This window comes from Dasypus novemcinctus, chromosome 1 (assembly GCF_030445035.2).
Source record: "Dasypus novemcinctus isolate mDasNov1 chromosome 1, mDasNov1.1.hap2, whole genome shotgun sequence".
Taxonomy (NCBI): domain Eukaryota; kingdom Metazoa; phylum Chordata; class Mammalia; order Cingulata; family Dasypodidae; genus Dasypus; species Dasypus novemcinctus.
The window spans coordinates 40,113,377-40,185,465 of NC_080673.1; the positions used below are offsets into that span (position 1 = coordinate 40,113,377).

Below are 72,089 nucleotides of genomic sequence, written 5' to 3' on the forward strand. Positions count from 1 at the left end.
TGGGGGGAGCGGGGGCGGAAAAAATAAATTTATCCTCCCCCTCCCCCGGATAGTTCTCACCTTTTCCGGAGGTACTGGAAACCAAATCCTGTACCTCTCCTATGGTAGGTGGGTGCCCAACTGGTTGAGCCACATCTGCTTCCCCATATTTTTCATTTTAATCAGTACTAGGAGATGGTAAACTCAGTCAAAAGAAGGAAGCAACAAGAGAAGAAAGGAAACATTTAGTAACTGGGCCCCAAAGGGTACTTCTTCCAAGAATCACATTGTTCAGATCCAAGGAGGGTTGAGCACACTACTTACACAAAAACTTGAATAACTGGAAATGTCTTACTTTCTCTCAAGTGGTTCCTTCCAGTATAGACAGTTCAATGCGCTGGACTTTTTTTTACATGGGGGCAAAGTGTGAGCAAAATCCTCCCTTTAGTAAAGGCTTCGGTTCTGAGAACTGGAGATGCTCAGAGTATTGGCCTGAATTTCCCCAAACTGGGTCCATCCGCCCACATCTGGAAACCCCTCTCTTGCCCGCGCCACGAGCAAGCCAACACCGGTGCTTGGAGAGCAGCGCCGCCGGGAGCCGGAGCCGGGCGCGCTCACGTGGCTCACCCCCGGGCCAGCTCCGGGCTCGTGCAGGGCACCTCCAGCTAATCTGGGGGTTGGTGAAAAGCCAAGGGGAAGGGTTATGTAACTGAAAGTTTAAACTTGGGAAAACACGCACAAGAGCCTGGTTACAAGGAGAAAACCACAGCCCTGGAGACGGCGTGCCTGTCTCGTCGCCCTGTAAAGATGCAGTTGTCATTCCATCTGCCTGTCTTCCGGGGTGTCCAAATGACCGAGCCGTCGATCTAGTGAAAGTGGAACCTCTGCCTCCCAGGGTCACTCACGTGTCATCCCCTCTGTGCAAACAAAAATGAAAATCCTTAGAAATATCCGTCGGCCTCATCTTTGCATCGCTTTCTCCTGACGGGCGCTGAGCAGTGCAGCTCCCAGCCCCGGGGAATGCAGACGCTTCCCGCCCTGGAGACGGGAGTCTGGGAGCGTCGCGGGCACTGAGCTCTTGCTGCTCAGCAGCAGCGCCTGGCCCAACACAGCTGCACAGCGGCTTTGGCTAACTACCGGAAACTGGGACAAACTGACCGGGGAGGCCCGGTGACGTGGCCAGTCCCGGACACCAGCCCCCGGCTCTGCGCTGCTCCCCCAGGCCCGCTCACGGCCAGAAGGCTGCTCGGAGAGGTGCAGAGGCAGGTGCGCCCGCGGGAGCCTGGCGGCGCCAAAGCTGGCAGCTTTTCCAGATGGGTGCAGAGAGAAATGCCCTCCTCACGCTGAGAGGCTGAGAGAAAGGGCCTCGGGCTAATCCCTGTGAGAAAGGCTCGCTCAGGGAGAGCAGGGCAGGAATCCAGGAGCCGGCGCTGGGTGCTGGCCCCTGGGAGCGCTCATTCCACGCCCCCACCCCGCCTCTGCGCGGTGGGACAGGGGCCCAGACAGGTGGGAACCAAGAGGCGCCCTGGCCCCGGAGGCACTTCGCTCCTCCCTGTACCTGCCAAAAAGGAGCAGCCACATTCTTCTGCAGTTTTCACAGCTGACACCAGGCATCTACTGGCCTGGGGTTCACTTCACAAAACCTCTGGAAGGGGAGGTGGGGTGGTTTAGCTCAGCGCTGATCAGTGCATTTTGCATCAACAAAATGAGAAAAATAAGGCAATGCCGTGAGATTTTCAGACAGTTATGTGTATTCCATTTAAGAAGTGCTCTTACTCAAATTCCAGGTTCTGGATTCTGGATTTAGCTGATTAGCTTTTTTATTTTTTTAAATAAAAATAATTATTTTTAAAGCATTTTGGTTACATAAATGCTACATTGAAACCATAGGGGGAAGCAGACTTGGCTCAACTGATAGAGCATCTGCCTACCATATAGGAGATCCAGGGTTCAAACCCCGGGCCTCCTGACCTGTGTGGTAAGCTGGCCCAGGCACAGTGCTGATGCATGCAAGGAGTGCCCTGCCATGCAAGGGAGCCCCCCACATAGGGGTGCCCCACTCTCAAGGAGTGCACCCTGCAAGGAGAGCCTCCCCGCACAAAAAATGCAACCCACCCGGGAGTGGTGCCACACACATGGCAAGCTGACGCAGCAAGGTGACGCAACAAAAAGAAACAGATTCCCAGTGCCACCAGACAAGAATGCAAGTGGACACAGAAGAACACACAGCAAATGGACAGAGAGCAGACAACTGGGGGGAGGGAGGGGAAAGAAATAAATAAAGCAAATCTTTAAAAAAAAGAAAAAAGAAAATCCAGGGATTCCCGTCTCCCCCACCCCCCTCCCCCACACTCGCCATTAACATTTTCCATTCGCATGGTACATTTGTTACAACCGATGAACACATGTTGAAGCATTGCTACTAAGCATGGTCTACAGTTTACATTACGGTTGACACTTTCACCACACAATTTTACAGGTTTTGAGAAAATGTATAATGGCCCTTGTCTGTCATTGCAATGTCATGCAGAACAATTCGAATGTCCCCAAAATGCCCCATGTTACACCCCTATTTTTCCTCTCCCTCCCCTCAGAACCTCTGGTGATCACTGCTTTTATATCAGTGCTATAAGTTCTTCCATTATTGGAATAATAAGTCTACTTCAGTCCATAGTTGCATTCCCCCTTATGACCATTCTTCAGTCTTGGGATTTTAGGAGGGTGATGCCCACTCTGCTTCCAATTGAGAGGGGCGATTAGCTTTACTGATAGTGCTGGTAGGTGATAAATGGGGATGCTGGCATTTTTAATGCTTTTATTGGCCAACTCACTCATTTTTCCTCCTTTATTTTTATTAGTCCATGAAAACCTAAACTTTGGGAGTCCTTGATTTAGAGAAACTCCCCAAAAGGAAAACATCACAGGGACTGTGTTTTGGTCTGTCTCCGCTGTCATTCTTCATGTATCACATTTCATTCTATGAACTCCTAACATTCATTTCGTTTAGTTGTTCATCAAATACTAAGTAGTATCTGCTCTGTATTGTCAAGATGTGAAGTTTACTCGCAAGGAGAAAAAAAAGATTTTGAATAGCCTAAAAATGAATATCATAAACATCATAAAGCAAAACAAATATCACAAGCAAAAATATTAAATCAATATATTTAAACCCAAGGTTTTTCATTTGTGATAAATGTGACCATAGCATAGCCACTAACATTGTACCAGTCAGCACCATCAAGAAACTTTCTCTTTGGCCATGAGGCCCAGTTGTTTTCCCTATTTCCCCCTTTAGTGTTCAATTTATTACTTTAGAGAATCTGCTAATTTTTTTAAAGATTTATTTTATTTACTTATTTCTCTCCCACCCCCTCATTATTTGCACTTGCTGTGTCTATTCATCTTCCTTGTTTCTTTAGGAGGCACCAGGAACTGAACCCGGGACCTCCAATGTGGGAGGGAGGCACCTAATCACTCGAGCCATCTCTGTTTCCTGCTTTGTTGGTTCTCTCATTATGTTTTTTTCTTCTTGTGTCTCTTGTTGTGTCAGCTTGCTGTGCCTGTCTGTCATGTCAGCTAGCTGTCTTGCTGTTCTTTTTTAGGAAGCACCAGGAACCTCTATTCCCTGCTTTATATGTCTCTCATTATGTTTTTTTTTCTTGTGTCTCTTGTTGCATCATTTTGTTGTGTTAGCTTGCCAGGTCATCACACCAACTTGCTGTCTTCTTTAGGAGGCACCAGGAACCAAACAACAGACCTCCCAAGTGGTAGGCAGGAGCTCAATTGCTTGAGCCACATGCACTTCCCAAGTCTGCTATTCTGAAGCATATTGTCACACACAAAAATTAATCAAATTAGTTTGGGATGACCACAGCTGCTCTCGTTGTCCGTCTTTTTAACTGCTCTCTAGATTTGCCACTCCACTTCCTTTACCTGGTAAATTCTTGTGGTAGTGACTTCTAGACACTAGATTTCAGGGCTCATTTGTTACTGAAGCATAACCACACCTATTCTGGCTCATACAATGATTCATTCAACTTCTTTTCCTTTAAGTGTTGAGTAGAGCTGACCTAACACCTGGATGAAATAAGCTATTGATTCTGAAGTGTGACGTGAAGGTTTCTCACTCCAAAGTATTTCTATCTTTGCTGTCCAAATTTCCTTTAAAGTGATTTGCCTTTTTAAAAAAATTGTGTATTGCCCTTTGCCTTCAGTCCTCTTTCAAGACTTAAAAACTCCTAAGGCTTTAGTACCTTTTCCACGACACTTGCTGACACCTCTGTAGCCCACATCTACACCACCTGGTTTTGACGTGTCTGTGTCCTGTTCAGCGCTGAGCATGGGCCACAGGGCAGGGGGACTGGAGCTCAGGCTGATCTTAGACATGCCTTCGCTGGTTGTGTGACTTCAGGCCTTTCCCAGCTTCCCTTTCCTCAACTGTAATATGGGGATGATAATACATTCGATTCTCATTATTTGCAGTGTGTCCTATAAAGTTCCTGTGACCGCCGAATTTAGCAAATACTAAACCATGGTCCCTTGGGGAAGTTCAGGGCTAGGTTCCTGGCAGCTTCTGGTCACTTCTCCTCAAATGGTCAGTACATAACTGATGAATCCGGAATCTGTGAATAACGAAGATTGACTGTAGTTCCTTTCTTGCAGGGTTGCGTCGAGGAGCAAGTGGGATAATTTGTATAAATCACCTAGCCTTGACCCTGCCACACAGTAATAATCCAATGGGCGTTCATTATTATTCTAGGGAATAGGATTTTGTCTGTTATTATTATTACTGCTTTCATTCTTTTCTTTTTTTTAAAGATTTATTTATTTCTCAAGTCACACAACCAGCGAAGGCATGTCTAAGATGAGCTTGGGCTCCAGTCCCCCTGTCCTGTCCATTCACTGTGTGTTCTTCTGCATCAGTTCTCCATGTATGTGGCGCCACTCCTGGGTGGACTGTGCTTTTTTCACGCAGGACAGCTCTCCTTACGGGGCGCACTTCTTGCGCATGGGGCTTCCCTATGCGGAGGTCACCCCTGCGTGGCACAGGACTCCTTGCATGTGACAGTGTTGTGTGTGGGCCAGCTCACCACATGGGTCGGGAGGCCCTGGGTTTGAACCCTGGACCTCCCATATGGTAGGCGGACACTCTATCAGTTGAGCCACATCTGCTTCCCTCATGATTTTTCTACCACCAACTAAGTGCCATGCCAGGGGCAGATCCTCACCAAATGCTGGTGGATGGTGAATGTTTAAAGCGGTCCCTGCACGGCCCTTCGTGGGTGCCTCCCATCAATCCATCCAGTGCTCCTCTCTCACCAGAGCTAATTACTCCTCTTCTCTCCACCACCACTGCCCTTTGGCGACAGAACGGAAGACCAAAGTGAGGTCCCCTCACCCTTACTGCTCTCTGCCACGCCTCCACCATCATCCCAACTTCTGCTCGCCCAGGTAGGAGGGGTGGGTGGATGTGAATGGAAGCAAGCAGGCGCCCGACCTCACGCACTTGCAGGGCCCACGGAAAAGAGCAAGCCTGGCTCTGCGAATCTCCCTGGAAATCTCGCTTGTTGCTGTGTAGCCAGTCTTCACACTCCTAAGCCAGCTAATATGTACACCCGTGCTCCCGGCCACGCGAGGGCATCTTCCAGCAGCCTGGCCCTCCAGCGGAATGACGTGCTTTTTGCCATCCCTGGACTTGCTAAGGGTGCTGTGCCATTCCTTTTGCTTTTCGTTTTCTTTTCCAAATGGAATCTTATTTTAAAAGCGTGAGGGGAGATTACTAACTAAAGCAAGCCCGTGGTCTATCCTGTTGTCATCAGGATCACATAATCGCACGCAACTGTGTTTTTTATTTTTGTTAATTCTGGATTTTTCACGTGGTGTTGGGTGTGACTGCAGCCTCAGGAGCTGGGCGTGACCGTCAGTGTGTGAGGAAGCGGCACACGCGGGCCACTGGTTTCTGATTCTGCGGCGCGCACCTTGTGTGATCTTTTGGTACCTGGGATTCAGTTCTTTCCTCCTTGGAGAGCAGCCTCGGTGGGCCCGTGAAACCTGGGCTTACGAGTGTATCCTGACTGACCCTCTCGCCAGAGTCTGTGGACCCCCAGGAAGGAGCGTGGCTCTGCATCTGGAACCCTAGACTTCCTCCCCGTCTTTGAGTGCCTCACCCTAGGTCAGGGGAGGCAACCTCGGGAGTTAAGGAGCCCAAGCCCAGAAGAAGCTGGACGGCTGCATTTATGAGGCTAGCTTGAAGAGAAGGGAGAACAAGAGAAGTTCTCTGTCTCCATTTTAGGGTTGCCCGATTTAGCAAATGAAAATGCAGGATGCCCAGTTAAATAGACATTTCAGATAAATGACAAATAATTTTTTTAGTGTAAGTATGTCCCAGTCAATATTTGCCCCATTTTCCTTGGCTTATGTCATTTATTTGTAATTTGCTTGGTTGTTTGACTGGTTCCCTGGTTCTGCAAAGAGAAAGGATCCCCAGAGCAATGAGGCCATCGTGCCCTCCAGCCTCCTAGGTGAGAGGTCGGCAGCCAGAGCACATACACTAAAAGCTCTAGAAGTGATTTTGAGCAGCCAAGACCCCCCAAAAAATCCTAAATCAGCAAAAGTGTACACCCCTCCCCGGACAGCCCTTTTCCAGGTCCTTAACTAATCCCAGCTGAGAACTACCTGATAAGTACAGCTGCTGACAAGTGTCAACTGTGACCTCTTCTCAGCCATATAATTTTTTCCTCAATGGGCCAAAATGATCAAGAAAAAGGTGGTGGTGAGGCAGGGTGGCAGCTGTTGCGTGTGGGGTGAGCCTGCCCAGCACCCGAGGCCGCAGGGCCCACGGTGTCTGTGGCTTCACCTCTGCCGAGAACCCTCACCTTGCAGATCTTCGGCAAGGAAGGAGTGGAAGAAGTTATGTTCAAGAAACTCAAGAGCCCCCTTTTTAATGGCAAATTCAAATCCCCCTTGATGCTCTATGTATACAGAACACAGGCTCCCAGAATGGAAGGAAAAGAAAACCCACAATGAGAAATCTTCCGGCAATGACTTGCTCTGGTCTAACTCCGCACAAACCCCTTGTGGTCCAGGTGCACAGGGAGAGCACGAGGGGACCTTCCTCCTCGGTGCTTTGTCTGCGTCCTGGTTAGCTATGGAAATGCCTGCCCAGGGTGCTCAGGTATCAGATTGGTGATGAGCAGTGTGTGAGACACTGTTATAACATGCTCAGTAGTGGACACATCCATAACCAGTCCCTGCCTTTAAGGATGTTTCTTCCAAAGGACTGCAGCAGTATCCAGATAAACCATGCAAACCTCTCAATAGGCTTCTACAACGTCGATTTTGTTCCAGATACATTGGGCAACTCTATCCGCAGGCCCATGTGTTAGCAGCTGGGGATGTAAGACATCTAAGACGTGCCCCCTTGGGGAGAAGTTTGTGCTCAAATGGAAGGCGGGCTACAGGACCACCATGCCCAGCACAGAGTGGTTTGGGGCTATGGTAGAGGAGTGCACGGGGTGCTGTAGGAGTTCAGAGGAGGGCTACAACCCAACCCGGGCACAGTGGGGTTGCGGAGGATGAAGAAGGCTCCCTGGGGAGGTGATTCCTGGCAAATGGCAATTCAGACAAAAGCACCCCTTCTTTGGCAGAGAAGGTTCTACGATAGGAACCCAACCCAAGGTCAGGCAGTAGGAACGTGGTTGGCCACTGTTTCTGGCTCAGCCCCATCTACCCCACTTTTCTTAACCCCACAGTTTCTTTTCAGCTACCCTCAAATGAGTGCTAAGCCCACCAGCCATGAGTAGGTGGAGAAATCGAATCCCTTTTTCATGCTTTCCATTTATCTATTTCAGCCAAGCGGTTAATTAATTTTGGGAGATTCCCAGAGTGATTTAGGCACTTCCCCTCATACTTCAATTAAAGAAAAACTTCACAGAGCTCATTCTCCAGAGCATTCAGATTTATTCTTTCTTGTTTTAATAACGAATAGTCTGCCTTTGAGGCCAGAGGCTTAGGAGGGCTGCTCAGTTGTTTACTGGTTTCTATTTTCTGCAGCTCAGCCGTAACTAAGGGTTTTGACCACCAGCTGGGCTTTCAACACTGCTTCTGCTCAAGGGCTTGGTCACAGGGGCTGTTCTTGGCTCAGAGAGACCTTATCCCACCCTGCTCCCACAGCCACTCTCTCCAGTGGCCATACTAACATTCATTCTTTCACCCAACTCAATTCACACACAAAGAACATTGCAATCAACTAAAATGTCTACACTGAGTCATTGATAAGAAACTTCTGGAAGGTTTATATATAAAACCTTACAAGTGAAACTGCCACAGATCAATGTCAAGGAGGAGACACAGAACCAGGGTCTCTGGTCCAAGGACAAGTAGAGGAGGACAATTCCTACATGTGGGGCCTGAGGACTCCTTCTGGAGGAGGCTTTTGTTGACCCAAACCAAACCAGATATGCTTCATGTGAGGAGACTTGTATAGGGTTCTACTACTACATAATCAAAAGTTAAAGAGAATGACTAAGTGTAGTTTGGAGTGAACATATCTGTTGAGGTGTGTGGTATTACAGTACAAGTAGTCTTTCAGAAGTTCAAGTATAGTGAATTCTGCAATTGCCTTTAGCAATCAATCAATTAATCAATATATTAATATCCATATACACACACTCTCTCTCTTCCTTTCCCTTTTTCCTCTTCCTCTTTTGCAACTTCTTCCACCCTCTTTCTTAGCTCCCTCACCATTATGCTATAGCAACTCTCTCTCCTCACGCTCACGTCTATTCACTATGGAAATGGGTCACATTTTCCTGTGACCTCTGCTTGGCTTAGATATGATTGAATTCACCTTTACCACATCAGTCATGTCCTTATCTACTTCACCAAGAAGATAGGACTCAGACTAAGAACCAAAATTCTCAGGTTAATTGAAGCCAAATTCAAAACAAGAGGATCAAGGAGATCCTAGAAAAGAGGGGTTTGTGAAGGTCACCAGAGCTGAAAGAACTTATCAAATAAAAAAATAATAAATGTTTCTTTTTCATAGAAGGAAGCAAGGTAAACTTGGTTGATTAGGAGGATAGGAGTCCTGTCAGACGAAGCAGTGAATTATTGATTTTAGTTGCAAGTCTCCTTTTCCAAAAACCAGATCTACACCTGGTCTGATGTTTCTTCCAGTGATCATTGTAATTCTTTCCTTCTTGTCACTATTCAACTTTTCAGCCAGAAGGCATAGACTCAACAGTTTTAATTTCCCGCCATCATTCCCTCTTCTGTTTTCAACATGATGAAACGCAGGTGTACTAGGTCCAGTGTTCACATCTAGACTTCATATCTTTTTTTGCTCTCCTTCATAGCAACCAGTGATCATCAGCTTCTCCTTGAAGCTGTTTCCTCTCTTGGCTCTATATCAAAACCATTCTCTGGTTCTGTTGCTACCTGTTTTGTGTTTCATTTCTGCATACACACACACACATGCACACACATGCACACACACACCCCTTTAGTCAATATGGTGAACTGGACTGACAAAGAAATAGCCACTCCCATTGCAAATACAGATACATTCTGAACTCTTACAAGCTTAAATCCATATCTAGGCTAGTGAGGTCTCAAAGTCAGAACAGTGAGTAGGAGCTGGAACATAAATGACTCATAGGGGTATCATAATTAGGTTTAAGTCTTAACCACTGGAAGCTGAGGTTTTAACTCTTGCATGGGAAACTGGAACTGAGCTACCTGAATAAAGTCAAGATTCAAAATGATTGCCCATCCATGAAAAAGGCTAGAAAACCTCCTTCCAGTTGAGCAGGGTCAAGGAAGCTTGCCTTCCTCCCAAGCTGAGTTAGTAAAGTAATAATTCACAAAAGTAGAATTCAAACGAGTGCCATGAAGACCAGACCAAGATATTAACATTAAAAATTGCGCCAGAATCAGTCACATAGGATCTCCACAGACGCAAAGGAGAGAACAGCTCTAATGATGTATCTACAACACAGGACGTGTGAAACTTCAAAAAATAATATCCTTTAAGATTTCCTCATAGTCAATATCTATAAACCACACAAGGAAACAAGCCATTATGAGAGGAGTCAAGAATTATAAGAGAAAAAGTCTGAAAAAGTCTTTAAAATAAGTATGTTTAGGGAAGTGGATGTGGCTCAAATGATAAGGCCTCTGCCTACCACAGGGGAGGACCTGGGTTCGATCCCTGGGGCTTCCTGGTGAAAAAGGAGAGAAAGCGTGCTTTCGTGGCTAGCCAGAGCCCACATGGCGAGCTGAGTGCCCACACGGTGAGCCAGTGCCTGCGCAAGTAAGTCACTCAGCAAGATGACGGTGCAACAAAAGAGAGACGAAGTGGAGTCAAGGTGAAGTGCAGCAGAGATAGGAACTGAGGAGGCGCGATTGACAGGGAAGCGCTCTCCACATCAGAGGTCCCCAGGACCAACTCCTGGTGAATCCTAGAGGAGGAAGACGAGAAGACAAAAAAGAGAAACAGATACAGAAGATCACACAGCAAATGGACACAGACAGCAAAAACAGCAGGGAGGGGGAGGAGGAGGAGAGGGCAGGGGAGGGCGGGAGAGGGGAGGAGAGGGAGAGGGAAAAAGTATGTTTAAAATATTTTAAGAATATTGAAAGTCATAAGGCAAGTGCATAAAAAAGTAAAGGCAATATGAGAGGGGCCCCCACCCTCATCAAGATGGCAGAGTAAGAAACTTTGGGGCTCCGTCCCCCCTGCAAAGAAGCTTTGAACAACCAGAAAGAACTGGAAGAAACGTCTTTCTCAAAGCTCCGGGAAATAGTTAAAGGATTGCAGTAACATGGCAAGCACCAAATCAAGAAGAGGGCAATTTAAAAGCGGTAGGATCCTAGGGCACCCTGGCTGCCCCGCCCCCGCCCCACCCCAGCTCAGCGTATACTGGACCACACTCCAGGGGCCGGTTCCTGGTTCCAGCGACAGCATCGTGACCCTTGTGCACATAATGGGAGCAGGTTTATCTGGCCCAATCTCTCTGCTTGTGGCCTGAGGGACAGAACTAAGGTATTCATTGCAGGCTCCCGATCCCAAAACTAGCCCTGCATGTAGAAGGCGGCTCATGGAACTCTCTTACAGAACAGGAGTCGGAGCAGTCAAGTTGTGGCTGCCTGGGCCAAGGGACTGCTGGCTGTGGGACACACAGTGCAGTGCTTGGACTATGAGGAAACTGTTTCCAAGGGAAGAGAGGACATTTGTATCCATGTAAATAGGGGAATTCCTAGGGTCATGCCTGACCACAAGACAGGAGTGCAAGAGCAGCCTGGAGGCCCCATACACTTTAGCCTCAGGCTATTCTCTAAATTCCTGGTGTGGATTAGTAGGAAGGAGAGCTCTCTGACAGGTCAGTCTTTTTGTTGTTGTTGTTGTTGTTAGCTCCTGGCACTCAAGGAAAGCTCTGTCATAGTACAAGCTGGATACAAACAGAAGGAACACATGCCTCAGAGTCTAAATTCCAGAAATAAAACATTAAAATATCAAAATATCCAGGTTTCCACAAAAGATTACAAAGCATACAAAGAAACAGGAAGTGATGGCCCAAGCAAAAGAGAAAATTAAAACATTAAAAACCATCAATAAGGAATCTGCTACAATAAGACTTCTTTTAAAAATGGTCCTAAATATGCTAAAGAGCTAAAGGAAAACATGGACAAAGAACTAAAGGAAATTAGGAAGTTGGATGATGAACACAAAGAGAATAACAATAAAGAGATGCAAATTATGACAAAGAACCAAACAGCTAAAGACTACAGTAAAAGTAAGGCAGATTTTTTAAAAAGGTATTAAATTTAAAAATATATAACTATTGATACATAAACATCAATGGGCTAAGAGGGAATTAGTCAATTTGAGGGTGAGTCTGAGGAAATCACCCAGAAGTTAGCACAGAGATGGAGAGATGAAAAATGTGAAAGAAAATTTAAGAGACAAAGAGCCTATAATGAAAAGCTCTAACATGTTCCAAAGGAGAGACTAGAGAGAATGGAATACAGATAATATTTAAGTAGCTAGAATTTTCCAGAATTGAAGATCAACAAGGATTCTCAAATTGAAAGAACATCTGTATTAGGAGTTAGATTAAAATTTTTTCTCATATGGACATCTAATATTGAAACATCAGAACAAACACAAAGAAAAATAATAAAAGCTACCAAAGAGTTAAGACGAGTATTTTTTAAAGGACAATTAAAATGACCGTTCACTCTTTTTTTTTTAAGATTTATTTTTAATTTATTTCTCTCCCCTTCTGCACCCCCTGTGTATTTGCTCTTTGTGTCCATTTGCTGTATGTTCTTCTGTGGCCACTTATATTCTTCTCAGTGGCATCAGGAATCTGTGTCTCTTTTTGTTACATCTTCTTTCTGGGTCAGCAATCCATGTGTGTGGCACCACTCCTGGGCAGGCTGCACTTTTTTCATGCCGGGCAGCTCTCCTTATGGGGCACACTCCTTGTGCGTGGGGCTCCCCTATGTGGGGACTCCCCTGTATGGCATGGCACTCCTTGTGTGCATCTGCACTGCGCGTGGGCCGGCTCACCACGTGGGTCAAGAGGCCCTGGGTTTGAACTCTGGACCTCCCATGTGGTAGGTGAACGCTCTATTCGTTGAGCCAAATCCTCTTCTTGACAGTTGAGTCTTCATTAGTGATAATAGATTCTGGAAAACATGAAATTTTGTATTAAAAAATAGAGGGTAAATAATTGTCTAACTAAATTTCTCTTCTAGCTCAAGTATCATTCAAGGTTGAGGGAAAATAATGACATTTTCAGACATTTAAAGATTTATGGTCAATTAGTTATAGATTCTCAATCAAAAAACTGCTAAATGACACAATTCAGCAAGAAAGAAATTAAAATAAGAAATGGGATGCAAGGAGCAATGATAAGCAAATAAATAATTGGTAACACTTGTAATTAACTAATTGGTAATAAATCTAAAGGGAAATTTAAATAAGACTTTAAACTTTAAAAAAAAGATAAAAATCCCTTGTTGAACTAGAATGCTTAAAAGCAAAAACATGGAAGATGGAAGAGAGTAAGATCATCATATATTTTAGGAGGAAAATAAAGGGTTTAACTTTTGACTTTGTTAAATCTGCACTCAAAATTTTAAGGGTGACCAATGAAAAACTAGAAATACAAGTTAAAATATTTAAACTGTGGAAGAAAGAAAAGGAATGGAGGAAGCTAAAAAAAAAATCCAAAGGAAAGCAGGAAGAAAAATAAAACAATTAAAGCATGACAAATGCAAACAGTGAGATGGAAGACATAAATCTTTAATGACATTGAACTTGCCATTTCAAATATAAAGATGCTCAATGGAAAAAGAAAGCAGAACAAAAGAAATCTATGCTAACCATAGGCACACTTAAAGCAAATTGATAGAAAATAGTTTATGGCAGGCAACTACTAACCAAAAGAAAGGTGATGCAATATTTTAATATCATATGATACTACCCTAAGCAAACTGATCTATTAGAAAAAAAGGAAAGATACTTAAAAGGGTACTTCATAAAAGAGAGAAATGGTCAATGGTGTAGAAAAACACCAATTTTATAAGCCATCAGCTAAATGCAAATTAAAATAACAATAAAATAATACTATACACCCATCAAAATAGCTAAAATGAAAAAGATAATATGAACTGTGGGGTAAACGGAACTTCCACACACCACTGGGGAAATGTATTTCGGCACAACTACTTTAGAAAATTGTCCTAACAATACATAACTGAAGCTGATTGCATACAAATCTATGCTTGAGAAATTCTACTCATAGATACCCAACAGAAAAGCATGCACGTGTTCATCAAAACACATACACAACAATGTGGACAGTAGTGCTATTCATAGGAGCCCCAAACTGTAGAAAAGCTAAGTGCCCATTAACAGGAGAATGGATTTTAAAAAATGGTAAATCCTTTCAATGAAATACGGTATGTCAGTGATAATAAACAGGCTAAAACTACACATAACATCATGGATGAAGCTCACAAATATAATGCTGAACAAAAGAAGCCAGGCACAGAATAAATATTGTGTGAGTCCATTGATATAAAGTTCGAAAACCAGCAAAACCCATTAATGGTGTCCTAAGTGGGGTTAGTGGTTACCGTGGAAGGGGGCAGTGATTGGGAGGGGCAGCAGAGGCTCCCCTGGTGCTGACGGTGATCTGGGTGCTGGATACAGGGGTGCCTTCATTTTGTGAAGATTCACCTGGCTGTGCACTTAAGACGTTGGTACTTCTCTCTGCATACTATGCCTCAGTACAACGTTTATCTGAAAGGTACAGTTGACAGTCACTTAACATTCAAAAATCATTAGAGAAGATGATTCAAGAGTACACAACATAAAAATGCAGGAAAAACATGTTATAGAGGGGGATGAGGGCATTCATTACTAAAAACATTAAGCTATTTTCTAGGGAAAAAAATAGATATGAAGATAACTTGGATTCAAGAAATAGAGGCTATAGGTTCTTTTCAGTCATTCGTGAAACATTTACAAAATTGACCACAAAGGATGTCTCCATAAATTCCATAGAATAAATATGCAGAGCAGGTTCTCTGACTGTGATTACAAGTAATATATGTTCATCGTTGAAAATTTGGAAATTTCAAATTTTCTACCCAGATGTTTCCACTCAATATCTTAGTGCATATTCTTCATGGTTTTATTTATGTATATTTTAACATAGTTAAAATTATTCTGTATATGTTACCTTCTCTTTGCAGTTTAAGATTATTGATGGTTGCTATGGGTTGACATTACCCAGAAGGAGATATCTTTTTCTACCTTAAAATGGAGAGTAAGGATTTCCTACTGGAAAATTAATTCTTTAAGCACATGAGCATATTCTGAACTGTGTTTATCACCATCAAAAAAAGCCCAAAACAATCACAGGTATTTATTACTGATCATAGTTTAAACACAGGGCACTGTGACAAAGGACATGGAGAGGGAGATCTGTGCCTTGTCCTCGAGTGGCTTACCATTTAGTTAGGATAAGAGTGTCGTGGTTTTTTGGCCCTACAGCATTCAGCCCTCTTTCCCCCTTCATACGAGCATCCGAATCTCCCTTTTGGCAAGTTCCAATTGTCATAGTTTGAGTGTCTTGCCTCCCCCCTACCCCAGATCCTATGGCAAAACCAAAGTGACCACATACTTGCTTATGTGGTCACTTTATATGAGGATGACCCTCTCTTTCGGAACTTTCATTCTTGAGCAAGTAGCACAAGGACAGAGACAGAGTTGGTGGCTATTCATCCCAGACAGCAGTACCAGCTTGTGGAACAGTTTGTTCCTACTCAGAGACCGTTGTTGGGCTTCTCGGGACTGCATTTTCCAGGGATCCATTTCTCCCTGTTTCAACACCTGGTCCTCCAGCCTCCATTGGTCCTCTGAGGACTGCTGTATCTTTCTGAGAAACTATCCTTTATTTAAGCTAATTTGCAAATAAACATCCTGACTAAAACAGTAGTATAGGTGAATAACAGTGAAATCAATACTGAGAGACAAGAAAGTTGAACAAACAGCTAAGTGTTAGATAGAGTGGAGAGAAGAAGGGGAAGCCAGAATGAGTCTATGGAAATGAAACTTTGAGTAGGGACATAACAGACCTTGAAGAGGTTTGTTAGCCAGGCTAAAGCCACCATGGTGCCTCTAGACTGCTTTGAATCCTCTTTTCAATAACCAGAAACTACAGTAATCAAGACGGCATGGTATTGGCATAAGGATATTCAAATAGATCCGTGGAGCAGAATTGAGAGTCCAGAAACAGAACCATATATATACAATTACTTGATTTATTACAGAGTCGCCCCTGAAATTCAGTGAAGGAAAGAATGGTCCTTGCAATAATTGGTCCCAAATCAATTGGATATGCATATGGGAAAAACAAATTTTGATTCTTATGTGCAAAAAACGAATTCTAAATGAACTATTTATCTTAATGTGAAAGGTAAAAGAGTAAAGCTTCCAGAAGAAAACATAGGAGAATATTTTCATGACCTTAGGGGTAAACAAAGTTTCTTAAATAGGGTACAAAACCTACCAGCCATTCTGAATAACTTGGATTTAAACACCTCCTCTTCACCAAAAGATACAATTAAGAGTGCAATCAGAGCAAACCGCAGACTGAGAGAGGTTTACAATACCTACATCTGAGAAAAGATTGGGATCCAGAATGAATAGAGTTCCCACAAATCCATAAAAGAAATAACCCAATTGTTTAAATGAACAAAAGACCTTAACAGGCTCTTCACAAAACAGGATATCCAAATGGCGAGTAAGTGTATAAAAGCTACTTAACATCAGCATGCGTCAGAAGATGCGCTATAAATAAGGAGTCACTATTAAACACCCACCAGGATGACTAAAATTAAAAGGACCAACAATGCAAAGTGTTGACAAGGATACTGAGCAACTAGTACCGTCATCCTTCACTTGAAGGATTGTAAATTGGTACACCCATTTTGGAAAAGTGTTTGGTAATATCTGTTGGTAGATAGTCAAGAGAAACAAGCTTGTCAGCCAAAAAACATGTACAAGAATGTTCATAGCAGTTTATTCAACATAGCCAAAAATTATAAATAACCCAAACATCACATCAGCAGTAGAAAGGATAAATTGTAGAATGCCGGTGCAATAGAAAAACACACAGCAATAAAAAATAACTATTGTTGCACACAACATGAAAGAATCTCACAGACAATGATAAGGGAAAGAGGCTAACACTAAAGAATACGTATTATATGTATGAATTTCAAGAACAGGCAAACCTAAACTATAGTGATAGAAGTCATTTTTTAAAAAAAGATGTATTTATTTTACTTTATTTATTGCCCCTCTCCCTCGTCGTTTACACTTGCCGTCTGCTCTCAGCTCTCCACGGTGGCACGGGCCAGCTTGCCTTCACCAGGAGGCTCCAGGAATGGAACTGCGGCCTCCCATAAGGTAGATGGGAACCCAGTTGCTTGGGCCACATCTGCTTCCCGAGTGAAGTCATTAGAGAGCATACCTCTGGAACAGAAGTGGATATTAACTGGCAAGCGGCATTAGGAAGTATGAGGGAGCTTTTGGGATTTGGGAAATATTTTATATCTTGATCTGGGAGGTCAGGTATATACATATATGTACACACATATATGTGTTTATGTGTGTATGCATAGAAATTCACTGAGTTATATACACTTGAAATCTGTGCTTCTTTCTATATGTATGCTATGCTTCAATAAAAATAAAAAAGAAGCTATATTTTGAGATAGGAATCTATCTCACCCTAGTTGCTACATCGAGGGAAAGAATAGTTCTATTCTGGACATGGAGAAATGGGAAGAAAACATGAAAAAAATTTCTGGGAAAAATATGGGGGACCCAGGAACAACAAACATTTTATTTTTTTACTTCATTCATATAACTTGTCTCTGACAGATTTCCCAACAAGCACAGCTACAGTTTTGGGGGAGAATTCTTGTAATCTATTGGCACATAAGTACAGTTTGCTAGTGAAGTTCCAGCTCAGAGAGAGTAAGCTTGGTTCCGAAGGAAAATGAGCCTCTGAGAAATTTGCAGTCTTCTAAAACTCAGGGTGCAGCCCCTCTGACTGCTGGAGCCAAGACTTTGGGCAAAGGAAGTGATGGGCATTCCAAGAGAGTCAGGTGGAATCACCATCTTGCAGTGACAGGTGCGTTTGAGCTAAACAGGAAAACAAATGGCAAACAAACAAACAAAAATAGATGTAGGGGTATCTGTGCAGAGAAGATGAAAAGCTTTTTTTAGTTGGAAAATTGGAACAGTCTCTGCAATAAGCATGTCGATGAGGATGTCAGCATATAATAATGGAATAAGAACTAGCACGTTCCCTTAGCAAGGAACCCAGGAGAAGTAAAATGAGAATCCAATCTAGGGCCAAGATAGCCTTCTGCCCTGGCTATCTTTGGTTGAAATCCTCAAAATACCTTGGTGCGGTAGGATTAAGAGCCGTCATCATCATCATCATCGTGGTCATCCTAATCATCAAACTGTACTAAATGTTTCACATACATTGCTTATTTAATCTGCAATAGTCCTGTGCATACGAAGTAGTACTATTTTTGTCCCTGTTTTACATATGAGGAAACTGAGGTTCGCTCAAGGTCAACACAGCTAGTTAGCCCCAAGAAAGCTCCTGGTTAGACCTGTCTCATCTGTTGCACCCACAGCAGCGCGTGCAGCGTTTGGTCCTGCCCAGTGGAGGAGCTGGCCCCGAGGCTGCTGCCAGGACAGGATCCCGGTCCTGAAGCGGGCAGGGTAGCAGGGCCTGAGGGTGAGGGCATGATCATGTCAGAAGGGGAAGGGGAAGGATCTTTGTGGGAAAATCCACGGCAATAGTCAAATCCGGAGTGGGAGTCCAGGAGGTCAGTGCTGAAGGAAGGAAGGAGTGGGAAAGAAAGTGAGTGTGATAGGGAAACGGACTTGGCCCAGTGGTTAGGGCGTCCGTCTACCACATGGGAGGTCCGCGGTTCAAACCCCGCCTCCTTGGGCCGTGTGCAGCTGGCCCATGCCAGTGCTGATGCGCACAAGGAGTGCCGTGCCACACAGGGGTGTCCCCTGCTTAGAGGAGCCCCACACGCAAGGAGTGAGCCCTGAAGGAGAGCCACCCAGCATGAAAGAAAGTGCAGCCTGCCCAGGAATGGTGCCACGCATTCGGAGAGCTGACACAACAAGATGATGCAACAAAAAGAAGCACAGATTGCCGTGCTGCTGACAACAACAGAAGTGGACAAAGAAGAACATGTAGCAAATAGACACAGGGAACAGACAACTTGGGGAAGGGGGCGGGAAGGGGAAAGAAATAAATTAAAAAATAAATAAATCTTAAAAAAAAAAAAAAAAGAAAGTGAGTGTGAGGATGGAGAAAGGTGAGAGGACTGCAAACAGAGCAGAGGCACTGGGCGCTCACCCCGGCACTGCCATCCTGTGGGTGCTGATGCTCAGCTGGGGTCCCAGTAGAAAGCTGGGGTCGACAACACCCGCACAGATTTTAAAGATGTGCTTTATGTATTTATTCCAGAGTTAGCCATCGAGTCAGTTGTCTATACTTCAGACCAGAGTGTGAATCATTTTCTTGTCTCTGTAAAGTCCCAAGTTTAAAGCACCCTTTTCAGATATTGCTAAGAAATAACTGCACGGACTCAAACAACCTCGGGGTCCTCCAGCTAGGGAGAGGCCACACCACTTACCCCCAAAGGCAGAGGCTGGAAAGGCACTGGTTTAACTAATAAAGGATAACGATTCCCTCTCCAAAAGGAAGCAAAGTCATGGGGTTGAGGCTTCATCAGTTCTGTGCCCATCAGGTAGATAGAATATATTTTCATATTTCTTCAAATAAAATGCAATTACTTTTCAATGATGTTAGAAATCAAAGTCCAAGATAAATTTTCTTAATCTGGGAAATACTCATCATGAGTTTAAACTCCCCTGTGCACAAGGAGAAACTGAGTCATGGATCCAGGTCAATATCCCGTAGAGACATTGCCATGCAGAGGCCCAGATGAACAGGGACTCAACAAAGACAAATCTCTTATTCTTGAAAATCTGTCCCTGTTACACCTGCTAATCTACCTATCAAAATTTGCAGATACAAACATTTAATATCCTGTCTTTATTATTATCCAAGGCAAGCAGGAATAAAAAGGAAACTGTTTTATGCAGGGGACATTTGGAGGGAGGTAACTAAACAGAATCATATATATTTTTAATGTAATATTATTACAAAGTAAATAAAATAAAATAAAATAAAGTAAAAAAATAAAATAAAATAAACAGAATCAAAGCAAATGCTACGCTTTTAATTAGCTTTTTAATGCCAATCTTTAGGGCTATAAAGCTTCCATTCCTCAGAGATGATTTACATACTTTTTTTTTTAAGATTTATTTTATCCCCACCCCCACCCTCTGGCTGCCTGCTCTTGCTGTCTGCTCTCTGTATCCATTTGCTGCACGTTCTTCTGTGTCAGCTTGTCTTCTCTTCTTGTCTTCTCTTTAGGAGGCACCGGGAACTGATGCTGGGACCTCTGGTGTTGGACAGAGGCACCCAAATGCTTGAGCCACCTCAGGTTCCTGGTTTATTGGTCTCTCATTGTCTTTCCTCTGTGTCTCCTTTTTTTGTTGCATCAGTTCATGGCACGGGCCAGAGTTCCACGGGGCAGACCAGCTTCGCCTTCATCAGGAAGCCACGGGGACCGAACTTGGGAACCCCCCTAGGGTAGACAAAGCCCAATCGCTTGAGCCACATCCGCTTTCCCATCATATTCTTTTTAAAGCAGGCCTTTCCCTTTTCTTTCTTATAACCCTTTTTTCAGGGATGCATTGAGGGTGAGAACAAACCATAGTTTCTGCCTGGTCTCCTGCCGGCCACCATGAAAGTTCGTGAAGCCCTGCACGAGAGCACCCAGCGGTGGGGTGAGTGAGGGCTGAAGTCCAGCCTGCTCTCTGCTGGCTAACCTGCTGGCCCTGGCAATCATGGCGCCTGCCTGGAGGCAGGAGTGCCTTTTGCTAATTCACTGAAGCGGTGCGAGGTTGACTGACGGGAGCTGTGCCTGCCGACTGCCTTGTCTCTGAGTTCTGGCCCCGGACGAGAACCGATGCATTCGCTCTTAACCTGTGCAGGCATATGCTGCTCTCATGTCCGTTAGACGGCTCCAATCCTGGCTGTGCGAGGTCACCCAGTTAGTTAGTGGCACAACTGGATTCGAACAGGCTCCTTGCTACGCCCTGGTCTTTGGTGAAAGAATGAAAACAAGAGGAAATGTAGCATTGTAAGGATGGAGTCAAATCGATTGCCTCTGCAGTGAGTACACGGGCAGGCTTGGACAAAGTGCACTAGGGGGGATGTGGGCGAAGGCCGAGGAGAGGGAGCAACCCTGCTAGAAGGAGAAACTTTTCAACCGATACTATCTCCAGTGAGCTGACTACTTAAAACATCAAAAGGCCTGATGAGATGTTTTTTTGTGTCTATGATTAAAGGAAGAGATGGGCTCAGAATCAAATACGGCAGTGCCCAGAAAAAAAGATGCATTGTTACTGTGAGAGAAAGGCTGAGGAGGGAGAGGGAGGACGGGGCAGCTTCCTCAGACTAAATGGACCAATTGTGCATTCTCAGCCCCCGCAACCCCTGCCTTCAGCCCGGGGAACCACAGAGGCCCTGCCCTCTGGCTCTCTGGGGTAGTTCCCAAACGCTTTCTCCACACTCTGGATGTGCCAGTGTGGAATTCAGCCTAGGAGAGTGAGGTGGAGAAAACCAAAATATGGATTAATTGTGGTTACCAGATCAACCAAGAATGTTTGCCAGGTGCCTACTATCAATCACTCAGCTCTGAAATGAATCCAGTGCGGAACTATGTTTGTCCTCCATGTCAGAGATGGAAAGCCATTTATTTTTTATTTTATATTTTATAAAATATATAAAAAATGTGTATATTTTATAGCAAAAAATTTCCCTGGCCTTGTGCTAAGGTAAAGGTAAGTAGAAGTCATGATTGTCACCGATATAAATAGGGAATTTTTAATGACATACAATCCATTAACTGTGGTACTTCACAAGCAAACTACTCCCATCCATAGGTCCTAGAAGTGAGACAATTCTGAAAGGCATCTCATCCCTGCCTGCGGCTCATGCCTTCTCGCTCCTCTTTCCTCAAGGATCAGGTCCATTCCTACCTCTTGCTGAGACCAGCTCAGCAATAGGTTTGCACGACGGGAAGGCGACGCAGAACTGAAGAAATAAAAGGACAGAAAGAAAGACACACGAGAGGAAATAAAGATGGGACCAGGGAATTCACAGCTTCTGAAACTGAGACCCTCAACCCTAGTTTCCACATCGTATTTATTTAGGAACTAACAAGCAGCTGTTTGTTGTTTACTATAACAAGGGACATGCGCAACATTTATGATAATAAGGTACAGGTCATACAAAGTTCAAATGCCTCCTCACGCAAACATTTTTTCAAGGCCCGGTGTTCCTAAGCCCACACTCTTTGTCTATGTTATGGAAACGTTTCTATGTCAAACCGTATTCCTACTGTTTTTTCACAACAATCTCTTCAGTGGGCCTTCCCTCAGGATGGAATTCACCATGCTTACCTCTGCAGTGAGCCACAGCCCAGAGGGAGAGAAGGTTGAACACAAGGCACTTGGTGGATATGAGAAAAGGTAGACCTTTCTGTGTGAATGCTACTTAAAAAAAAAAAGTTAAGGAGCAGATGTGGCTAAAGCAGTTGAGCACCTGCTTCCCTCACAGGAGGTCCCAGCTTCAGATGCCAGTGCCTCCTAAACAAAAACAAGAAACAAGCAAACGAATGAAAACACAAGCTCCTGGAGCCAATGTGGCTCAGTGGTTGAGCGCCGGCTTCCCACATACGAGGTACCAGGTTCAATCCCGGTTACCTCAAGAAAAAAGAAAAAAAAGTTAAAAAAACTTTAACCACTATCACTTTAACCGATCACTTGGTGCGGTAATCATAAACACAAAAGCAAATGTAGGCACTAGAATCCCATAACAATTCTGTTCTAAGCAGTTACCAGATGGTTCAGGATTTTCAAAATCTTCCTAGACTTTATGGACCCCAAAAGTGTGTGTGCAGACTCCAGGCCTACAGTCTGACAAACACTGACGTGGATCCCATTTGAACAGTCCCTGGTGGATAAAGACCCCTCTTTTGTGTTTCAATGGAATACCATGCGACCACCCCCCCTGAAGCTGTGTAATTTGAGGGTCCTGGGTCCCCCAGTCAGCTTCCATTTAGCTTCTCAGTAGGGCCAGTGGTCATTCTGTGGTGACACCCCTGTGCCACAGGCATTTTCTTTCTGCCTTCCCTTTCTGCAGTTTCCACAACACTCCAAACTAGGACAAAAACTCTCCGTCTAATTCCACAGGAGGCCGTCAAAAGCAAGCCAAGCTCCCATTCTTCCGTGGGCCTGGCTCAGAGGTGGCTTTATCTTGCCTTCGAGCTTGAGATTCTTACTTGTGATAAGGAAAGCAAGTTTATCTCGTCCAAGGTATTGCATTTCACAATCATTTCATGCCTCGCTAGGGTAAAACCAACCGAGGAGAAAGATCGTTCTCCAGGATTTAGTCAGGGTTTGTATGTGCACCTACCATATTTAGCATTCAGCTTGGGCTCCCCCTTTAGCAAAGGAAACTTAGAATCAGAGGCCCCGTGAGAGACCAAAGATACGGCCTCTGCCCCTCCACTGCGGGGGTGAGCCCTTCCCGCAGGCCAGGCCAGCCTTCCTCCGGTCACCACACGTCCTTGGTGCAGATGGAATGTGCTCAGGATCAGCTGAACCGTGGCTGCAGGGAGCCTCAGTCAGCCCCTGGAGGGCACGGTACCTTTCCAGTCCTGTCTGTCCACCCGTCTTCACTCTCCCGGGAGACGGTAACACACACGCCAGCCTTTGCTAGTCAGACTGCAGAGGATTAGGTAAGACACCAGCACTCTTCCCAAAACCTTTTTCAATGACTGAGATGATTGAAGTACTTGAGACAATCATTACAGTAGACTTAAACAGTGTTTTGGGTGCTATTAACTGAAAGTCTTTGATCCCCCTGCTGTAGTCAGAAAGATTTTGCCATAAAAGGTGTTGTAGGCACTCACTGTACTTAATAAAAAACAGCAAGGTACAACTTGGTTCTCCACCACAAACGTACAAGCACTCCAAGATGGCAAGCGTGGGGAGTTGTTGTATCTGACACTGATATCTGGGTACAAATCGCCTAGCCAGGGAGAGGAGAACTTGATGCAAAAACCAACTCCTTGGCAGGAATGGAGCTAATCTCATGCAGGGGCTTCAGAGAGTTTTTCAGGTATAACTTAGGGAAGGAAAGAACTAGATACATCCACTGCACTAAGAGAACAGAAAGTGGGGATGTCTGATGCAAGCTAAGAGGATGGCAGGACAGAAGCCATGGGAAGAAATAGTCGTGTTGAAGAAGAGCAAATGCTGGGGAAGAAAACCTGCTGAGCACTATAGTCCCATCTCTATATTAAATTCTGGTGATGAATTTAAAAATTGCCACAATTTCAGAAGTAATTGCAGGAGTAGAGAATCTGGGTTTCAAAAAAAAGGAAAATCAGTGGTCCTATTGTTTCCCTGCTCCAAACTGATTGTAAATTACATGAGCAAAGGACCTACCTACAGGCGGATAAGTATCCTTAGGATCTGAAGTTCTAATTTTTAAAATAGCTCCTTAGTCTATAGCAAGTACCTTTGGAGAGAATGTAAATTCAAGAGCAACAAGTGGTGGAATAAGTGACCACATAGTCAATATTTTGGTATTTCTTTTTCTCCTCATAACACTAACACACTAGAAAATGGGTAACAGCCAAAATTAAAATCACACCATCAGCTTCTCGGCTTGCTCATCTCCACCTCCTGCCTGGCCAACCTGGCTGTGCCTTGAAGCACTGAGCAGGGATTTCCGCGATCCACAGAGCAGGTCGTGCCAATCCCAGGGGCTCCGAACCACGGGGCCTGGCGGATGTGGCAGGCACATCACGTGCTGGATTGCCTTCATCAAGGTTGAGTCAGGGTCCTGTCCCGGCCTGCCCCTCACCTCAGCAAGGTGAGCCCAGACTGGAGCAGAGGGCTGAGGCTCCTCTGAACTGCAGAAAGAAAGACTTGACTGTAGCAGTGATTTTAATCCCAAATTCACCTGGGCCACGCCCTCCTCTTTCTTCACTCCCTTGCATTCTTCTTTCTCTCCCTCACACATACAGTAAATCACACTAACTTGCTATGTTACTATTTTCTAAACCCTTCTTGATATTCCTCCAAGAAGTGCTTACCTCAGCAGGAATGGTAAAATGGTTAGAGCTTGGGCTACGAAGTGAAAAATACCATGATTTTAAAAACTATACTGTGGTACCATGTATACAAAAGAAAATTTCCCATTTTAATCACTCTCATGTGTACAATTAAATGCTAGTACTCACATTCACAATCTGCTCCCACCAATATCCATTACCAAAACATTTCCATCAGCCCAAAGAGAAACTGCACTCATTAAACATTAACTCCCCTTTCCAATCACCCCTGCCACCCCCCCCCCCAAGCCTGCCCTTGGTAACTGGTGTCTGTTTTCTGTCTGTATGAATTTGCTTATTCTAGATACTTCATATAAGTGAAATAATACAATATCTGTTCTTTCGCGTCTGGTTTACTTCACTCAATATGATGTCGTCCGGGTTATCCCTATTGTCACGTGTACCAGGCCTTCATTCCTTTTTAGGGCTGAATACATTCCATTGCGTATAAATACCACATTTTATTTATCCTTTCATCTGCTGATGGACACTTGGGTTGCTTCTACCTTTTTGGCTATTGTGCATAATGCTGCTCGGAACATCAATGTACAAGTGTCTGTTCCAGTCCCTGTTTTCAGTTCATTTGTCTGTGTACCTAGAACTGATATGTTGAGCCATATGATAATTCTCCGCTTAATTTCTGAGGAACAGCAAAACTGTTTCACACAGCAATTGTACCATTTTATCTTCCCACAAACCATGTACGAGTGTTCCTATTACTTCTCGTCCCCACCAACACTTGTTATTTTCTGTTTTCAATACTTGCCTTCCTACTGGAGTGAAGTGGCATGTCATGGTTTTGATTTGTAGTTCCTTAATGGCTAACGATGTTGAGTATCTCTTCATGTGCTTGTTGGCCATTTGTATGTACTCTCTGGAAAATGTCTACTGCAGTCTTCAGCCCATTTTTAAATTGTTGTGGAATTGTAGGAGTTTTTTTTCACATTTTTGAACACTAAATCCTTATCAGATATATAGTTTTCAAGTATATTCTCCAATTCTATAGACCATCTTTTCACGTTCTTGAGAAATAACAGGATTTAAACTCTACCATTGCTGTGTAAACTTGGGCATGTTCCTTAACCTCTCTGAGCCTGCATTTCCTTACCATTAACCCAGGGCTAGGCACGGTGAGTTAATGTATGTTCAGAGCTTAGCACCTTTCCTGGTACATATGAGCTCCATTAATGGCCATTATTAAAGCAAACAGAAAACAACTGACAGCCCCCTGCCATCTCTGAGTGGTTCAGCTTTGAGCTTAAGCAGTGTTTCTCAACTTTGGCTACACATTCGAATCACCCATAGAGCTTTTAAAAATCTGATGCCCAGGCCTCACTCCTGTTCCATTATATCAGAGTGACTTGGGCGGAGCCCAGAGATCCCTGTCTTTAAGGCGGCCCAGGGATTTCCAGTGGATGGACAAAGTGAAGAACTACTGGAGATGAAGCTGACTGATAACCACGCCCAGAGCACCTTCTCCATTTGCTGCTGCGCAGATACACAGAGAAGCCCCTCCACCTCCAGAAGTTTCCTGGAGGCTAATTACAGAGGTGCAGCAGGAGACGCCACGTGTGCCACCGAGCCAAGATGCAGGCACACCAGGCCCTAGGAGCCAACCACAGCTTTTCTGACCACAAAGGGGACACAGTCCTGCTCCGGGGCCGCACGGCCTCTGCCACCCTTCTTGGCACTCTTGTTGGACAAATGCCAGCAGCTTGTTTCCCTCTGCCCTGGCACGGAAACCGCGGGCTCTGGTCTGCTCTTTCTGTTAAGGCCACAGCTGTTTGTTTCTAGTGAAGAGCAAGCAGGTTGGGCTCTGTCCCACTCTGGGGACACCTCACTGTGCAGCTGTTTCTATTTTCAGAACATCACGCTACAATTCGCAATTAACTCAGGGAAAATAGTGAGTAGGTCCCAGGGCTGTTTGCTTTTCCGCTCAGGAAACAGACTGGGAGTTCAACAGGTCCAATAGCTGCTGTTTCCCAAAGACTAATTATACAGATGACACATATTTAGGGGAAAAAAAGAAGACTGCCTCGGTTCAACAGGGAGCTTGGGGGTGGGATTTTCCAGAGGGCACCACCAGCCTGCCCTCTCTAGCTTTTCTGTTGGTGGGAATTTTGTTGCAGCTCATGAATCCACAGGGAAATTCTTGGTATGGAATTTGGTTGGCCCTGCCTCAAGTGCCTGTGGCAGGCAAGCAGTAAGAGCTGAAGAAAAGGAGAAGAACAGGGCTTAAAGGATAGAAAGAAGAGCAATTTGACCTTTAGAATGAATCTTTGAAAGGGAAATGAAGAACAGATAATTAAAAGGGGGAAAGAACATGGAATGGAAAGGTTAAAACACAAGTAAAGAGGGGATACTGAAAATGGCAATTCTTTGTCCTTGGATAGTAAAACAACGAGGAATTTTTTATTTTCCTAAAATTTTATAATGAATATAGGTTTCTTTACAACAAAGTAAACACTTAAAAATTTTTTTTTTTAAAGATGATGGTTATACATTGATAAAACCACTTTGGAAAACAGCATGGCTGTCTATGTGGTACCATTCAGCAATGCCAATATTAGTTACATCTCAAACACAGGGACAAGAATGTTCATAAAAACACTGTCTGTTATAGCCAAAACCCAGAAAAAAACCAAAGTCCACTGACAAGAGATGATAAATTGAGCTGTGTGGATGACTGAACAGCAGTGAAAGAATGAAGTATTAGCAAAGATGAAGCTCACAAGCATAATATTGAAAAATACCATCAACAACAACAGGTTATCACAAAAGAATATATACAATTTTATATTTTTTTTTTAATTTTTTTTTTAAAGATTTATTTATTTATTTAATTCCCCCCCCCCCCCTCCCCTGGTTGTCTGTTCTTGGTGTCTATTTGCTGCGTCTTGTTTCTTTGTCTTGTTTCTTTGTCCGCTTCTGTTGTCGTCAGCGGCACGGGAAGTGTGGGCGGCGCCATTCCTGGGCAGGCTGCTCTTTCTTTTCACGCTGGGCGGCTTTCCTCACGGGCGCACTCCTTGCGCGTGGGGCTCCCCCACGCGGGGGGACACCCTTGCGTGGCACGGCACTCCTTGCGCGCATCAGCACTGCGCATGGGCCAGCTCCACACGGGTCAAGGAGGCCCGGGGTTTGAACCGCGGACCTCCCATGTGGTAGACGGACGCCCTAACCACTGGGCCAAAGTCCGTTTCCCTACAATTTTATATTAAAGATCCCCCAAAAGGTAAAATATAGTCTGGTCAAAGCAGACAACAAACAAAAAACCCAACTTGGGGGGAGCTGATGTAGCTCAGCGGTTGTGCACTAAAAAAATTGTTTTAAGATATTATATATGATGAAAACTGTTTGAAAGACAAAAAACTCAGGGTAGTAGTTATTACCCCTGAGAAGAGGGAGGAGGAAGGAGGGAAGAGGCAAAAAGGGAGGGACACCCTCTGAAATACTCTGTTTCTTAAGCTGGATATGATGTGCTTATTTTATTCTTCTTCTTTAAACCATATACATGATGTATCCTCTTTTTAGATGTGATGTATTTTATAATTTTCAAAACTAAGGAGGGAAACTGATGAAATAGCCAGGAAAACAAGGTAGCAACAGAACAAGGAGGAGTGGATGTAAGAAAGGAGACGAGGTTGTAAAGACAGGAATTGAACTTTGGTCCTAGTTGTAAAATGTTTTCTGGTAGTTGTCCGTGTGTCATTACATCCTAAGTTGGCCTTGCCTGGGATTCTGCCCTCTGCTCACAGTTCTTCTCAAGCTATGTGCTCTCCTTGGGTGATTTCAAGCACCCTCGTGGTTTTGGCACCATTGATATGCTGATGATGACCTAAATTTAATCTCTAATAAGGCATTTTCATTGACTCTCAAGTGCCCATATCTAAGTGCCTCCTGGACAACTCTACTTGGCCAATGACACAGATGGCCAAATTCTCCAGGCCTGGAAATGAGCATTATCCTCCCTTCTACATTGCTCTTTCTTCTGTAATCTACACCCCCCCCCCAATATAAATGACACCACTACACCCCAGGGTTGGAATCTTGGGTGTCCTCCTCTTCTCCTTCCTCGTGCACCATGCTATATTAACCATGGACTTTATTTTTCTCAGCTCCTTCCTTCAGTTTCTTCCCATCCCCACTGTCACTACAGAGTTCAGGCCCTCTGCATTTTTCTTAGATAACTAGAACCTTCAGGCTGGGTGTTCTCAACCTGTCCCCAGAATGATCTGGCTGGAATAGAAATCTGACCATGGGACTCTCATCTACTTAAAACCTGAATGGTTCTCACCACAAACAGGATTGAGATCCAGCTCTTAGGGTCACAGCCAAAGCCTGCCAGAATCGAGCCCATGTTGACTCCTCCAGCTTCATTTTTATTACTTTTGTCTCAAATTTTACACTCCTACAAGCTGGAAACCCTTGTAGTTCAACACACACACACACACACACCTTTCTTTTTTCTTACACTATCCACTAGGTCTAGAATGTCCCTTCCTCATGACTTACCCCTTTTTTTTAAGGTTTATTTTATTTATTTATTTCCCCCCCCCCCCCCCATTATCTGCTCTCTGTGTCCATTCGCTGTGTGTTCTTCTGTGTCTGCTTGCTTTATCTGGCGGCACTGGGAAACTGTGTCTCTTTTTTGTTGCATCATCTTGCTGTGTCGGCTTTCCGTGTGTGCAGTGCCACTCCGGGGCAGGCTGTGCTTTTTTCACACGGGGCGGATCTCCTTGCGGGGCGGCTCTCCTTGAGGGGTGCACTCCTTGCACGTGGGGCTCCCCTACATGGGGACACCCCTGGGTGGCATGGCACTCCTTGCGTGCATCAGCACTGCGCATGGGTCAGCTTATCACAAGGGTCAGGAGTCCCTGGGGATCAAACCCTGGACCCTCCATATGGTAGACGGACACTCTATCGGTTGAGCCATGTCTGCTTCCCATGACTTACCCTTTTAACACCAATCCATCCTGCCTGTCCAAGTCAAAATACTGGCCCAGGATTACCAAGTCTTTCACTTAAAAAAATTTTTTGAAGAGAAATCAGGCATCTCAGTTTTAATGTTCAGTGTACTCATTTTCATGTGAGATTTCCCAATGTTTCGATATTTGTTTCAAGTTTTTTATTTTTATTTTTTTAAAGATTTATTTCTCCTCCCTCCCTCCATTGTCTGCTCTCTGTGTCCATTCACTGTGTGTTCTTCTGTGTCTGCTTGTGTTCTCATTAGGCGGCTCCATGAACCGATCCTGGAACCTTCCAGTGTGGGAGAGAGGTGATCATTCTCTTGCGCCACCTCAGCTCCCTGTTCTGCTGCATCTCTTATTGTCTCTCCTCTTTGTCTCTTTTTGTTCCATCATCTTGCTGCACCAGCTCTCTGCATAGGCCAGCACTCCTGCACGGGGCAGTACTCTGCACAGCCCAGCATTCCGCGTGGGCCAGCTTGCCCTCACCAGGAGGCCATGGGCATTGAACCCTGGACCTCCTATACGGTAGATGGGAGCCCAATTGCTTGAGCCACACCTGCTTCCCTGGTTTTTTTTTGTTTTGTTTTTTTGCAAACACTGTCAAGACTCAAACAAAACAGTTTGAATTGAGACTGTGAACTGCCATTTTGAAAATTTTGGTCAAGGTGTTCCATCTTGAATTATCCAGATTTGCTTTCTAATAATTCAACAAATCACCACAAATTCTTATTTCTCAAAGAGTAAACCTTGTGGCTCTCTGCAAAGCTTTAACTGGATTGATCAAAAAAGCAGAAGCCAAATTTAGCAAACATTTTTAGAAGAAAACTAGTATATTTTAAAGCCAAGGGTAATGCTGCAATATTAAAAATATACTGAACACAATGGTGTATTCTGGATGATCCGTCATTGAATATTAAAGAATATTTTCAAGCCATGAAAGATTAAGTAATTGTACGAGAAATAAAAAACAAATAATGACCCAGCTCCAGTATTCCTTACCATCCCCCAACCCCATCTCATGCTGAGTCACATGTCTCTCTCTTGTGCTCCCATATTTTCCTGGGGACTGCTTACCTTTACACTCACCATACTGTTTTATATTTATCTCTTTCAGTGTTTGTCTCCCTCAAAAGAACATAATAAAATACCGACAGTATTAGGGTAAATAGGGTGCCTGTTTAAAAAGTCCTTTTTTTTTTTTTGTAGCCTAGCAGAGGGTTTATTTTCTAACAGTTTTAAGTACTGAATGAGTGATAAAATATATGAATGAAGTCAACTTGGCCTAAAACTCTAGTTGCTACAATATGTTTATTTCCCGGTAATAGCCACAAACCATAATGACATCCTCTATTCATATATTCCTCAGGGATCCTAAAACACAAGTTACATCTCATTATAACAAACCAGAGGACTGGGTAATTGCTATTGTGACTAGGTCACCAGCTGGGGCTTGGAAATGTTTTATTATATAGTGGGTTTGATGTTGTTGCTGTAATATGTGTGTAGTAATTGGATTTAACTCAGAACTGCCCGAAAACATTCATATTCATGGGGCATATGAGAATGAAAAGAAAATGTATAGGACAATATCTCATTTCTGTATCTATCAATAGACCTATAATCTCTGTAACATTTCTAAGACGCTTCAAGAGACTTGAACTTTTGACTTCTAACCTGGCAAGAAGACAATTTCTGGTTTTAAAAGCTATCCTTCCAAATTATTTCTGACTCTGTGGCACACCAGCCTCCTCCTGTGCCTGAAGTAAGGTCCTGAGGGAGGTGGGAGGGGAAGCATTTTAAAACATGAACACCATCCCAGAGTCCCTTTTCTTAACAAACAATTTAGTAACTTCAGAAAAAATCTACATTGTGTACAACTAATGGAATCCCAGTACATTTTTGTCAGAACACCCTGGAATGACAAGTTCCTATATCACCAGCGTAACAAGGAGTTAACATCCCCCTTACTTAATGTGATTTTTAATTCAACAAGTAACTAAGCATTAACTTTGTGTGGTTTATTGTGTGACTAAGGAATTCTCTGACAGAGACACCCACAAGTAAATAGACCTGGACTATACAGCGGACCAGTGCTCCCACAGGGACAAACCAGCAAGTACAGTGGACCAGTGCCTACAGCTACAGGTGAAAAGCTATCAAGACATTTATAAGCATTTTGCAGCTAATCCTGTCTCAGATTTGTCCAGACTGTTTCAGAATAGCCTTTCCCTAAAAAATAAAACAATCCACCACCCCCCCTCCCCCCCCCCCCCGCCAAACCAACCCAGAGCAAAACAAAAAATCATACCTCATTGTCTCCTTCCAAGATGCTTTCCCAATTTTAAGAGCTAGTGATCATTTTGCTGCTCTAAAATACATACTTAAAAACTTGCCATCATTCGCCCAGTTTGGGCAAGTGTCTGATCTTGTTTTTATCCTTGCTTAGTTAGTTGCTATAATAACTTGTGGCAGTGAGTTCTCCTGGGTTACTCTTCACTGTGAAAGGGAAAGGATTCTTTGTTTCATTGGTTTAGATTCATGGAGGGAACTATTATGCTCCCTTTAAGAGATAAGCTAAGTGAAGCCAGTTAAATGGCAGCCAAAAGAGGCCATTCATCGCTGCTCCACTGGGGAAGCATTGGGGAGATGGGGAAGATGACTAGGAGCTCTGGCACATGGTTCTCATTCTGCCTCTCCGTGCAAGCCATTTCTATCATTCAACCTCTTCGTCCGTTAAAAAAAAAGATGAAGACTTCTTTTAAAAGTGCTTGAGGGAAGCAGATGTGGCTCAAGGCATTGGTCTCCCATCTACCATATGGGAGGTCCCAGGTTCGATTCCTGGGGCCTCCTGGTGAAGGCGAGCTGGTGGGCGCCATGTTGCGCTGACAGCCAGTGCTGCAGAGAGTTGGTGCAGCAAGATAACACAACAAAGGGAGACTCGGAGGAGAGACTCAGAGACGCAGCAGACCAGGGAGTTGAGGTGGCTTAAGCAATTGAGTACCTCTTCCCCATGTTGGAGGTCCCAGGATTGGTTCCTGGTGCCCCCTAAAGAGAAGACAAGAAGACAAGTAGACACAGAAGAATGCACAGCAAACGGACAGAGACAGCAGACAGTGAGTGTAGGCAGCAAGGGGGTAGGATTTTTAAAAGTGCTTGAAATGTTCCCCCTGGTCTTTAGTTGTCCACACAGCAAACAACTCAGTTTGTGAATCCCAAAACTCCTGACTATGCTGGAGTTACACATCTTCCCAATCAAGTGCAGTGAAAATCCGTAAAAAAGATTTCAAGTTCATGTTAATGGTAGTCGGTAAATCGGGTCTAAGAAAATCAACTGTCTCATAAAGAGCCCTTTCTTTGATCTCTAACCAGAGAAAAATCATACCTGGAGCAGCAGAGAAAATGGAATGAACTGCCCACATTGAGGCTTCAAGAGCTGAGATTGAAAGGCAGGGTCAAGCTGTGCCTGATAGCTGTGGCCCATGCCCCACTCCACTGACACCACCAACTGCAGAGAGTGTTTCAAGACTATTATCTCCTACATTGACAAATCATTTGGACGGTCCCTGCACGGCAGGAGTGGGTTGGATCTCCAGCACATTCCAATAGAGTACGGTGCTGCTTTGACTTTATTTCACCTTTCAGACTTGGACTTAAGCCCATAGACGTTGCATTTATGAAGGCCAGGACGATGCTCATTCCTCACCGGCCAGCCAGCCTGTGACCTCCACCACGAGAATTTCCTTTCTGAGAGGCTCAAGCGGGGCGGCAGGAAGGTGGAGAACGAGGACATGAATAATGACCAGGTCTTGCTGGAAAAGGAAGCTGAACTGTCAACATGCAAGAGATGACTGCAAGAATGCAGGCACAGAAGCAGATGCAAATGCAGGGAGGAGATGGCGATGGCACTGCTCATGGGCACCACGAGTAAGAAAACACTTTCCAGGATAAAGAAGAAAACGTTCTAGGAGGGATATGGTTGCATGTTTTTCATAAGATGGTTAGACGTTTGCCCATCCAAGTTCTGCTGCACCTGTACCTGAGAGTTTAATTTTTAAACAACTTTTGATGTGTTTTTTTTGGTATGAATTATTTTTAACATTGGTATTTCGCCTCTATGTTATACTTCATATTTTGTGAGATGAACTGTCCGTTTTCATTTTTCTTCCTCCTTAGCACTAATGTTAGAATTGTTTCAAGGACCAGTTGGCATATTTAGTTAATATTGTTTGTTTGTTTTTAATACATTTTTATTGAAGTATATCATTCTATACATGAACATACATAAACAATAAAGTGTATAGTAAAAGTTGTGAACTTACAAAGCAAACAAGCATAACATCCTACAGGGGTCCCACACATCAACCCTCCTCAGGCACCTTGCATTGTTGTGGTACATTTGTTAAAAACTATGCAAAAGCATTGTCCATATCTCACATTTGGTGTATTTTTCCCCCAACCCACCCTATTTTTTCTAAACAAATCAATCTTATGGTACATATTTATAAAGCATACAATTTATCCAGTCTACAATCAATGGTATTTGGTATAATCACATAATTGTACATTCATCACTTTGATCATTATTAAAGCATTTTCCTTATTTTAATAATAATAAAAAACAGACAAACAAGAAAAATCCTCTCTTCTCAATCTCTCTGTTTCCCCTGTTGTACATAGCTGCTATTTCTGGCTATCCTTGCACAATTATTTATTTGCTTATTAAGCAGTTTTATTGAGATCTATTCACATACTATATGATCTATCAAAGTGTATAATTAATGTCTTTTATTTTTAGCTGTTAAAAAGACCTTTATCATAAAATTGTAATATAAATAGAAAAAGAGATTGAAAGAAATTACAAATTTTTAAAAAGAGTACAGGGAAGTGGATGTGGCTCAACGAATAGAGCTTCTACCTACCATATGGGAGGTCCAGGGCTCGATACCCAGGACCTCTGGTCTGTGTGGTGAGCTGGCCCATGTGGAGGGCTGCCGTGTGCAAGGGGTGCTGCTCTGTGCAGGGGTGCCGCCCCACGCAGGACTGCAGCCAGTCCAGGAGTGGTGCCGCTCAAATGGAGAGCTGATGCAGCAAGATGATGCAACAAAAACAGGCAGAGAGAAGAGACAACAAGAGATGCAATGAACTAGGGAGTTGAGTTGGTGCAAGAGAATGAGTGCCTCTCTCCCACTCTGGAAGGTCCCAGGATGGGTTCCCAGAGCCACCTAATGAGAAAACAACAGACACAGAAGAATGCACAGCAAATGGACAGAGAGAGTAGACAACAGGGGATGAGGAAGGGGGGAGCAATTAAAAAAAAATTAGAGTACAATGCCAGGTTAGATTTAATATAATGAATTGTAAGAAGTAGATAGTATAGCAACAAACATTTACAAATGTAAATCATAACTCTAACATAATAGAAATTAATTATAACATAATTCTAACTTTTATATTACAGCTCTAACTATTGGACATAATAAACTCTAAGACTGAAATTAATTATTGGTTTAGTTATTTAATTTAGGTCATAATTCTTTCTGCAAATTCCTATTTGGGAATTCTTCGCATCTTATTGGACTGAATTACAGTAGATAACAAGGTTGAGTTTCTTTCATTTCAGCTGGCCTAAATGACTAATCATTGTCAAATTCAGATGTACTCAGAATGTTCTTGAGTGGTAGAGATACCTATCCAGTGATGTAGAAAGAGGAGCTGAGGTGGTGCTAGGCCATTGTTTAGCAATAGCACCATGCCGAGACTCATTTCAGTGCTTTTGTTTGGGCACAAGACTTAAAACCAGTTTTGCTGCTATAATTCAACACCATTAATTCATCTGGACATTCATCTTTTTACCAAAGAAAATGGAATGGAATTATCTAATGGGACATGTGTTTGTTCTTAACTTTTTCTAGAATGGGCTTTTAGGGGTGAATTTTAACAAGTTTCTGGATTCTGATGCTAGATAATTTTTAGAACCACTATTGCAGAGAACCAGCTCCTTTTATAGGGTTCTCCACTGGCCTTGATCACACTGTACTACAGAGAAAATCAAAGCAGCTATCAGCTCCAATTTTCATTTTGCAACTAAGATTCTTTCTTACATAAGGATGAAAGTCAGCAAAATTATTTTCACTCAACTCAATTTAAAAATTTTAAAGAAAATTAACTATTGACCTGTTGGAAACCAACTATTTTGTATTTTTATGCTGAACTTTAGTGTGTTTTTCTGTAAATGTATGTGTAAAAGATCAGCCCCAGCAGTGGGAATCAGGGTTCTTTGTGGGTATGCTTCTGTGATCCCAGATCAGTCAGTGTTCCTGCTCCAATGCCCTGAGACCCAAATGCCTACCGGGTTTTTCCATCCTGTCTCTTCCTTCAGTTGTTCCCTTTTTTGAACCGTCTTCTGATGGGGGCAAATAGTGATAATTTTATGTTTATTCTGTCTCACCTATTTGTCATTTCCTTCAATTTGTGTAATGCAAATTTCAACATGCATCCTATGAGAACAAAAGCCATTTCATATCCGAGGGACAGGCAGTTCCTCTTAAGGGAGCTGCAGGGGCACTCCACGGGCTCAGGCAGCTTTTCTCCTGACATGGGCAGTCCACCTCCTGATGAAGGAGGAGGGAGTGGGGGGCTGCCCCTGTATTTCATTTTACCACAGTAGCTGAGGTTGAGAAAACGTTTAATCTGAGTATGAGGAGGGTTGGCTTAGGTTTGTTTTTTGTTTTTGTTTATTTGTTCAGGAAAAAATTGGGTTCAAAATACATTAGTTATAAGGTGCAGCACTTCACAGCCTGTATTGGTTTTCTTGTTAACTTTGTCCTTTTACTGCTGAATTATGAATGGTTTAAGGCTCTATGTAAAAGTGCTTTGGACAACACTTTTTTTTGAGGTACTGGGGCTGGGGATTGAACCCAGGACCTCATGGCTGGCACTCAGCCACTGAGCCCCATCGGTTTCCCTTAGTTGGCTTTTCATTTGCTTTGCTTGTTGTTTGTTGTTGTTTTTTCAGGAGTCACTACACACCAAACCTGGGACCTCCCATGTGAGAGGCAGGCACTAAACTGCTTATGCCATATCCGCTCCCCTATTGGGCAACACTTTTTGTTTTGTTTTATTTTTTATTATCTTTTTTTAAAAGATACATAAATCACCAAAATGTTACATTAAAAAATATAGTAAGTTCCCATATACCCAACTCCCCACACACCCCCACTCCTCCCACATCGACAACTTCTTTTCGTTAGTGTGGCACATTCATTGCACTTGATGAGTACATTTTGGAGCATTGCCACACAGCATGGATTATAGTTTATGTTGTAGTTTACACTCTCTCCCAGTCCATTCAGTGGGTTATGGCAAGATATATAATTTCCTGCATCTGTCCCTGCAATATCATTAAGGACAACTCCAAGTCCTGAAAATGCCCCAATATCACATCTCTTTTTCCCTCTCCCTGCCTTCAGCAACTCCCGCATGGGCAATATTTTTACCAAGAAAAATATCTTGAAAATTTGAGAAATTTTGAGTCATTATTTCTTCAAGTTCTTTTTCAACCCACTCTCTCTCTCCTATTCTTCCAGAATTTCAATGACATGAATGCTAGATCTTTTGTTATAGACTCACAGATTTTCTTTCTGTCATTCAGGTTGGTTAATTTCTATTGTTCTATTTTCCAGTTTACTGATTCTTTCCTCCGTTACTTCCATTCTGCTGTCATGTCCACTCACTGAGCTTTAATTTCAGCTATTGTATTTTTCATTTCTAAAATTTCTATTTGGTTCTTTCTTTTTCTTCTCTTTCTATTCGAGGCTTTCTCTTTTTTCACTTGTTTTAAGCATATTCAAACTTGCTTGTTGAAGCATTTTTATTCTAGCCGCTTTAAAATCTTTGTCAGACAATTTTAACATCTCTGTAATCTAGGTGTTGGCATCTATTGTTTTTCTTCATTCAGTTTAAGATCTTCCTGGTTCTTGATGTAAAAAGTGTTTTTTATTGAAACCTGAACATTTTAACATTACATTTATGAGACTCCGAACTATCTGTTTTAACTGGCCTTTTCTGACACCACTGTCAAGGTAGGAGGGGACTGCTACCTTGTCACTGACAGGTAGAGGTGGAAGTCATGACACCCAAGTCATGACACTGTGCAGGTGGGAGTTCTGGCTCCCCCCAAGGTCGCCACTGACAATGTGGTGGGGTGGACTTACTAAGTCTGGGTAGTATGTAAATTCTGAAAATTCTGTCTCTCTATTAAGCATCCTCTGATACAAACCTGTCGTGGAGGAGGAGGGAACCTCATCACTGCTGGTAGGCGCTGATGCCCAGGCGTCCCACGTGGGCTCCACCTGCACCATGACAGGGGCTTATGATGGGCCAGCAGAGAGGAGAGTTCTGGCTCCACACTTGGCTTTCTCTAACACCACCCTGGAGGGGGTGTGTGGGCACCTCATCACAGCCACGTGAGGGTAGAACTCTAGGTTCCCCACTAGACTTATGCTAGTTTGGGTTTATATAGGGCCACATTTTTTCCTGTGGTGTTTGGATGAAGTAGAGCAATTTTTGTCTAAAATTTTTCTGCCTTGCTAAGCTGTCCCATCCTGGTGCTTTCTCTAGATTGAGCAGCTTTCTGGGGCTATATAGCTGCTTCCATTGGTGTTTCTGGGCTCCTGGCTTCTTCAGCAATAAGTCTGGGATATATGAGGTAAAAAGAAAACCTAGGGATCTTACCACTATGTGCCTTGGATACCAAGGCCCCTGCCAATCTGCCATCTTCTCTCTACTTTTCAGTTTTCTTGTATTTGTTTTACATATTATGTCAGGGTTTTTTAGTTGTGTTTAACTGGAAGGAGAGGCAAAATACATCTACTCCGTCTTTCCAGAAGCAGAAGTCTCCTCAATAATTTTTTTTTTAATTGCAAAGCATCCTGAGACCCAAATGTTTAAAAACTTCTGCTTTAGAGGATACAAAATATTTAAGTCATGGATCCCTACTCTCCACGAATTTATAGTCTTGTCATGAATGTGAGATTGTAGAAAACTTTAACATTTAGCTATTTATGCTAAGATATATTTTAATAAAATAAGCTATTTTTAGTTATAAATTGTCACACACAAAAAAAGCCCTTTCCTTGTTATATTGTTCATTTAGAGACCTGCTTTCCTACTCTCCACCCCAACATACCATAGTGCACACACTATCACTCCACATTGTAATGACAGGGACAGCAACAATTTGTTTTTGTGTGACATGACAGCTAACAAAGAGCTCTCTTATATATATATTAAGATTTATTTATTTATTTCTCCCCCTTCCCTCCATTGTCTGCTCTCTGTGTCCATTCACTGTGTGTTCTTCTGTGTCTACTTGTATTCTCATTAGGCAGCTATGGGAACCGATCCTGGGACCTTCCAGAGTAGGAGAGAGGAGATCATTCTATTGCACCACCTCAGCTCCCTGATCTGCTGTATCTCATTATTTCTCCTCTGTGTCTCTTTTTGTTGCATCATCTTGCTGCACCAGCTCTCTGTGCAGCATTTGGGGCAGCACTCCTGCGCATACTCCACACAGACCAACACTCCACACAGACCAGCACTCCATGTGGGCCAGCACACCACACGGGTCAGCTTGCCTTCACCAGGAGGCCCTGGGCATCAAACCCTGGTCCTATATGGTAGACAGGAGCCCAATTGCTTGAGCCATATCTGCTTCCCTCTCATTTATATTTTGACATTTGATCTTCACAACAGCCAAGTGTGATGGGAAGAACTAGTATTATCATTGCCAGGACTAACATTCAACTGGCACACACCAGTACATTTGTAACTGTTAAAATAACAAAATATTTCCATAAAAACTGCCACCCTGAACCCCTAGTACCCCTCCTTCCATCCTGTTTCTCTTCCCCTTAAGATCCTGCAGTTAAAAGGTTAATAGTTGGATCACTGAAGGGTTACAACCATGGCAGGGGAGGATCATTGGTGTCAAGTGTCAGTGATGGGGGATAAAAAGGAAGAATTTCACCTGGGCATACATATAAGGTATATAAATGTGTTCAAATGTTCATGGGGCATTGCCATGGTGGGTAGAGATTCACACAACAACCAAAAGAATATTGAATTCCCATCCTGGGGAGCTCTACCACATTCTCTAATGGAACAGCAACAATCCCCCAAGAACAGGGGCAATGACTAGTGAAGAAGGATGGTCCATCAATGGGCCTTGATATTGGTGTTTATGCTTATTAGCTTTTGCACTTGAAATTGCAATTTAACCTAGTGTTGTAGGGTGCATAAGAGTTACCTCCTGAGAGCCTCCATTTGCTCATACGTTGCCTCTCTCTAAGCCTATAAATGTATTACCTCAGCATATAAATGTATTACCTTCCCCCATTGTGAGACATGGCTCCCAGGGATGAGCCTTCCTGGCACCAAAGGATTTCTACCAAGCACCAGCTGGTGATGCAACTGGAAAAAGACCTTGAATAAAAAGGGGGAAAGGTAAAGACAAATGAGTTTATATGGCTAAGGGACTTCAAAGTGAGTCAGGAGGTCATCAGAGAGGAAACATTTTTGCATGTCTCAACAGGATCTCCTAGACAGCCAAAGTAGATACTACTGCAAATAGTGGCGCTCCTGAGGGTTCTGGAGACACCCAGGTCCTATGATCATGGCAGATAGCTCCAGAGTTTTGTGCCTTGCCAGTGGGCCCTACTTTGGAGTTTGTGTTACCAAGCATGAAAGAGTTGGATTCAGATATGACTTCTCTACACATGCCTCTTCTGTCCCTTCTATTTGAACCTATAGCTGGTGCTGGAATTGGTAGATGTACATCCAAAATACTTGAATCTTTGGGCCATCCATGTGCCAGCTGGGCCCTGAGCCTCAGCAGAGTTGCAACACATATACTCTCCAGTTCACTGGACTCACCCAAGACAGCTAACAATGATGTGAAGATGGACAACCACCAAACCAAGGAACTGAGAGAGTCTACAACTACAAGCAAAAGAATCCTATCCATCAGCTAGATGAGATCAAAGCCCCCTCTCAAATAGAGGTGGAGTGGGCCTCACCATCCCAGAATCCTTAGGGTTGGGGAGTAAAATATGGACTAGCATGGACTTACTGGTATTCTACTATTGAATTGTGTTTCTAGCAATGGAAACTGTGGCCACTGGATGTCCTGAGTCAGGGAGAAGGAAAAAAGAGGTATAATATGGGGGCATTTTCAGGACTTGGAATTGTCCTGAGTGACATTGCAATGACAGATACAGGCCATTATATATCCTGCCATCCTACAGAATTGAGTGGAAGAGAGTGTAAACTACAATGTAAACTCTAATCCATGCTTAGTTGCAATGCTGCAAAATGTATTCATCAATTGCAATGAATGTACCACACTAAAGAAATAAGTTGTTATTATGGGGAAAAGTGGGAGGTGTGGGGAGTCGGGCATATGGTAATCCCTTATATTTTTTTATGTAACATGTTATGTAATCTAAGTATCTTTTAAAAATTAAAAAAAAAAATTAAAAAGGTTAATGGTAGGCCAAGATGGGGGTACTGAACTGGTATAAGATCTGACTGGTAGTTTCTTATGCCATTATTGTTTGTCAGATGTTTAGAATATCACCCCATAATTGCCCAGCTGTTGAAGGAGGCTCACAGAACTCTCCTACAGAATGCTGTGGGTTAACAGTCAAGTAGATACATGGGGCAAGGGGTTGCTAGTTTCAGGATGTGCAGTGCAGTGCTCAGGACTGTGAGGAAACTATTTCCTAGGGAAAAAGGGACATTTGTATACATGTAAATGGGGGAATCCCCAGGGCCAAAATCACACATGCAAGACAAGATGCATGTGCAGAAAGACCAGGGAGACCCCTACTCTTTGCCTTGGAGCTATTCTCTAAACGTATTGCATGGATAAGCTCTTAAGGAGAGTAACAGTACGGGTCAATTGGCCAAACCTGGGAAAGTTGTTTTCTTTTTCTCTTTTTTTCCTCCTCCTCCTCTCCTCCTCCTCTCCTCCTCCTCTCCTCCTCCTCCTCTCTTCCTCCTCCTCTTCTCTTCCTTCTCTCCTCCTCCTCCTCTTCCTCTTCCTCTCCCCTGTCCCCCTCCTTCTCCTCATTCTTCTTCTGTAGCTCCTGGCATTCAAGGAAAGCTCTGTTATAACCCTAGCTGGGTACAAGTTTACGGAACAGAAACTTCAGAGTCTAAATATTAGCAATAACACTTTAAAATAGCAAAATGTTCAGGTTTCAACAAAAGACTACAAAGCACACAAAGAAAGAGGAAAAGGAGAAGATTAGATCATTAGAAACCATCAGTGAGGAGGATCAGACCTGAGACATCCAGATGGAGATTTTTAAAAATGGTCCTAAATATGCTCAAAGAGCTAAAGGAATACACTTATAAAGAAATGAAGGAAATCGGGAAAACAACAGATGAACACAAAGAGATTATCAACAGAGAAATGGAAATTATGAAAAAGAACCAAACAGGGCTGAAGACCACAATAACAGAAATTAAAAATGCCCTAGAGGGGTTCATCAAAAGATTGGAGGTGGCAGAAGAAAGAATCAGTGAACTTGAAGATCGGACAATTGAAATCATCCAGTCTGAGGAGCAGAAAGAAGAAAGTGAACAGAACCTGAAGAATTTGTGGATAGCCATTAAGCATACTAATATATACATTGTGGGAGTCCCAGAGAAGAAAGAGAAAACACTCAAGGATATAATGTCTGGAAACTTTCCAAATTTAATGAAAGACATGAATATACACATCCAAGATGCTCAATGAGGAGGAAAAATCAAATGGGATAAACCCTAATAGACCTACACTTCCCCATTTAAAAGAAAACTGTTCAACACCAAAGATAAAGAGAGAATTTTGACAGCTGAAAGAGAAAATAAACATGTCACATACAAGGGAGCCTCAGTAAGAGTAAGTGACAATTTCTCATCAGAAACCATGAAAGTAAGAAGAAAGTGGGGTAATATTTAAAGTGCTGAAAGCTAAAAAAAAAAAGAAAAAGTCAACCAATAATTCAATATCAGGCAAAACCGTCTTTCACCAATAAAGGAAAAATTAAGGTTATTCCTAGATAAACAAAAGCCACAGGACTTTGTGACCCCTACACTGGCCCTAAAAGAATATGCTAAAGAGAGTTCTGCAGGTTGAAAGGTATGACACCAGACAGTTGACTAAAACCACATAAGAAATAAAGATCTCTGGTAAAGATAAGGACATGGGTAAATATAAATATCCATACTATTGTATTTCTGGTTTGTAACTCCATTTTTTACTTCCTACAGGATTTAGAAGGCAAATACATAAAATGCAATGATAAATGAATGGTTTGGGGCTCATAATGTATAAAGGTAGGGGGCTGGAGGGGTGTAGGAACATAATTTATATATGCTATTGAAGTTAAGTTGGTGTCAAAGCAAGTGAGATTGTTATATATGTAGCATGTTATATTTAAGCCTCATAGGGGCGGCACCCACTCATAGGGGATGCCCAGTGGATAGGGCATCCGTCTATCACACAGGAGGCCCATGGTTCAAACCCCAGGCCTCCTTGACCCATGTGGAGCTGGCCCACATGCAGTGCTGATGCACGCAAGGAGTGCCGTGCCACGCAGGGGTGTCCCCCGCATAGGGAGCCCCATGCGCAAGGAGCGCACCCCATAAGGAGAGCCGCCCAGCGCGAAAGAAAGTGCAGCCTGCCCAGGAATGGCGCCGCACACATGGAGAGCTGACACAACAAGATGACGCAACACAAAGAAACACAGATTCCCATGCCGCTGACAACAGAAGTAGACAAAGAAGACGCAGCAAATAGACACAGAGAACAGACAACTGGGGTGGGGGCACGGGGCGCGGGGGAAGGGGAGAGAAATAAGTAAATAAATAAATCTCAAAAAAAAAAAAAATTTAAGCCTCATAGTAAACACAAAGATAATATTAGAGAATATGCAAACTCATGGAGACAGAAAGTAGAACACAGGTTACTAGGGGTTGGGGAAAGGGCAATGGGGAGTTAATGAAAAATGCATGTTAAGTTTCTGTTTGGCATGAAGGGAAATTTCTAGTGATGGATGGTGGTGAGGGTACTGCCACATTGTGACTGTGATTGTGATTAATCCCACTGAATGTTATGCCTGGGATGGATGGGAATGGAAGATTTGTGTTGTTTATATGCTTCTACAACTTCAAAAAAAGAAAAAGAAACTGAAGAGATAATGGCAATTAAATGCAATACATGATGCAGAATAGGATCTAAGAATGGAAGAGAAAGGGTTCCAAAGGACATTACTGGGACATAAAAAATGGAATATAAAATGTAAGCTATATATAAATATTAAATTTCTTGAACTTGATAACTGCACTTAGGTGATTATATAAGTGAATATCCTTGTTTGTAGGAAATGTACAGAAAAGTATTATGTGTTTAAGGAGTATGATGTGTGTAACTTGCTCTCAAATGTTCAGAAAGTAGATGAGGAGATAGGTAGATAGCTAAATGGATGGATGGATGGATAGACATAGAGAGACAGATAGAAAGAATGAGATGGCAAAGGTGGAAAGTACTAAAATGGGTGGGTCTGGGTACCTGGGTATATTGGAGTTATCTTTTTGGGGTTTGTATTGCTTTTGCCACTGTCATGAAAGTTTGAAAGAATTTCAAAATAAAAAGTTTTTTTTTAAAAGGACTATTGCCTCATCTTTCACCCATGAGGAAACTGAGGCTCTGAAAACAAGCGACCTGCTTAAGGTCTCAAAATAGGATTTTCAGCAACCAGCACCTCTGATGTTTCCTGAGCCAGCGCACGGACAGAGAATCGTGGGTGGTGGTGCCTGCTGGAGGCCCCCGAGGCCTCCTGCTCTCTGCTCACCCCTCCGGCTGCTTTCTGTGCCTGAGCACCTGCTGTTATCCCAAATGACCTGGAGCATCCTCTCTCGAAGCCTTTCCAGGGAGCCTTTTCAGCCCACGTTGCTCTTTCCCCCGCTAAACTGCCCCTGCACTGAGCACTACACAAACCAACACTTTGCTCAGAGGAAGGGAAGAGGAGTAATTCTATAATGACTTAAACATGTACATTTTATATGCCTCCCCCAAAACGCATATGCTTTTGAAGAAAAGGACCATGCCCTCTAATCCTAAATCACCTGCAGCACCATGTTATACATATAACAGGTTCCCTAAAACCCATAAAAAGAAAAAAGAGTGATTGGCAGATTATCAGATGCAGAGCACAGGGCATCGCAGGCAGGAAGATGCCCTTACACAATAATTTCTGCTCTCTCCTTTCTCTTACTGGCTTCTACCCATATAAAGTTTCATACACATATATACACTCATGACACAAGATACATATGACTCCAATTTTTTTTTTTTACTCCTGGGCCCTTACTCATTTAAGAAAAGGTTTTCACTTGACAGTCATGTGATTGGTATGTGCTTGCTCCCCAGACAATTTCTTGGAGCAAAAAGAAAAGAATGACAAACATTGATGAGTTACTGGGAGAGGGAGGCTTCCAAGTAACTCTCCAGCTCTGAGTGTCTGAAGACGTCTGGTCGGCAGGTCGTTGGGCGAACGCACGGGCCAGCTGCCATATGTCCCTCAAGTGGCCTTCCTAGGCCAGCATGGTCATTTTAGAAAAACTGAATGAAATCCCCTCAGGCTACAGTGATGGACGCAGCATGGGGTGACACTGGAACAAATGACATGGGTCCTAATTACTGAAGCCTTGTGGCCTGTGACGATGCTGAGCACAGGCAGGGGCTGGGAAAACCTGTGAAGAGGCTGTGCGCTGCATGAAAGAATTCACTTTACCTGAGGCAGCTGAGACCAGGTTTGGGGTGCTGGGACAGCTTCCACCCAGCTCCCCGCCCCTCCGGAGCCTCTTTCTACTGTCATTTTAAGAGGCCTTTGGGCCAAACCTATTGCCTGGTGGCCAGCTAAGCACTCTGGCCTGCACTTTGCTTCTGCTTCAGAAAGACACTGTGAGAACATAGGGAGGAAAGTGGGAGGATTGAAAGGACGAGGAAGGGGAACAGAGGAAGAGGAGGCAGAAAAAGAAGGAGAAACGGGGAGCCGGGCTGCCCGCCAACACTGGGCCGCACCGGCCGCCTGTCAGTGCCAGAGCTGGAGCCCTGAGCTGGCCCGCGCCAGGACAGACAGACACTCAGATGGGCGGATGGGACGGCCCAGTGGGTGCCTCATGGGCCCCACACCTTATGTGTTTGCTTTTCTGGGACCTCCAGTCAAAAAAAAAAAACTGAAACATTAATACTCGCTATCGCTGGGTTGCTGTAGGAGGAGAAGAGCTTTCCTGGAGGAAGAACCCACGTGCTCTGAGGCAGGACGGTGGTGACAGCAAGAGCCGCGGCAGGCCAGCGGCCCACCTGAGGGGCTGGAGGGGTCTTCGGGTGTCCCTGAGCCGCCCCCATTATCCACGCCTGGTGGCGGGTTCTCTCTCCACCCCTCTCTCTCCCTGCGTCACACCCAGGGCCCTCCCCACAAAGCTGAGAGGCCTCCCCTCCTTCTGTTCTCCTGCTCGAGGGCCTGGGGTTGGCCCTCCCCTACCCTGAGGAACCGACAGCAGCCACCCTGCCCTGACACTCCTTGCCCAGCGGACCTAAGGAAGGCCACCCCCAAGCAGCCCGAGGGGCTGCACCCGCAGGCAGCTGGGTTGGGGTCTGTGCCCCTCTATTCCAGCCCCCTAGCCCGGGCCTCGTGCTCCCACACGCAGGAGTCTCCCCTTTGCTCTTTTCCTGCCGGTTATACTATGAGAATTTTGTTTTCCGTCGCTGACGGTGGGAGCTAAAGTCTGAGGAAAACAAACACACACCCAAAACCTCCTCAGGCTTTTCCCTACTGTAAACATTTCACATCCCGTCTCCTCCTCGAGCCTTGAGGAGAGCAGTTTTCCGAAAGATAATTGCGGTCTTTGAGAAAACTCCAGCCCGGTGTCTGAATTCACACTAGGCCCAGGGCGCGGCTGCTTTCAGGTGGCTCCTGCTCCTGCTCCGCGCTTCTGCCGCGGGCTGGGGCGGCCCGGAAAAACAATGCCCTCCTTCAGGGAGGCAGGTGGCTGCATTGCAACACCCAGCAGAGGCAGGCCCGCCGGTGAGAGCCACTCTGGAAAAGGAGGGAAAGGTGTTTGCAGAGGGTGGAGGCCCTGATGTGCGGGTGCGCTCAGCCCCCCGGGCACCCCGGCCCGGGAGCCGCTAGCCGGTGCTCTGGCGCAGCTGGGCGGGCTGTTAAAGTATTGAGCTGCTTTGGATGTGATTGGTAAGGAGCGCCTGCTCTTCCCCCACCGCTGTGTCCCCAGCCACCTGGGCCTTCTCTGGGCGGCCCCTGGACCTCCCTGCCAGGCGGCCCCTGAGGATCGTGTCTGGCACCACAGGCCCCTCCGCCAACTCGCCCTTCTCTGCTTGCCCAGTGCTGTCCATTCTGACTTAAATATTTGTAAAAACAACCTTGTGGCACCTCGTTCATAAAGCCTCACCCACTGTCCCGCCACCCGGATGAGCATTAATTAATCTCAACAAGTCAGATAGCCGTTGTTGACACTCTGGGTAGTTGCCACGTTCCTTAGTGTTTCCATTTCGTATGACTGTATATGTTCAGTTCTTCCTCCCCCTCTACACAGAAGTCTTTCACACGGCTCAGGAGCCATTCGTCACCTTGGGTGGGAACGCATTCCCTGCCCCCTCCCCAGTCCACCTGCAGAACTCGCCCCCCCACCCCAGCCGCCCGGCCGCTGCTTCATCTGCACTGTGAGCTTTTCACTTCCACCAACTCGCAACATCACACTGCCGGTCTCCAAGAGCCCTGGAAGCTTCCACCGGGAACCGTGATGCGGGGCCCCATGGCAGAGAGCGGGGCACAGGCCGGGAGCAAGCCCTTCAGATCACAGCCACGCCCAGGACTTCACTGTGGTGTGAAATGCATGTATGAAGATTAGCCCACGAAACAGCCTGCTGATGTGTCTGCAGCCACAGACCTGCTAAGGCCACCTCCCCAGCTCCCCAAGCTGAGGGGGAGGGGTAATGCGCAGGTGGTGGACGCAGCAGGTAACTGGGGATGGAACGCACCACTATTTACAGGTTTCTTTCTTCTAAGAGATGTGCCTTCTTCATTTTGCTTTGCTTAATCAACAAAATGAATTTACGTTCCCTGAGCACACAGCAACACAGTGGAGAAGCAGCCCGCAGAATTCCCAGTGGCAGGGAGGAGCCTGACTGGGATGCCGGGAAATGGGAGCCTTAGTACATTGCTGGTGGAAATGTAAAATGGTGCAGCCACTGTGGAAAACAGTTTGGCATTTCCGCAAAAAGTTAAACATAGAACAGCCATATGACCTGGCAATCCCACTTCTAGGTATATGCCCCAAAGAATTGAAAACAGGGACTCAAACAGATATTTGTACACCAGTGTTTATGACAGCATTGGAAGCAAGCCCAGTGTCCATCAACAGATGAACAGATAAACAAAATGTGGTATATCCACACAATGGAATATATATATATATATATTAAAGATTTATGTATTTATTTCTCTCCCTTCCCCCCCCACCCTGGTTGTCTGTTCTCTGTGTCTATTTGCTGCATCTTCTTTGTCCGATTCTGTTGTTGTCAGCGGCACGGGAATCTGTGTCTCTTTTTGTTCCGTCATCTTGTTGTGTCAGCTCTCCGTGTGTGCAGCACCATTCCTGGGCAGGCTGCCCTTTGTTTTGTGCTGGGCGGCTCTCCTTATGGGGCGCACTCCTTGCACGTGGGGCTCCCCTACGCGGGGGACACCCCTGCGTGGCAGGGCACTCCTTGAGCGCATCAGCACTGCGCATGGGCCAGCTCCACAAGGGTCAAGGAGGCCCGGGGTTTGAACCGCGGACCTCCTATGTGGTAGATGGACGCCCTAACCACTGGGCCAAGTCTGCCGCCACACAATGGAACATAAAACAACCCTAAAAAGGAGTGAAGTTTGATACATGCTACAACATGGATAAACCTTGAAGACATCATGTTGAAAGATGTAAGCAGCTGCTGTATGAGTCCCCGCATATGAAATAGCTAGAATACGCAAATTCATAGAGACAGAAAGTAGAGTATAGGGCACCAGGAATGGGGAGCAGGAAGAATGGGGAGTTAATGCATAACGGATGCAGAGTTTCTGTTTGGGTGATAGGAACTTTCTGGTAATGGATGGTGGTGAAGGCAGTTAATCCCACTGAATTGCATGCTTGGGAGTGGTTGAGATGGAAAAGTTCATGTTGTATGTATGTTTCTACCATTTTAAAAAAAGACATTAAACAGATAATAACAGCTTAAGGCAATATATTTTCCCCAACTGAATTTAATAATGAAGGAGGAAATGCCCAAAAAGATAGTACTGGGGCATATGTAAAAGTCTAAGTATAATCTGTAAGCTTTATATCAATGTTAAGTTTCCTGAACTTGGTCACTGTACTAAAAGTGATTACATAAGTGAATATTCTTATTCTTAGGAAATGTACACATAAGTATTAAGTGTTCGAGGGACATGTCACAGCCTACTCTCAATGTATACAAACTACTCTCAAATGTTTAGAAAAAGATAGATAAATAGATGATAGAATGAAATAGCAAATGTGGCAAAATGTTAAAAGTTGGTGGATCTGGGTTTTGGAAAGGGGGTTGGGTTGGAGTTCTCTGTATGGGATTTGTGTTGTTTTTGTAATTGTCCTGTAAGTTTGAAATTATTTCAAAATAAAAAAGTTTAAATTTTTTTAAGAAGTGGGGGAGGGGCGATGCGACTCAAGCACTGAGCACCTGCCTCCCCCATGGGAGGTCCCAGATTCAGCACCCTGTGCCTCCTGGAAAAGCAAAAACAAACAAAAACCAACTTGGAGGAGCCGATGTGGCTGTGATTGAGTGCCGGCTCCCCACATACGAGGTCCCAGGTTCAATTCCTGCCCCAGTATCTCAAAAAAAAAAAAAAAAGACTGGTATTTAAAACAGACTGGGGTAAAATGCACAAAATGGCACTCCACATACATTCCGTAAGCCCTGGCGGCCTAACCTGGTCAGCAGTGAGCCAGCTTGGTTGCTTCAACATCCTCCTTCACTGAGAGTCAGAGGGGCCAGGCCATTTTCATAGAATCATATTCCACAGAAAAATACCCCACATTAGAATGCAACCCAGTGTGTTCCATCCGTGCTGATTCCACCGAGGACGCGGACTCCGGCCGTGCCGCGGGCCGTCCTTTGGGCGTGAAGTGTCCACGGTGCAGGGCGGTGGTTGTGTGGGACCCAGGGCCTGGCTACATCGTGCGGGTCCTGCGGTACAGCGGAAGTCGAGGACGGGAAACGAGTGTGGCTGTGTGAGCTTTCTCGTTGTTAGATTCTGCAGTAAGAGGCCATGTCATGATGGAGGTTTGATGGTATTTATATCTGAGAGCAGGGAACACGTTTGATCTTGCCGAGCAAAGAAAGTCAGGGTCTATGCCGACCCAGGCCCTCCCTCACACACAGAAGAGGGGCAGCCTGATGGTGCCACGGAAGCCCCTTCTGTGACTTTTTGTCCTTTGAACCACCCCGCTACCTGCTGATGAGCTTTCACTGAAAGAATCAAAACTTCCGCATCTTCTGTTTCTTAGTTGCCCGGAGCTTCATTCCTGCCTTTAGACGGTGGCCACACCAGCCTCTCCTTTCCATGCTAGTGCTCAGCTGTGAGTCAGAATCCAAGGCTGCGATTCAGGGTCCTCAGCCCCTGCGACCCCCGGCAGGCGCTGCTCAGCTCCCATCCGCAGGTAGCGCTCCCGGAACAGCGGCCTTGGCTGTGCTCCTTCAAAGGCTTAAGCAGGCTGTACCCACACAGAAAACCTTTTTTCCAGCCCCCTGCCATGCTGCTCACAAGATGAGTGCTTGCTGAAGGCTGAGCGGAGGCTGCAGGCTGTGTGTCAACCTGACTTGGGGCTTTTATTGACCCTCCTGGGTGATCACCAAAGGACTGCAAACATCTGTAAGATAACACGTGATTCATGGAGACTATGTTTATTTTTGCTTTCATTGTATCCTAGTGACTCACATAAGGCCCAGCAAAAGTGGTTTACCTAGAAGTTTTTAATTGAATGAACAAGTGAGTGAATAAATGAATGACGTAAAACTGAAAGGAGAGACAGCAAGAACAGGAAGGAGGGGGTGAAGTGAGGCAATGGGGAAAGGCTCCATGGCGGAGCGAGACCTGAGCTGGGTAGCTGAGACTGGGTGGGAGAGAGAGAAGCCAGAGGCAGGCCGGCCAGAGATATTCGAGAGAATAATGAACCACTAGGAAGGGTGGCTCAGTCAATTAACAATCTTCATCCTGGAGGTGCATGGTGGTTATTTCCCCAGGGAACCAAGCTAGATTCTGACATGGAGATTTTAGGAACTGAAGATCATCTGGCACAGGTGGAGACTGTATAACAGGGAATAGGGATGGGAATTCATGTTCTGGGGCAAGTTCTCAGTGGGGCCCTGAGCGAGTATATTTTAGGCTCTGAAGGAGAAGGATTAGGGACCGTTAACATTTCCCTCTCATTCAGCCCCCTGGCCTCCTAACTTCTAGCACTGACAGGTTTTCCACCCAAGTGTCTTGTATTTTCCATCCAAGTGTCTTATATTTCCCTGAAGAAACCTTTTCAATAATAACACCTACTCCCAGAGTTACAACTTGATTCCCACATAGGCACACTCATTCAAAACATAACTACCAAGAACCCCTTCTAGCAACAGCAGAGAATAAAACAGGCACGTTCCCGTGCTTTCATGGAGCTTACCTTCCAACAAGGAGGGGAAAATTGCTGTTGTAAAGGATACAATAAGGAACATCAACAGGGTAACAGGAGTGGCAAGAGGGGGATATCAACTTTAGGTTTGGTGGTCAGAGAAGGTAGCTCTGAGGAGGTGACATTTGAGCTGCAAACTATAGGTAAAGTAAACTCATGACAAAAGTCAATAAAGAAAGAGTAGGAGGGACACGGATTTGGCTCAACTGATAGGGTGTCCGCCAACCATATGGGAGGTCCAGGGTTCAAACCCCGGACCTCCTGACCTGTGTGGTGAGCTGGCCCATGTGCAGTGCTGATGTGTGTAAGGAGTGCCATGCCACGCAGGGGTGTCCCCTGTGTAGGGGAGCCCCATGTGCAAAGAGTACACCCTGTAAGAAAGGCCACCCCGTGCAAAAAAAGCGCAGCCTGCCCAGGAGTGGTGCTGCACACACAGAGAGCTTATTATGCAGCAAGATGATGCAACAAAAAGAGACACAGATTCCTGGTGCCGCTGACAAGAATGCAAGCTGACACAAAGAACACACAGTGAAGGGACCCTGAATTTCAGTGTATGAGCACATAGCATCATAATAAAAATAGTTGCTTTTTTATTGCATCAGGCTTTTATTATTAAGAGTCTTCAGAAAAACCGTCTCAAATTCTTATGTAAATCCTTCCATTTAGGCTTATTATCTGCATTCTACAGATGAGTAAACTGAGGTCCAGAGAGTGCTAGTTTCTGACAAAGCTTAGTGAGATGGAATTTGAACCTGAGTCTGGGAGAATAATTATGGTTGAAGGTAATCATTCATTCATTGATTAAATTAGTGTTTACTTTGTTTCTAGTCTGTAGGGGTAGGCACTCTGCTATGGTACATATAACCATGGACAAGTTGCCTCTCTTTTCCTTAAAGACTTGAAAACTGGGGAAGAAGTAAACAAGTGGACTCATAAGCAAACCTGTGTGACAGGTCAGTGATTGGAGCATGCAGAGGAGACTCAAAAGAACACAGTTAGCAGATGCCCATTCTGATGCATATTTATTTTTCAACACTAGTATCCAATGGTAACACCAGTTTGTAGTGCTGGTGCCAATACTGGAAAGAAATTTTTTTAAATGTATTTATTTATAACCCCCTAACCCCCATTGTTTTGTGTTTGCTGTCTGCTCTCCGTGTCCATTCGCTGTGTGTTCTTCTGTGTTTGTTTGTCTTCTCTTTAGGTGGCACCAGGAACTGATCCTGAGACCTTCCAGAGTGGAAAAGAGGTGCTTAATCTCTTGTGCCACCTCAGCTCTCTGGTCTGCTGTGTCTCTTATTGTCTCTCCTCTGTGTCTCTTTTTGTTGCATCATCTTGCTACCCCAGCACTCTACGTGGGCCAGCACTCCATGCAGGCCACCACTCTGTGTGGGCAGCTCACTGCACAGCCCAACTCGCCTTCACCAGGAGGCCCCGGGAATCAAACCCTGGACCTCCTATATGGTAGACGGGAGCCCAATTACTTGAGCCACATCCGCTTCCCTGGGAAGAAATTTTGCAGGTCACAGCAAAAAGATCTTCATGACCTAGGAATATACTTAATAAAATAATTCAGAAGTTGAGTGAAAAGAACTATGATAACGTGCTTACTGTAGCATTTAAACATTAACATGAAGCTGAGAGGAAGCAAGAAGAATTTTGAGACATCCTGGGACAAAGGCTTGGGAGAGTGTGACTGATGGATAAACAGGACTGAAGATAAAATTTCACCAGGATGATCAGGCTGTTCCTTGACTGACCCTCTTGAAGGCCCGACTCCCACGATCTACCCTCATCTCTGCCTCTGCCACTGAGGCACAAATTGAGCCTGTCCTGGTCCCCGCAGTGCTCTGCCAGCTCCGTTGCTGACCCAGTCTGTGCACACACCAAGACAGCAAACATGAGGGGAATGTGTTTCAACAGATTATGGTAGAGAAACACGCTGAAATATCATTCCTCCATCAAAGAGGAGATGGTCCGGAAGGCTATGTAGAAACATGGAAAAATGTTTCACAGCAGAAACAGCTCGGATGACCGTGAGGGAGATGATTTAATGGATTTGGCAGAGCCACACAATGGAACGTTACAGTGGCTGGTATAAAAGTGTAATTGCAAAGTCATGGAAAAAATGTTGGCTATTATGATAAATAAAAAGAGCTGAATACAGAATTATACGCAAACAGATTATGTACAGGGTTTCTCGATTTTAAACCTTCTGTAAGATCACTTAACTTTTATCATTATAAAAATGGGGTATATGCGAGTAATAAGTGATGGCAAAAAAGTGGGTGTTATGGTGGGTTCAGTGATTGAAAACTTTAATTTTTCATTGGCATTATTTTAGCAAGTTTTCAATAAGATAACAAGCCTGAAAAGCGAATAGATTTCAGATTAAAGAACTTTTCAATACCAGCAGAAAAGTAAGTGTGCATTGAGCATCTTAAAATACTTTGTTTAGGTTCTGGTGATAAAAGGTGCAGAAGACAGTGGGGGCGCCTCCTCTCTTTGTTCACAGCCTCCGCCCTGCAGTAGATCGTCTATAAGATGCCACCAGCCATGCCTCCCTTTCCTATACAGCTCTTCCCATCAAGAGGGGGAGACCATTTGGCCTCCCCTCAAATCGGGGCTGGCTCTGGGACTTGCTTTGGCAGGGGTAATGCTGTATGACTTCTGGGCCTAGACCTTAAGAAGCTCGCTGCTTCTATTTTTGCCCTCTTGGAAGTCAGCTGCCACCTTAACAAATCCAACTATCCTGCTAGAGAGAGAAGCCAGGTGGAGAGAAGGGCTAGAGGGAGAGTGTGGCTCAGCCGGCCCCTTGGTTACCCCAGCTGCGGTGCCAGGCGTGAGTGAAGCTGCCCGGCCCCCCTCCAGCTCCAGTGAAGCCACCTTAGCCAAAACTGAGGAGCAGAGACAAGCTCTTCCCTCTGAACCCTGCTCAAATCACAGAACAGTAGGCCAGCAAATGCTTGTTGTTTTGAGTCACTACGGTTTTGGGTGTTTTGTTATACAGCGATAGCTAACAGAAACAGACTAAAGGACTCTGGAGCCCTTCTTGCTTGGTTTTGCTTCCTTTCCCCAGAGCAGAACATGGCACTTCGTATACGTTGGATGGATGGATTTAGCTGTGAAAGCGGAGGGAAGCAGAAAAGGGTTAATAATAGCTAACTTTTATTAGGCACTTTATATATCCTTTTCAGTATAAAGTAAGCACGGTTTTCCTAGGTTGTGAAATGTGGCACAAAGATCCTAACTTGCCCATGCAGGGTCACCAGCCGTGACAGGCCTGCATCCAAAGCCAGGGCATCTGAACCGAGCTCTGATCCATCTTGCTAAATGGTCTCTCAGCGAAACATGATGCAGACAAAGATGTCTAGATGCTGGCTTTTGATAAGACTCTTCTTGAATACATATTGAGAGAACCAGGTAAGACCGGGTGGCTGAGTTTTGTTTTTTTTTTTTGGGGGGGGAGGGTGTTCCTTGGTGTGGGGTAGCCCCAAATCCACAGGGCAATTCTGCCCCCAAAGCTTTGCACCTGCCTGTCATCATGCACACAGGTTTCTGGAATCCAGGGTTTCTCATGGGCTCACCCATGAGGACAGATGTAGAGGAACTTTAGATAACCCATGCATCACGTCGGTTTCAATTTTATATAAATACTGTACAGGGAAATGGGTGAATCTTGAGAGCCTGAACCGGGGTTGGCAAACAATGGGCTGGGAGCCAAATACAATCTGCCACCAGTTTTTATGACCCACAAGTTAAGAATGCTTTTTCCATGTTTTAATGGTTGAAGAAAAAAGAATAATAATATTTTGTGACGTGAAAATTATATAGGGAAGTGGATTTGGCCCAACGGATAGGGTGTCCACCTACCACATGGGAGGTCCAGGTTTCAAACTCAGCTGACCTGTGTGGAACTGGCCCATGTGCAGTGCTGATAGCAAAGAATGCCGTGCCACGCAGGGGTGTCCCCTGCGTAAGGGAGCCCCGCACGCAAGGAGGGCACCCTGCAAAGAGAGCTGCCCCGTGCAAAAAAAGCGCAGCCCGCCCAGGAGTGGCTCCGCACACATGGAGTGCTGATGCAGCAAGATGACACAACAAAAAGAGACACAGATTCCAGGTGCTGCTGACAGAGAATACAAGTGGACACAGAGGAACACACAGTGAATGGCAAATGGACACAGAGAGCAGACAATTGGGGGGAGGGAAGGGATCGGGAAAGAAATGAATAAAATAAATCTTAAAAAAAAATTATATAAAGCTCAAATTCCAGGGTCCATAAATAAGATGGTATTGGAACATACCCACTCATTCACTTGTATGGCTGCTTTCCTGCTACAATGGAAGAGCTGAGTCATTGTGGCAGATACCGTGTGGCTCACGCAGCCAAAAAATGTTTACTACGTGACCCTTTACAGGAAAAGTTTGCCAAGCCCTGGTCTAGACAATACTTCATATGTTGATGTGCTCTTAGACAATGTGTTTTCTTTATCATAATAAATAACCCTTATAATATGGTGTTGACAAGGTTTATGGATAGAAAGGCTAAATAGGAAATACCGAAACGTTGGCGAAAGATGCTTTTCCTGGTACTGGATTGAGGATCAAAGACAAGGGTGAGAGCCTGAGCTGGGACACTAGTGGGGTATTCTTGGTCAGCGCTTTCAACTTCCCTTAGCTTCAGTGTCTCCACCTGTAAAACAGGAACTACAGGCTAGTTCTCAGCTGTCTGCCCAGATACAGGCAAACTGATTTTTAAAAATGGAAATACTAAATTGTACACATTAAGTGGTCAAAATGGGAAATTTCATGTTGTATATATGTTAACACAATAGAACTTTAAAAAAAAAATCAGAGAAACAGATGTGACTCAGAAACTGCACTCCTGCTACCTCATGGGAGGTTGCTGGTTCAGATCCTGGTGTCTCCTAAAGAAGACAGTGAGTTGGCATGATGGGCAGGTGCAGCAAGCTGACACAACAAGAGACACAAGAAGGGAAAACATAGTGAGAGTGATTAGGCACCTCCCTCCCATATCAGAGGTCCCAGGTTCAGCCTCCTAAAGAAACAAGGAAGATGAACAGACGCAGCTAGTGAAAAGCAACACGGAAAGCGGATGTGGAGCAACTGGTAGAGCATCCACCTACCATACAGGAGGCCCAGGGTTCAAACCCAGAGCCTCCTGGCCCATGTGGTGAGCTGGCCCACATGCAGTGCTGCCGTGTGCAAGGAGTGTCATACCACACGGGGGGCCCCACATGCAAGGAGTGTGCCCCACAGGGAGAGCTGCCCTGCACGAAAAAAGCGCAGCCCGCCCAGGAGTGGCGCTGCACACACGGAGAGCTGACGCAGCAAAATGATGCAACAACAAAAAAAGACACAGATTCCCAGTGCCGCCGAGAATGCAAGCAGACACAGAAGAACACAGCAAATGGACACAAGAGAGCAGACAATTGCCAGGGTGGGGGGTGGGTTGGAGGAATGGGAGAGAAATAAATAAAAGAAATCTTAAAAAAAAAGAAAAAGGAAAACAGCTAAGGGGTGGGGAGAAATAAACAAAATATATCTTTAAAAAAATCCATCATAGAAGTGTACAATACAAAGAATAACCCTAATGTAAACTAAGACTGTAGTTAATAATATAAATTTAATAATATCAGTTATCATGGGCGACAAATGTATCACACTGACGCAAAGTGTTAATATATTAATGTATTAGTCAGGGTTCTCTGAGGAAACAACTGATGGGATATCTATCTATGTAAATATATGTAAATACTATAAGATTTATTATAGGAATTGGCTCATGCATCTGTGGGGATTGGCAAGTCTGCACAGGGCAGGGCACAAACTGGGACATGAAGGTTTCAGTGAGTTCTCCAGGAGAACAGCTGGGGACAGTGACCTGGCTGTCTGAAGTAGAGCTGGAAGTTCTACTTTCTTCTGACAGCTGAAATCATCGGTGCTCCCTTTAAGGTCTTCATCGGATGGGATGAGACGCCTCTCGTTGCTGAAGGCAATCTCCGTTGTTTATTGTAGATGTAATCAGCCACAGATGCAATCAACTGACTAACGAGCTAAATCCACAAAATATCCTCACCATAACAATCAGGCCAGTGTTTGCTTGACCAAACAACTGGACACCATAACCTAGAAAAGTTGACACAGAAACTACACCACCAGTTAATAATAGGAGAAACAGAGTGTGTGTGTTGGGGAGGGGGTAGGGTTATATGGGAACTCTGTACTTTCTGCACGATTTTTCTGTAAACCTACAACTGCTCTAAAAATTCAAATAATAATAATAATAAACAGAAATACTTCTGTACTAGTTGGTAAATAGCTGTTACCCAGAGGGGACCCCCCAGGAACTCTGATCCTTACCCAAAGACCCCTTTCCCACCACCTCCCCAAATCCAACAACTAAAGGATTTACATTGAGTTCTAGTGGACCCTCCAAGGTCCTGCGCCCTCAGCCCCCAAGGGTGCAATTAAAATGGAAAAGCAAATTGAGTGATGGGAAGGGGGGCAAGAGCATGAATATTCATAGCCTTGTGGCCAACTAGACTTTGGGGCACACAGCAGGAACCTCAGAGGAACAGCTTACTAGCCTGGTGGTCTGGTAGACAGGGGGATGCTGACAGAACCCTCTCATCCTGCTTCTCCAGACAACTCCAGGCTAATGTGTCTTCTAGAATGTGCCCGTCTCCACCATAAGGATTCTCCTGGGAACCAGAGTGAAAGAGGGCCCGGTGGTCTTCACCAGCACGGAGAAGGGCAAGTCACCAGAGACAAACCAGGCACGTCCCCGAGCAGATCACGCATTCCTGGCCAAGGCCAACTGGGTACCCCAGCAGCCCCTCTGTCTGCAATTCACACCTGCCCAGGGAAGACGGTCCTCCTCCCTGGCCCCAGGCTCAGGAACTCAATTCCTATATGTTTGCATGCAAATAACCCCCTTTCCTCTGCCAGGTGCCCTAGCAACTAAGTTTTTTCAGGACCTGACATGAACTACTCTCATGCTGTCGCAGCTCTCCCAGGTAGAAGGGGCCCTGCGCTTGGAGGCAGGAGGTTGGGGTTCATAGCCAGGTCCTGGCACTTCAGCTGGTTAATTCAGCTGTCAGTAAACTAGGGCTAATGCGTACTGCCACCATATGGGTCTGTTTTAAGGATTAAATGGAAAAGCAGGCAAAAGATCCTGCAAACATAGAGCCTTCTGTTGTTGTTTGTCTCTCACATCTTCTTTCTTATTCGGTGCATTTGGCTCTTTTGGCAGCCGGGAGAGATGACTGGGTCCTTTACTGAAAGAAGAGGAAGGGAAGGGGTTCCCATCTCTCACCCCCTTCTAAAAGATGCTGCAAACTCAAAGCTCGGCTCAAGGCTTGGTGGAGGACAATGTGCAAGCTATTAGGTCAGAGGAACATCAGCTGGTTTTGTTTATCCGGCAATACTCCAAGGATGATTTTTTTATAACCGACTTTTATTTATTGAGGAAAGTTCTTATTGTTACCACCTCGCTCCCTGGGCCAGGCCCTGAGCAGACTGCCTATTCTGACTGCACAGATGTGGAAACCAGGGCACGGAGAAGATAAGTGATTTGTCTGCTGGGACCCAAAACAAGAGGTTCAGGCCGTGGTTTGAAACAACCCCTCTCTCTTTCTAACAGGCAGGGTTGAGGAACCTAGAGCGACGCGCACAAAGCCGTCTGAACGGTGTCTCCCTGAGTGAAGTCCTGGATACAGCTCCTGCCGTGCACACAATGGGTTCTGTGCTTCTGTATTGTTACCATCACCCAAATTGAAACATGGGAGAGTTCCGTTATCCCAGCGAGTTCCTTCCTGCAAGAGCAATCACTGTGCTGATATCTGTCGCACTAGGTTAGTTTTGCCCACGCTTGATGGTCATATAAATGGGGATATGCAGTAAGTACTCCTCCGTGTAGCTGTGCACGTCAGTAGTTCATTCCTCTTAATTGCCCAGTCATGTTCCATTGCAGACTACACCTCAATTTGCTTACCCATTCTTCTAACGATGGACATCTTGGTTTGTGTCCAGTTTGGGGCTATTATGAAGAAAGCCACTATGAAGAATATGGTGTAAGTTTTTTTGAGATCACATTCTTTCATTTCTCCTGGGTAAATACCTAGAAAGCAGGATGGCTGGACAATAGGGCGGGTATCTGTTAAACCCCATAATGGGAAGAGGACTTGGCCCAATGGATAGGGCACCCGCCTACCACATGGGAGGTCCGCGGTTCAAACCCCGGGCCTCCTTGACCTGTGTGGAGCTGGCCCATGCACAGTGCTAATGCACGCAAGGAGTGCCCTGCCACGCAGGGGTGTCCCCATGTAGGGGAGCCCCACGCACAAGGAGTGTGCCCCCTAAGGAGAGCCGCCCAGTGCGAAAGAATGTGCAGCCTGCCCAGAAATGGCGCAGCACACACAGAGAGCTGACACAACATGACACAACAAAAAGAAACACAGATTCCCGGTGCTGCTGGTAAGGATAGAAGCAGTCACAGAAGAACACACAGCAAATGGACGCAGAGAGCAGACAACTTGGGGGGGGATGGGAATAAATAAAAAATAAATCTAAACTTCATAAGAAACTCTCCAGCAGTTTTCCAAAGTGATTTTATAATCGCTTCCTAAAGGGGTAAAAACCCTTTTGAAAAACCATTTGGCAATTTCTTAGAAAATGCTTGATCAGAGCTCTGCATATTATAGAAACCAGTGGAAATGGGCAACCCCTTCCCCGTGTCCTCTTTTAGTAAAAGGCCTCCCACCAGCAGCAGGCAAGGGCTCTAGCTGCTCCATATTCTCGCCAACACTTGGTATTGTCGGTCTTTTAATTCTAGCTATTCTAGCAGGTGTGAGGAGGAACAAAGATAATCCCTACTGTTGTAGAATTTGAGAGAGATTCAATGATTTGCGTATAGAAAGGCCAGGACTCAAGAATGATTTTGAGAAGGAAAAATGGTTTATTGATGGACTGGCGGACTCAGGAGAGTTCTGCTTCAATCCTGAGCCTGGAACAAGATTTTCAAGGGCCTTTTATACAGGGTGGAAAGGCAAATGGTGCTTTTATCAAAGAAAACTACTTTCTTTGTTAGTTAAGTCTTTGCCTGAGTACCAGGTAGGTTTTGAATTAACATATCCCCCACATCTCAGGTGAGCTTGAATTAGCATCTTGCCCACATCCTGTCTGGATGCAACCTTGAATACACATTTAGTCTTTCATCCTTTCTGAACATTCAAAGCCCATAGGGCCTATATCACTTAACTGGATTCCTAGAGACTAGGCACACTTGGATACAAAATTAGATGATTTTGAATTTATGCACAGGCTATATTATATTTCCCATCCGAGGCCAAGTCAAAGTCCCCTTAAGTTTCGGCATCACCACCAGCAGAGTCTCCCTGGCCTGACTGGTGTGTATATAGAGTTTGCATTGCTCAATGGCCTCCCGGGACTGGAGTCATTGCCATCGTCACCAAGGGCAGGACTGCAGCCTTTCACCGTCCCACACGCACAAGTCGGGACAGACAGCTTACATTATCTGTGAAGAGACAAAGAGCCTCCCACCCATAGCCCACATCCCCACCACGACCACCGCCTTCCAACCCTTCTGTCTTCGGCTCTGGGCTCCGGCAGGGGTTTCCGTGGCCACCAGCCGCTTCCCAGCCAGCTGTCTCAGAACTTCTCTCTCTTCGCTTCCTGGGCCCCCATCTCCAGCCTGGGCCTCTCCGAATCATCTCAAGTTCTGCTCTGAGATGCCACTGGCTTGTGCACAAACCTTTACTTCCTTCACCTACAGAAATAAGATCTAAAATCCTTCGCTGGACTTACAAGAACCCCGGCGGCCTGGTCTGTGCCTGCCCTTCCGACCTCACCTTCCTCAGCCTCCCTACAACGCCCTGCTCCAGACACGCCTGCTGCTCGGTCCCTTGGCACCCTGATCCCTTTTGGAGGGTGAGGGAGGGGGGAATTATGACCCTGAGGGCACTGCCCCCTCCAGAGTCGCAGCCCCTGCCAACACCGCTACAAATCGGGCTCGCAACCATTGTGAGTTAAACGAGGTGGGGTATCAGCCACAGGACAATCACTGCCCCCCACCCCTCTGCCCTCCCATCTCCTAGCCCTGCCGCTGATCTGCCAGATCCATCCTGAGGTAGGAATTAGGAAGGGACACTCCCTAACTGTGCGCTTTTATTTTCAGCACACCGCCACCCTTTTCCAGGCTGCCCGCCCTGGCCCCTTCCGAAGGCCGGCACTGGCCGAGGTCTGTGTCTGGAAGCTGTGGGCAGCGCAGATAAGGCGTGCCTGGGTGAAGAGGGACTGTTTTGGCTGCTGGAAAGCAGAGCCCCGGGACCTCCTCGGTTGTCTAGCCATTGGAACAATGGGATTCCGCCCTCTGGGGACCTGCTCCGGGCTGTCCCAGGGGCCTAACTCGCAGCTGTTATCACTGGACGCGAGCCAGACTGCCAGGCATGCTGCTCACGTCCCGCTGTCCTGCTGTCCGCATGCCTGGCTGTGCGGCAGGACTGGCCAGGAGCCCCAGCTCCACCCCACTGCCTACCCTGCCTATCCTGGCTGCACAGATGTAGAAACTGAGGCACAGAGAAACTGAGTGACTCAGGTGCCAGAACTCACAACGCAAGGCTCAGGCTGTGGTTTTGAAACGGCTCCCCCTTCTCTTTCTAAGAGGAAAGTTTGACAAACCTAGCACAGACACACACGAAGCCTTCTGAGCGGCGTTTCCCAGAAGAGTGGGCTCCTACAAACACGATTCCTGCCGTGTGCCCACCGGAAAAAAGAGGGGCGGGGGGCGGTTCTAGGGTCAAATTTGGAAATCATTGAATACAAATTTAATCTAAATTTAATCTGAGAAGACCTGCAGTCAAGAAAACATTTTAACCCATGATTTCTCATATTTAATTTTGACTTGATGGTTTTGGAAAGAGGTCTTCGTTTGTCATTTCTTTGTACAAATATTTACATGCCCAGCACCGGGAGCCAGGGGGGAACAGGGAAGACACAGTCCCTGCCCTCCTGGCACTCACAGCTCGATGGAGAAGGAATAAAAACCAACATTTATTGATGTGAAAAGCTGTCTTTCCCTGTAAACATGTAAGAATTTCTGAGGCAGGGAGAGGGCCTGGGGCAAGAGATCAGCTAAGAATTTGCAGGTGTTTATCAGAACCAGATAATGGTCAGAAGCCACTGGAAGTGGGATGAGGAAGTGGGGTGAGGAATCGTGGGGGAGAGGGACTTATCAGGGAGTGAGAGAGGCCAGAGGGAGTGGGACAGGCTGAGAGGGCAGGCGGGATGGCAGCCCTCGGGAGGCACAGGGGCCACAGGCCTGGCCAGCTCCACATCCCTAGGCTGTATCCAAATCATGCTGAAGGCAGGAAAAGGGCAGGACGAATGGGGCCTTGGCAGGGGCCAGCCACCTCTCAGCAGCAGGCCCCTGGGGGACGCTGTGTGAGGTCCCTAATCCTCCCTGGTGGAGATGGGCATGTTCTACTCTTTTTTTTTTTTACCTTCTCCAGGAGACAGCCCTTCCCTCCAAAACGGTGATTTGAGTGAAAAAAGGGACATAGGAGAAAGGAAAGAGCCCTAGAGCAGACCACCTACCTGGGACCTCCCAGCTCCCCGCATCCCTGCCCCACCCCATGTGGAGCTCCACGGAATCAGGGGTGCTGTTATTTAAATGCCCTCCTTCCTCCCAGGAGAGTGACCCTCCTGAGGCCACCCTCCCAAACTCCATCCCCCCTGCCCCAGCTCCCAGCGAGACGAGCTTGCCCCAGTTTCCCAGGACTGGCCAGGCTGCAGCGCCAAAAGTGCCACGTCCCAGGAACCCTGCCAGTTCTGGGGGCCACTCCAGCTTTGGGGTTTTTCCAAGGGCTCCTCTCAGCACCCAGGGGCTCTTAGCGCCTCACGCTGGACTCATCTGCAAGGACTTTGCTCCAGGGACCCCCTCACCATTCCAGAGGGAGCTGCTGGGGGAGGTGATCCCAAACCCACCAGCCACATGGGACTTTGTCATCCTGGCCTGGGAAAAGGAGGGGGCCACTTTTACCAGGGACCGTGAGGAAAGCGAGGAACAAGCTAATGGCAAAGCCAGATTAAATCCCAGGCCTGGCCAACTCCAGAGCCCATTCTCTGAAAAGGCAGCCTCGGTGCAAAATGCCCACCCACTCAGGATGGGTGAGTGGCAGAGCTGCAAATAGATTTTTAAAAAGCTCTCCAGGTGGTTCTGACACATCCTCCACCCCCATCACCCCCCTGAGAGCCACTTGCTCTTAAAAACCGGGGGATAGGGAAAAAGAGATGGGCTTGAGCTTTTGCAAATGCACTTAAACGTCTAGATCTATAAATCTCTCGGGAGCATTCCCGCAGCTGCCTTGGGGTCAGAACTGCTCCCTTGTACACCTCTCCCAGGAGGGATTAGACTGGGAAGGTGGCATATTTCAAAGGCAGCTGTTCACGGCCCCTTCAGAAACACGGAGCCGTATAACGGGAGCTTTCCTCTGGGCGTTGCTTGCGGTGCACGCCAAGGCCGCCAAGGGATCCCGTGAGCCTGCACAAGTCAGCGCCAAGGGCTTGGTCTCCCCAACAGAAGAGTCTGTTTCTCACTCTCCTTATGAATGCATCTATGCTCGGCTTACTTTGAAATTTTTAGGGGCTCTTGGAACACAGGCGCCTCTAGGAAAGGCTTAGGGCATTGCTAAACTTCCCCCCAGAATATCTCTTGTGCCCAGTTGTGAAAATAAACATACCTCTGGTCCTATCTATAAGTCCAGGGAAGTATTTCCTTAATATCTCTTAATCTCTCTTAGTTAATAGAACATGAAGAAATCTCTGGTATTTTCTATAATTCAAGGAAGTATTTCCTCGGGCTCTTACTAGGAGAAAAAGGAGGCAGTTTTCGCTCACTTGCCATTGCCTTTTTGGGTTTTCCACAGGAACCCTTACCCGGCCATGAATTCCCATTGGTCTCCTGAGCCAGCTTTGTTCTCTGAGCCCCAGCCTTCCTGTTCAGCTTTCACTTGCATTTATTGAGTACCTACTATACCCAGAGTACTGGCTAAGGGCCTTCCCACACGGATGTGCTCCCTGAGGTCCCTCCGTGCCAATATCTTATTTATGTCTGAATCCCCCAGACTGGTCTTAGTGCCTGCACTCAAAACGGGTTTTATTATTGTAGTTAGCATTAAGTCACTTAGCTTTCATTAAGCACCCTGAAATGAGAGTCTTTCCACTTAACAGGGAAGGCTCAGAGGGTTCACTGACTTTCGCAGCCAGAAAGTGACACTGCAGGTTGTCCCTGCCCTGAGCCCAGGGCTCCTCCCGGGCGACTCCAGTTTTCTCAGGTGAACGACTTTCCTCATAGGCTAAACACATACAAACCCCAGTCAGTGCCAGATGGACGCATGAAGAGATGGGGTGACCTCTGAGTGACAGCTAGCTTGGAGTGGGTCAGCCACTCAAAAGAGGGGGGTCACCTTCGCTCCGTGCTGTCCAGTCAGGTTTCCTAGAGGAAGAGGCCCTTGAACTTGGTCCTAAAGGGCGGCGGAGGTCTCCGGGCATCTGGGGCAGTGGGAGGCAGCTGGCCTCTCCCAGCCTGACTGGCAGTTTGGGTGGCCTGGGCCTGGGGGTTGGTACGTGTGTGGTGGGGGAGAGGGTGGGAGTCAGCGATAGAAACCGAAGGGTCCTCCCTGCCCTTTACCCGCCTGATCCTTTGCCCTTGCACAGATAGTGCTGCCTCCCCAGCCTCAGAGAGGGCTTTTGCCAAATTAGCTGTAAGCGGCAGGACTCTGCAAGGGAAGGATTTATAAAGTGGAACCTGAAGGGGTTTCGTTTTGCTGCTTTCTGGGGTTCTCAAACCTCCTTCCTCTCCATGAGCACTTCTCTCCCGGCTGAGTGGAAGTGCTGGGAGTCCCAGGGCCATGCAGATCCCTCTCTCCTCTGGTGCCCTGGACAGCACCCACTGTGAGGGGCAGGGGCCAACTGGGTGGCAGGTTGAGGGAGAATGGGCCGTGCCAAGACTTAATGCCAGGTCCTTTGCCGGAAACTTCAGTAAATCTCCCGGAGCACAACCACGTGTGTCGGTACTGCTACCTCTTCGAAGGAGCCATTGGAGTGAAAAAGGCTCTGGCAAAAACACAGACACGAAGAACTGCAATCCTGCTCACTGGAAAGTCTGGCTGGCGAACAGAGCTCTGCCCTTGGTAGGCTGCGCCAGTTCCCAAGAGCCCCCGCCTTGCAGGAGCATTTTGGAGTTTCAAAGGTGGCTGCTATCCCTTCTTTCCCTGTGTTCTCCCTCCCTCTCAACAGCCCCTACCTATAGTCCTTTAAAAGGTTCAAAAAGGGGACGCTTTACTTCTAGCCACTGAGCGAGAACCCCTGCTCTTTGTGTACAGGCCAATCTGATCCAGGTTTCCTCGAATGCCCTGGAGAACGTTCCTCGGAGGGCATCTTCCTCTCATGTCCAAGCTTCAGAGGCTGAAGGTCGAGTTTGGTACTTTACACCTCTTCCTTCATTCCTATCCACCCCCAAGATGCCATGCTTCTTGCCTTCTTGGCTCACCGTGAAGATTTCTAGGCCTCCTGTGTCTAGGAGCTGTGATACAGGAGTGATACATGAGTTTGCTTGGCTGGCTTGCTTTCGTGTCCCAATATGCTCTTCACAGTTCCTGAGCCCACTGCCCTTACGAATGAGCATGGATCAGATAAGAGAGAAGGTTTCCTGGGAATCCTCCTTTTCTTCCCCTACAGTGAAAGCACGAAAGCACGGCAGTGGATGTCTCTTTAGACACGTGCCATTCCAACTCAGCTGCGATTGAAGTCCAAAAGGCCCGGGTCCCCCACCCCCGGGAATTCTGCTCACTTTCTAAGTGACATGGGAATTTTGAATTAAAAAAAAAAAAAAGGTCAAACACTGCTATGAGTCACTGCACTTTGAGGGAGGGGTAGGAGGAAATTCTCCTCCACTCCTTCCTCCTACCTCTGGTTCTCAAGGGCTAAACTGGTCGTCTCTGCAAAGCAGGCTTTTCTTGGTAGTGCCTGAACTCAAGTCCCCTCTTGGGCTGACTCTGAAGAGCATGCAGCAAACCAGACCTGCCGGCCCTGTTTGTGGTGAAACCGTGCCATGGGGGATTAACTCGGTGGAGCTGGAAAGTGAAGAATGGCCTGGAAGCCTCTTCAGCTGGCAAGGGCGCTGGTCCCCGAGGCCCAGGGGGCTACAGTGTGTCTCCGCTGCCAGCCTCTGCCTCGTGCCCAGGTCCCTTGGCTCTGCCAGCAGCGGTTGAGGGCTCGGCGAGCCCAGCTGCCCCAGGGCTCTCCCTTCCAGGGAATCTACTGTCCTCCTACCCACCTGGGCTTTCAGCAAAGGCCCGGAGGCCCCTACGGCGCTTTGAACTCCAACAGAATGCACTGGGTGAAAGGCTCTTTCCTTTTCCTGCTGCTTTGTGTTCTCCAGAGCTTCTGCCATTGTTTGGTGCAGGTTTTTAATAAAGATCTCCCTTCCTAGAGGCTGCAACCACAGCAAAGGAAGTTTTCTCGGAACTTTGCAAGCCCGCACCTGTTAGAGTCCAAAAAAGCCCGGAGTCCCAGATTCTATGATATGGGGCACTTTGAATTTTTAAAAAAGCAATTGTTTGAACTTCTTGTGTGCTCCTTCTATGGAGAGAAAGAGACTCGAGGTGATCTGGTTCTACAGCTTCATCTCGCGGTGAGGGAAGCTGAAGCCCAGGCAAGGGCGGTGTTGAGGCCCACGCCACACCGTTCACGGCGGGACGAGGACGGCCCCGAGCTCCACACGCTCAGAGACCCCTTCGGGCCACGGTCAGCTTGTCCTGTTATATTTTCAGGGCAGCCGTCACAGAATCTGAAATTTTGGCTATCTTTACATGATTGTTCTCTGCCCTTCCTCCACCCACACACACCCACGAGCGTCTGAGCTCTTTAATGCAGGAATTTTTTCTCTCTCATCTCCACCACATCCCTATGCCTGGAACAGTGCCTGACACACAGTAGGACCTCAACACGTATTCGTTGATGGATTGACAGACTCTGAGCCCCGTGAACTTTTGGTGACTCGGCTCTGCCTTTCAAGGGCCGGTGAACCAAGCGTCTAAGAAGAAACCCCAACCTAGAAACTGGCTCGGGTCAAAAGAAAGGCTCATCCTTTCTAGTCTCTTTTACTTAAATGGAATGGGCTAGTCACAAGTTGGACAAATAAGGAGAACAGGGCTGTGAGTCACTCTCTTGGCTCCTACCTCTGGCACCCAAAGAGGTTACCTCACCCTCCTCAAGGCAAGAGGAACTGCTGGGTTACTCACCTGCCAGGCGAGCTCAGAGCCCCGCTCCGAGTTCTCCCCGGAAGTCCACGGGGCCGTGCGGAGAAACCAAAGCGAGCAGCAGCACGTGTGCATGGATCCACTTGTCGAACAAGTGTGCGCGTGGAGTCTGGTCTATGTGCAGAGAAAAGGCCCCAGAGAGACGCATATTCCAAGGGGTGCCATTAACAGCAGACGCCCCTGGAGGGCGTGGCTTTGGGGTGTGGGTGTTCAGAGAGAAACTCTTAACTTTATACATTATACATTGTGTAGCACAGATATTTCGATTAAAAACTATCGTGATTAATTTTTAAAAAATAAGTTCTCCCTGAGACTCCAAAATGGTCAAGCTGTCCAATCCCCAGCTCCCCCTCCCCTCCTCCACCTCTTCCCTTCCTTCCTGGTCTACCTGGGCTGCAGGTAGACCCAGGCTCTCAGAAATCTAGGCTAAGCCTTAGCAAAACGGCTGACTTCAAATACAGCATGCTAGGCTTCCAAGGGTTAGAGCCCAGAGGAAGGAGGTCAGAGGTTTCTTTGACCAGTGGCCAAACAGCTTGCTGGGTTCCACGGACACAAAGTGCCCCTTTAACCCCACACCCCCTTTCCTTCTATCCACTTCCCAGTCCTTCACGGCCTTAAAATGATTTAACCTCTAAGGCGACAGGGCCCTCTCCTATCAGCAAACACCCCGACGCTAACAATATGCGATGTGGCAGCACTTCCCAGACTCTGGGTGGCATCTGAGTCCCCTCTGTGGTTTTTGTTCTGATTGTGCCTGGCTGAATCCCCTCAGGGTCTACCTCCATGCAGCCCAGGTAGGAGAGGAAGTGAGAGAGAAGAGAGGAGGTGAAGGAGGAAGTGGGAGCAGCAGAACTGTCACAGGGCGGACTGGTTTTAAAAACCAACGGAATTTATTGCTTTTTTATGTAAAAGGTAGGTTCCCTGTTGACTCTGATGCCTCCCTAGCAGAGGTCCAAGGCCATGTGTCACTCTAGTTGAGCAGGGTGGAAAGCTTTTCCCAACTCTCGTTTCCACTGCTGGGTTGAGATCACTTGACCCGCCTTCAGGGAGGGTGTGGGAGTGCTGGAGCGCAGCAGGAGGGGAGCAGGGCGCCCCAGCTTCCAAATGACAGCGGAGGCTAATTTTGGGCTCCGTTTCTAAGCATAGGGAGCTCACTCCTGCCAGGGAGCTGGCTGTCCCCGGCGTTTTGCTGGGTTGATGGGGCTGTGCTGGCAACAGATTTCACCACTCTCTGAAGGGGTCTGGGGTCGCCGACGCTGAGGGCAAGGGTGGCCGAGGCCACCTGGCAATAGCTCTAAGGTCAGAGGACAAAGGAAAGATTCAAAGGAAACAAACCAACCGAGAGGGGGCGAGAGGGGGCGGGTGGCGAGGGCAGGCGACCTCCCGCGGCCAATAGAGCACCCGCCCTTGTGAGCAGGGGGAAGCTTCCCCTGCAGGGGTCCCCAGGCTCCTAAAGGGAACGACCCTCAAGGCAAGAGCTGTTTTCCAGAAACAAGAAAGGGCCTCTGGGCAAATTGCTCAGCCTGGCCTAGAAGATGGGGACAGGTCCTGCCCACCCCACCCTAGGAAGGTTTTTGGGGCTCCCTGGCTCTCCCCGTCCTCGGGAGGACGGGGCCTCACTGATGGCCCTGAACAGGGACCCCACGGCCAGGGGCAGGGTCCTCCTCCAAGCTGGGGGCGCCTCCTCCACGCGTGTGCCATGGGGGGGAGGGCTTTTTCTCTCCCCTCCTGACACTGAAACCTGAGAAGAAGGCTTTTAACTAGGGCCATCGTGACGACCGACCCACACCGAGGAGGTCTCACTACCCCGTGGAGAAATAATTACCTCTCTGCTTACTTCAAGGTTCACTTTGCTGAAGAGAAATTTTCTTTTCCTCTCCACCCATTCACCCAACTGGACTTTCAGGCTCTGCGGCTCTCTGGGAAAGTGTCTGGGGGTGGCGGCCCTTCAGGGCTCCATTCTCACTCCTCCCTGCCTGCTAGCACCTGGGTTCTGGATGCCCAGGGCCAGCCTTCGCTCAGCACATCTGTGTAGAGCGCCGGCTCGGCTCCTCTCCCCCAGGTGGCCAAAGCGCCGACTCGCCAGCCCAAGCCACAGGCCCCAATCTGCACTTGACCTCTGTCGCCAGCCACGCCCTCCTCGCCTCTGCCCCTCCTCGCCTCTACTCACCGCTGCCACCTGGTCAGGGCCTCGCCTCCTCCCATCTGAACCAAGGCAACGGCCTCGCAGCTTCCTTGCCTGCCTCGTCTCTTTCCTCACCAAATACCTCCAAAGAATTTTCTACAGTACAAATTTTGTTCCTGACACTCCCCTGCTTGTGAGGCTTGGGTGACTCCTCTGTCCCCGGGATCAAGTCCACGGGATAAGGCCTCACGTCCCTCGGAGCCTCACCTCCCTGCTCGCCACCCAGGCACCCAGCCTCCAGCCGGGAACCTCATAGTCCAGAGACACGGAGCTCCAGGCCTGAACTCTCTGCCCTCGGTCAGACCTCTCGGCAGGTTGCCTCTAACTTAGAACACCCTTCACCCATCGCCTTCCAGACAAAATCCAGCCCCCAGTGTGACCTCTTCAACGTTGCCAGAGCTAACTGCCCACTCTGTTCTGCCACCAACGCTGGGGAGATGACTTGTCTTTTCTAACTAGTTTCTAAGTGTATAGTGATCTATCTTCATGTCCACCTCGCCCAGTAGACGGTGAGCTCCTAGAGGGCTCTCTATCCCAGGTCCCAGCATAGGGAGGGACACACAGGTGATGCTCAATGAATGGGAAAGGGAGGGAGGGAAGAGGAGGAAAGACAGAGAGAGGAAGGTACTCGCTTAGATGCTAAACTGGAGGTCAAAAGCTTCTCTAAGGCGAAAGTTGTATCTAAGGTTCATGGCCAGGTCTAGGGCAAAGCAAGGGAGATCCCAGTTCTCAGAGTAGTACATGTGCTGCGCTGACACCTGACAGCAAGGCTTCCTTAAATTTTTTTTTCAAAGATTTATTTTATTTATTTATTCCACCCCCTCGTTGTTTGTGCTCACTGTGAGCTCTCTGTGTCCATTCGCTGTGTGCTCGTCTTCTCTTTAGGAGGCACCAGGAACCAAACCTGGGACCTTCCATGTGGGAGAGAGGTGCTCAACTGCTTGAGCCCCCTCCACTCTCTGCTTTGGTGTGTCTCTCATTGTCTTTCCTCTTTTGTCTCCTTGTTGCATCATCTTGTTGCGTCAGCTCACTGTGCCTGCCCATCGCATCAGCTGTCTCTCTCTTGCTCGTTTTCTCCAGGAGGCACTGGGAACCGAACACAGTACCTCCAATATGGTAGGCAGGAGCTCAATTGCTTGAGCCACATCTGCTTCCCTTCCTTAAATTTTGCACCCTAGGGTGCCTCTCTTCCCTCACCCAAGCCCTGTCCTTGCTGAGGCTTTATTCTGATTCCTCCCAATCAAGTCCTCTCACTGGTTGCTAAATTCACTAAATGTTGCTGGGCAATGACTGTATTAGCTCTGTCTTAGGCATTGGGCAGCATATGACTGTGGATGAGAAGAAGTCATGCCTGCCTTCAGAGAACTTACTATTTAGGAGGTGAGACAATCAAACAATAGCAGATTTGGGAAGCAGATGTGGCTCAAGTGGTCGAGCACCTGCCTCCCACATGGGAGGTCCTGGGTTCAGTTCCTGATGCCTCCTGAAAAAAACAAAAACAGACAAGCAAAGCAAATGAACAAACCAACTCAGGGAAGTCAGTGTGACTCAGTGGTTGAGAGCCAGCTTCTCACACACAAGGTCCTGGGTTCAATCTCTGATACCTTAAAAAAAAAAGTCAGATCGCATCTAATTACAAACCATTATAGGGAATGGATGGTACTTAAACAGCAGCCAATCCATGAAAAATGGGCCTTCCCCAGAGAAGGGAATCTAGAGCCAACACAAAACAAGTCAGCCAAACAACGGCCCTTTCTCAGCAGGCCCTCCTCTACCCTCTGGTGCTGTCTGCTGGCTTCTACTTTCTCACCATGGAAACCGGCCTTCCCACAGTGTTTGCTGAAAGGGCTTGGCAGGGTTTCTCTCAGCACACGGCACCTCATCTAGAGTAAT

The 72,089-nt window shown here is 46.1% G+C and overlaps 2 long non-coding RNA genes and 1 pseudogene across 2 annotated transcripts in view; 2 read left to right on the forward strand and 1 right to left on the reverse strand.

Annotated features, from left to right (window-relative positions):
• LOC139439246 (uncharacterized) overlaps positions 1-1,376 on the reverse strand; it is a 2,726-nt gene extending 1,350 nt beyond the window's left edge. The window contains exons 1-2 of the long non-coding RNA XR_011649122.1: positions 1,212-1,376; positions 1-896 (exon numbers count right to left, since the gene is read on the reverse strand). The exon at positions 1-896 is cut by the window's left edge and continues 1,350 nt beyond it. This is a non-coding gene — a long non-coding RNA (uncharacterized lncRNA). The remainder of the gene's footprint in view (positions 897-1,211) is intronic.
• A 28,947-nt stretch (positions 1,377-30,323) lies between these two features.
• On the forward strand, positions 30,324-33,549 carry LOC111767339 (septin-2 pseudogene; annotated as a pseudogene).
• Positions 33,550-72,065: 38,516 nt separating this feature from the next.
• The window catches only part of LOC139439248 (uncharacterized), a 3,143-nt gene continuing 3,119 nt past the window's right edge, over positions 72,066-72,089 (forward strand). Inside the window, exon 1 of the long non-coding RNA XR_011649128.1 lies at positions 72,066-72,089. This exon is cut by the window's right edge and continues 38 nt beyond it. This is a non-coding gene — a long non-coding RNA (uncharacterized lncRNA).